General features: G+C 35.8%; 1 pseudogene; it reads left to right on the top strand.

Moving 5' to 3' along the window:
• The first annotated feature begins 17524 nt into the window (after positions 1 to 17524).
• LOC140746643 (uncharacterized) lies at positions 17525 to 54083 on the top strand (annotated as a pseudogene).
• The last annotated feature ends 6865 nt before the right edge of the window (positions 54084 to 60948 follow it).

Genomic DNA, 60948 nt, shown 5'->3' on the forward strand with positions numbered 1-60948 from the left:
GGATGATTTTTATTTTGTTGGAAAAATAGTACATTACGATACGCGTGGCCAAAGTAGCCTATTTTTGCACGGCGTGAAGTTAGCTAGTGCTAAACGCCGTGCACATAATAGGCTACTTATGTCACAAGTATCGTATACTATTTTATAGCTCGTGTGACATAAACCCGCTTGCTTATACTTGTGAAGTAATATGATAATTATTTTGAAACTTATAAATGATTGAAACTAAAAATTATGAATTAAAAAAACAATAAAAATGTAACACAACATTGAAACATTGAAAAACCATTGAAATTTGATATGAAGAAGTCTAGACCAATGACTTATAATGGGAACTCCACCTAAACGTATTCAAGAAACACATGATAAGCAATCACATAATGTACTAATACATGACTTATACTAGTGATACAGTAGAAAATCGATTATCCGGACCTCAGTTATAAATATTCGCGATTATTCGGATTGACAAACTTGAACAAGTAATTTTGTAATAACCCTTGCAAATCAGTCACATTTTGTGTGACATGTGCATTTAAATTCCGGAAAGTCGCCAAATCGCAACTAAAAAGTTACTATAAAAAACAAAAACCCGATTGCTAAAAATATAGCCTATGTTATCTCCAAAATTTAGATGAATCCAACGACACATCATATGTCAAAATTAGTGAACTCGTTTGAGTTTGTCAAAGAATGAAAACTACATACGTAACAAACATATAGTCGAAAAACATTACCTTCCTAAATCGGTTTAAATAGCTTTTCTTCATAAACTCAACTATCCAAATTTTCGATAATCCGAATGCCACAAATACGACAACAAATAGGTCGCTTAGTCGAGATTCTACTGGAGTAGTATTATGGCTAATTTTGATAATGATTCCTAATTTAAATATCTCCTACTATGGTGTGTAGCGAAAATACACAGTCAAAACAAACAATAAAACCCGATAAAACCCAACAGATAGTCTTATAGTGATGTTATTGCTTAGTATATCCACAATGAGAAAAACATTTATAAATACGTCCAAAATAAAATATGATAATTATAGCTTTAAACAAAATAATCATTACTCACTTTTAATTTTTAAATGGAATTTAAAAGTATGAAACGTTCGTAGCGATGTTTATTTTTTACAACTGTGAGGGTAGTGTATTAATATTCGTACGGTGTAAAAATCGGCTACTTTGGACACAGAAATGCGTGGCTAAAATGCGGGTTTAGGTCACAGAGTGCTATAAAAGATATTTCCAAATTAGTTCCATTATAAGTAAATAAGGGTCTGATGATGGCAGACCAGAGAAATCGAGGGAAACTTTCAAAAATCGTAAGGGCGACTAGTGCATTTGTAAGATTTTTAGTATGTCATCACTAAAAAAGGTGAAAAAAATAATAATTAAAAAATACAATCGACTTCCATTTCACTACAAAGCAAAAATCAACTGAAACAAATTTTGGCTCAGCACATATCTCCGAAGCCGGCGCTCATATTGAACACGCTGTTTACGCCGTTATCCAACGAAATATATTTAGCACCGACTTCAGAACCATGTACCAAACCAACATCTACTTCAGCTACCCTCCACTCTGCAGTGACACAGAAGTCGGCATTTATTTGTTATTTTTTTTACAAAAACTACACTGTGTCGTATCTTTGTTCAATAACGAAATATTTGGTCAAATTGCACTTTTCACTGGATGTGGCAATATGAATTGAATACATAATTCTGTTATTGATTGATTGAACTATGATCGAAAGTTATTGATGTCTGACCGAATTACGTTGTCAATACAATCGAATGATTGTTTGATGACAACTTGTGTTTATAAACTTCTGTGATTGGCTAAAACTCCACGTGATTTAAGCTCGGTCCCGCCTTCAACGAACACGTTACAATTTCAATATCAGCATTAAATATCAGCATCTTTTGTTGCGGATGCGGATGCTGATGCTGATATTTAAAAGAAAGCTGATAATCAGCGGATGCTGATGCTGATGCTGATATTCGCAACAACCCTATTCCGAATGAAGTTGTAAGTGTCATGGCGGGCGAGTCGTCGTTCTTTCACAGCGACTCGCAAGTGATGGTCATTTGCAAACCCATTTGCTCTTAATCGTAATTTTCGTAATGTTTTAATATTTTTTGGTTATTGTTAATTGTAGCAGTACAGTGATAAGTGTAATCAGTGTAGTGGTACAGTTATCAGTGTAATCAGTGTAGTAGTACAGTGATCAGATACTGTGAGACTTTTATTTTGGTAAATACTTGCAAGTAAACGCCCACGCGACATAAAGATGTCCGAACTACCTTCAGATACACCTAACCAGCTTGGAAGTCCTCCGATATATATAATTTATATATATATATATATATATATATATATATATATGTATATATATTTCGGAACAGGTGGTTCTTTATCGCTCATCGTAATCTTCTGTGGGCTTCAGTGGTCAATATTACAACACAGGAATTACTTCGATTATAATTAACTTAGATAGGCAGGTATAAGTAGCTCGAGGAACGCGTGATAATTAACCGACTTCAAAAAGGAGGTGGTTATCAATTCGGCCGGTATCTTTTTTTTTCTATGTATGTACACGAATTACTCCGCCGTTAGTGGACCGATTTTAATAATTCTTTTTTTTATTGTATAGAGAAGAGCTGGAAATTGGTCCCATTTAAATATGGTTAGGATCCATCGATGGGTTCTGGAGAAAATGAGAGGAACTCCACCACCACCACCCATGTAAATATAATAGTCATAACTTCGCCGTTTATGAACCTATTTTAATGCCTTTAATTTCGTGTGTGTACAATTGCTACAAGTTGGTCCCATTTAAATTCGACGAGGATCAGAGTGGGTTCTGGAGACAAAATATGTAACTCCCCAACCGATGGGTATAATTGAGTTTTGTTTGAAGATATTTGGTGTAGGTTCTAATGAAATTGCAAAACCAGTTTATCATTGACTATTTAAGGGTCTGATAATGTGGCTGGTAGTCAAAATATGTAACTCCTCAACCGATGGGAATAATTGAGTTGTGTTTGAAGATATTTGGTGTAGGTTCTAATGATATTACAAAGCCAGTTCATCATTGACTATTTAAGGGTCTGATAATGTGGCTCGGAGACAAAATATGTAACTCCTCAACCGATGGGAATAATTGAGTTGTGTTTGAAGATATTTGGTGTAGGTTCTAATGAAATTGCAAAGCCAGTTCATCATTGACTATTTAAGGGTCTGATAATGTGGCTCGGAGTCAAAATATGTAACTCCTCAACTGATGGGAATAATTGAGTTGTGTTTGAAGATATTTGGTATACGTTCTAATAAAATTACAAGGCCAGTTCACCATTGACTATTTAAGGGTCTGATAATGTGGCTCGGAGACAAAATATGTAACTCCTCAACCGATGGGAATAATTGAGTTGTGTTTGAAGATATTTGGTGTAGGTTCTAATGGAATTACAAAGCCAGTTCATCATTGACTATTTAAGGGTCTGCTAATGTGGCTCGGAGACAAAATATGTAACTTCTCAACTGATGGGAATAATTGAGTTGTGTTTGAAGATATTTGGTGTAGGTTCTAATGAAATTACAAAGCCAGTTCATCATTGACTATTTAACGATCTGATAATGTGGCTCGAAAACAAAATATGTAACTCCTCAACCGATGGGAATAATTGAGTTGTGTTTGAAGATATTTGGTGTAGGATCTAATAAAATTGCAAAGCCAGTTCATCATTGACTATTTAAGGGCCTGTTTATGTGGCTCGGAGACAAAATATGTAACTCCTCAACTGATGGGAATAATTGAGTTGTGTTTGAAGATATTTGGTGTTGGTTCTAATGAAATTGCAAAGCCAGTTCATCATTGACTATATAGTTAGGTTAGGTTGGAACATATAAGACAATATAAAACTAAGCGAGCAGGGCGCGGTAGCGCTCTGCGAGCGGGTGATTCCAATTTATACAATTTTATATTGTATTAATATAAATGTTAGTATGTCATCACTAAAAAGGGTGAAAAAAAAATTTAAACAAAAAAATACAACCGACTTCTATGTCACTACAAAGTAAAAAATAATTGAAATAAGTAAATGTTGGTTTAGTACATATTTCTGAAGTCGGCGCTCATATTAGACATGCTGTTTACATCGTTGTCCAACAAAATATATTGAGCGCCGACTCCGGTCTCCATAGACCACGACCTCCGCCAGAGTTAAACGCACACCGCGCACCCACGGACTACTTAAGTTGCTCTAAGAGATACCGATTTCTACCGGGCTACGACTACGAAATAACTACTGGTACGGTCGAACACAATACGGCCGATAGAGTTATTTACCCGAATCTCTTTTAACCAATTAACTTTGAACATCGGCACCTTCAACAAGATCATCCATTACTTTAATTTCGACTGGTACATGGCCCTCCGGCATTTTTCTTAACCTATCGTGAGCAAATTTCTAGGTACGTTTGCAATTCAAAGCTTTCAGTGTGTAACACTGACCTCCAAAACCTCAACTACCTTAAATTGACCTGTGAATTTTGGATCTAATTTTGTCAGATTTCTTCATTCACTAATGTTAATTTCTCTATTTTAGTTTTACTTTTATCAAACCTAGATTTTTCATAGCTAGCATATATATCAAATTCAAATCTAATTTGTTCAATTACATACTTAGAACACTTATTGAAAGTCAACAAACTACCACCGCTTCGGAAGGGGCTTCGCTATGGAGAAGAAGCGGCGAAAGAAACTCCATGCTTGTGCAAATTTGCATCTTTTTAAAAAGAAAATAATTTGTTGGAAAAAATAAAAAAAAGGTACGGCGGTCCAAATTGTGGCGTTGTAGCACACAAGAACTACGTGCCTGACTGACTTCGTCCACTCACTTTTAGTAGGTATCTGTCAACACACTTCATTAAAATGTTAGAAAACAGTCAATAATTGTTGAGTATTCGCTATGAATCCTATTTGTAGAAACGCAAAAGTTCACTGTTGGTGTCCACTGAACTCGTCCATTCGTCAGTTATACAGTTTCAGAGCAGAATAAGAAAAAAGCTAAAACCCGACAACTTTTTTTTTCTTATTTTCGAAATGTGTTATTACTGGTAACCCCAGCGGCCTTTCTGGCTTCACTGCGTGGAGAATTCTACTGCTATTCAAATTTAATTTCTGTTTATTCAAATGACCGTTTGTGCCATAACTAATACGATTTCTAACTTTGAATTAAGTTTATTTTATACTGTGATCTATAATTTTATGAAAAAATAATGATACTATCATCCTTTCTACTACATATTAGACATTTACTATTTTTATAAATATGCCCTTCATTTTTTAATAACCGGCACATACCTTTTATTATTCAATTCGATTACTAAGAAGCTGCATAGGTACAGCTTAAGTTCCATAGAACTAAAGTTCCACAGAACTTTTGGTGAACAGTATAGAATTTTAAATTCTTTGTTTTTGACCTTTACCAAATCTTTAGCTCCTCCAATTTTAAACGTAGTCTGTCATTTAACACATATAAATCCTTTGTATTTTCAAAGTGATCAGTTTTCAAATCTAAAAGAAAAACAAATGTCAGGGTTAGAATTGGAACAAAAATCAAATAAATTTCATTTTGAAGACGTAAAAGCGAAACTGTCCTTATTTTTATTTTCAGTGTCCAATGTATTTCCTGTTATATAGCTACTACTGTCTCCATTTTGTTGCAATTAGGTACTTGATATAATGACAGTTAACATCAGTAATAGCGACGGGTTCAGATCGCAAAAATTATAATTTTTACAGCAACTGTTTCCAGGATAAAAATTCATATTAGCTTGTGTATCTGCATAATGTAATACTCTAGTAGTAGATTACACATTTTCCATTTTAAATTTATATTTTTACAAGCGTGTAATATTTGAAGTTCAGTTATTTGAGATTTCAGATCTCAGTTTGCAGTTCTCAGCTTTGAACATTTCGAATTCGTATTCTTTGAATCTAAAAGAAGAGATATTGAATTATATGCATTCCGTCGATACATTTCATCCATTGATCCATTTCATCAAGTTTAGCACCAAGTTAGTGATCATATTAATCAATCATTCAAATAAGTTGTATCAGCGTTTTTTGTCTGGTCGCAATTCCAAATTGAGTTTTCTTACGCAGTCAAAATAATTGTGTAGCCAAAATTCTCCATTCGTAATTTTATTAAAGTCATCCATTATTGTTTTCGCCGTAGATGGTATTGGTTTCGACGTAGAAAAATTAGACACTTATATATTATTGTTTGCCATTGCCGTTCGCCATCAAAATTTTTCATGTGTTTTTTTCTTCCACAATTTTTATGTTTGAAATATTACATTAAATTTTTTACTTCATTGTAGATGACTATGTTTTTCAATATATTTTACGATAGCGTAGCCTGGGCCCATAACCTGTTGGGAAATGGCCGCAGGAGAACGAGAAAATAAACTATGAAATATAATAAAATGAAATTCACTCCAAAAAGATACTTTTTATTATATCGAATCATTGACAGAATGACAAATCAGAAGAAGTAAAATATATGTTTTTCAGCTGCCAGCTTTATCATATATAACCTACTTGAATATTATACATTATAAGAGGCTTGAGTTTTTGCTATATTCCAACATGTTTAGATAAGTTTTATAGGTAAAGTTGACTTGATCACCGCCTCAGCCCATAAAACTTAACAGCTAGGCGTCGATCAATACCTGGATCTAGGTTGTAGTCAGCTCGGCGACACCTAGACTGGTGGGTGGCGTATTGTACTGGGAATTGCTCTATTTACTAGCTTTATGAGCTCATCGGCCGACTAGCTTTTGTAGCTCACCCACATGGAATTATTGTTTCCTTTGCAAAATAATTTGATTGTGTCGTACTTGTACTACGTCGACTAGTTAGATTGTCACATTATGTTTATATCTATAAATGTGATATAGAATTATTTATGGTTCACTACGGTTACTAATTATTTATAGCAGTGGTAAGCGCTGCGCTGTTCTGCGTTAGAGGGTTTGGCAGGAGAGAGCTTCCAACTGACCAGTCAGTATTAATAACGGATCTGTGACCAATATTCAATAGTAAAATCAATATAAGCAAAACACAAAATTATTCCAAAGGTGATTATTAGGTAGAATTTCAATTTCATTAATGGAACATTTTTCTACGGTAAAAGAACATAATGTGATAAATATAAGGGGGTTTTGGGGGTGAAAACTGAAAATCTACCAAACTGTACTTAATTTTGACTATGTAATACCTACTGTCTATGAAGGCGTCATTATCAGTGGAAAATAAAGGTCCAACGAGTTTATTAGTCTACAAACACTGCAATAGGTCGCTCGATCAATACCTAGTTGTAGACTTGTAGTCTCCAGGGCGCCTGTCGGAATCTAGACTTGTAGGCGGCATCCACTATATATGACGCAATACGTACAGTATACTGTATTGCGTCACATTTTTACAGTTCATAACTCATTCATTTTTTTTTTCTTCTTTCAAGAACATTTAGTAATTTTTATAATTGGGTTTTATGAATTAAATTAATTAAATGTAAGGTTAGAAGCTGTTTTTTGCATATCCTTACACATTACTCGGATTACTGTACTTATTCTAATTAAATCTTTATAGAATTTAATACCTGCTAATTTTTTTTGGGTTTTGGTAACCAAATGGTGAAACGCTTTCCCTTATAATGTTGTAGAGTCCATCAGTCTGATCTTCTGACGATATAATAACAGTCATTTTGCGTAATGTATGGCCTAATATATGTATGTATATATATGGCCCAGTATATAAGTGCTTCTTTTCCTACCATGTTTGTTTGTACCACGCAATTCCAGTTTTAATCAGAAAGGACTTTGTACCCGAACAAGGTATTTTCCGTAATCATTTTACAAGTAACTTCAATATTTTATTATATTCCTGACGTTAAGAACTTCATTACAAAGACACGTAACTGTGAGGATGAAGACAATGAATACTAGGTAATGATTAATCCATTGTATGTACGACGGAAATAGAATTCTTGCTATGATACTATTGTGCTACAATGTTTATTATCTTTATATCTGTATATCTTAAATAATACTCACTAATGTACTTAAAAACAATAGTTTGTAGAGTCATATAACAAATGGTATGATAAAATAAAAATAATTTGGTTAGTTACGTAAATAATTGACTTTATAACTGCTTTGTAGTATCTACCTTAACTACAACATGTAATTGTGTCGATGCCAGGCTGTCGAGGTCATCATTAAATGAATCATCGTGAAAAAAAAGACGAAACAGGGCTTTCATACAAAGATTTTTCTTGTTTGTGACTACCTAGATACACAAGTGATTAGAAATTATTTATCTTATTGTTATTACAAACTCACTCTTCATTTCACACTGAATAAATTTCGTCAAATAAATGCATGGCCTGACACTCTAATATGGCGGTTCGAATTTTCTTAACCAACCTTATGATATGGGTGTCAAATAAAGGGTCTGCTGACAATAATACGATAAAGCATGTTTTTAAAAAATGCATACCTATTGTAGAGTTCGTGGCAGCAAGTAGACAATTCTTCATCTTAAATTAATATTCTTAATCTGGATATGAGTGTTACTAAAGTCTAAATTTATCCGTGTCTGAAACAATCTATTTTATGTGCGGATAACGTGACTGCCGTTATAGTTATTGCAATAAAATAATTGTGTTCTGAAATATTTCCTATGTGACCTACTTGCTGTAAATAATTAAAATTAAAGTGTTTATCTTTGATCTATTATATTTTGTAACTATGAACTGCATATTCTTTTAATGTCATGAAAGGTGTCCAGAAGTAGAGAAGCCTTTGTGGTTTGACTCCGGTGGTATCACCGCCACCCTTATTCCTGTATTACAATAGTGTTAAGCGATGTTGTGTTCTGCTTTAAAGGATGTGGTAAGGAAGACATACTTTTCTGAAGCGTTGGTCCTTGGTTCTCAAGGGTTCTCAAGCATAGTATCTGTCGTCGACCTCAGGTAGGATACTAGTCTTGTCCGGGGTTGACTACAGACGTCCATGGGCGGCAGTAGCCGCTTACCATAAGGTGGACTACAAGCTATTTTGCTACAGTTTCTTACTTTTGTATTTAAAAAAGCTCTTAGGCAATTAGAAGTTATTTCTGAACAAAGAATCGACTTCATTATAATATGTTTACAATATATGGCGTAATGTTAGGTATTATATTCTCTATACATTTAATTATATAGTGTTAATCACGTGCGCACTATTAATGAGCACTAATTATTTCATTTATTTAACTTTCATAACCTTACAATGGATATCAAATATGTTTACAGTATTGATTGTAAATTATAATAAATACGCACGTAGCTTCTGATTTCAACTTCGTTTGGTTAGACTATAAAATATTGAATGGTGGTAGAACCGGTGTTTTTGGACCGGGGAGGTATCGTACCACTGCCACACCTATTTGTAGCGTGAAGAAGTTCTTGCGTATTATTATAAAAACAAAAAACCCGACTACTGAAAAATATAGTCTGTCACTATCATTATTTAGACGAATACAACGACACCTCATTTTATGGTAAAAACTATCAAGTTTCTCCTACAGGGCGTGCTAAAGAATGAGAAATACATACCCTCGTAAATCATTACCCACCGCAATCGAGTAAAAATATATTTTTACGATTTGTACTGCAACACAACTTGACCAATAAAGTACCTGACACACGCTTTTTCCATTCATTTCAGAAAACCTTCGATTAGATCATCCATTAAGATTATCTTTCGCCTAACATTACGTTTGCGGAATTTGCACCTCACACTCTTATCTCACGAGATATTTTCGTACTCCATAAATATCTCGGGCAAAGATTACTCGCGCAGATTAAACTTATCGTTTCTCGTATGTGATCTTGATAGAATGAGACGTGAATGCAGTGGAGAGTTATTAAATGGATTGTTATTGGTTAAACGTTGTATGCTCTTGATATTATGCATGGACACAGTAGTTGCGTTGGTAAATCCTGGGTAAAACTGCTAATCCAGAGGAAATAAATTGCGTCGCCATAGCAAATTGTGTGACTACACTTGCTCGCAACAACTTCAGAGCGGACTACAAGTTTTGCGCGGACTATACATGAAAATGGATCACAAATCTCCCAGAAAAAATGTTAACATTAATTAAACAAACAAATACTTAAAAAAATAAATATATGGTTAGGAATAGGTCTAGATGCACATGTTTCCGTCGTTTTTATGTACAACTAGCTGACCCGGCAAACGTATAAATTATGTCTTTAAAGAAAACGCGGGTGTTATGGATATTCTTTCTCCGCTTGTCCTTGGGAAGTGGTGGCAGGTTTGAAGAGGTATTGACGTCCATAAAGTTCTATCAGTTATGCGTTTTGGATCAAATGTTAAGATATTTATTAAAAACAGTCTGGTTGTTGTCGATACAAAAATATCAAGATTTTCGATTCCACACGTGCAATAACAAATGCAGAGATATACATATTTCTAAACATGAAAATGGCTTTTAAAATACACCCGTTTTACCCGGTAATGACCTTTGTGTAAGTACCAAAATATGGCATTAACCAGCAATACAAATACAAATCAATCAATATTCGAGTGGGTAGACACTGAAGCACTTAAGAGCTATTTAGGGCGCAAATCAGTACATTGACCTAAAGACGGTGACACACCACACACTACACGAGTATATTAAATATAAAATGTAACCATATATTGTAGTACTAAATATAATAAGAAAAAAGAAACATACATTAATATAATATTATTATTGCATTGCTATGTTGTAGAACGGTTCCTAATACCTAACCACTAAAATAGTAGAGCCGCCTAAACTTTAATTTTCTTTAAGGAATTTGACCATCTACGTGGATTCAGTATTAAGTACCTACCTACTAATTTTCTAACTACTATTTAAAAGATAATATACTAATCCAAGAGGAAATTAATGTATCTATTCGGCTGATAAATTTAAGTGTCTGTCCTGTGTTTATAAATTTTATGGGTAGGTACATAAAGATATATCCATACTTTAATTGTTACCCGCGACAGAGAATCCTAATGCGAAAGCATTTCTAAGGAGAATTCAGAATGAAGAGTAGCAAACTGAGTTTCACCTGACGTTACGTGGTCACTGCCGCCCATGGACAGCTGTGACTGATCATAGATACGTTGCCCGTCTTAAGGAGTAATAATATAGTCGGATTATTTTTAAATCCGCCGGTATTTTTACGCATAAATGTCTTTCTTCTCTTCCTCGCTACAGAATCTCCAACAGTAACAATCAAGAAACATCCAATACAAACGGTTAACGCAAACAATTGTCGTGATTGCAAGTCTGCGTCGCTAATGTGGAAGCGCGCAAATAACCTCTTCCCGTTTGCGCTTACAAAGAGCAACGCTCGTTGACCGACTGCCGAACTGCGCTATTTCTGACCGAGTGACGAATTGATCTATAGGACAGATGCAATAGGGTACGAATACTGGAATTTCCGGTTACAGATTTGGCTTGTGAAAATCAAAATGTAAATGATTTTTCAAAGTAGATCCTTTACTTTAAGGAAATACTGTGAAAGCGAAAAGAACAGAACTCCTTATTGCAATTTTTTATAGTTATGAACATGATGTAAACTTATGCTTTGTGTAAAGCTAGAGCTACTTTACCACACAAATTTATCGGTCAAATAGTAACTTATAGACTACGCTTTTATGCACGCACTAAGTACTCCTACTTTTAAAATAGGTGTACCTCAGGGCTCCATCCAAGGTCCGTTTCTATTTTTAGTTTATATCAATGATTTACCATATGAACGACAGCCAGTAAAACGACATACACCGGATAACTTTTATTAATGTTTAAACTTTCTTCTGAGAGAGTTGTATCATAAAATAAGCAATTTTAAATACAGGACATAACCATTAGGAAAAAATGTCGAGGCTATTCTCTCTCTCCATGCGATGCATGAGATTCTTTGACCAATTGACCCGTTTCAAGATAAGCGTAGGTAAAAACAATTTGACTATTTTTTACCCTACAACCTAGAGTTACGCCAGTAATAGTACAACAAGTTAGGTGTTATGAACCATAAATCTAAGTATAAGAGAAAGTTTAAGTTGGTTTATTCCAGTCTATCTTCATGTTTTAAATAAGAAGACAATAGAAAAAATAATGCATTCCTTTGTGACGCAAATGCAATATCACGTCTTTGATACTTTTATTTTTCATATGAATGTCTTTTAACAATCACAACGCAAAGTTTGTTAACGTTATTTAAATAAACAACCGGATGAATCCTTTAGACGAGGATAAGAAACAAGATGACGCAAGTCATTGTTAAGGAAACTACCTCCTAGAGAATGACAATCTACGCAATTAAAATGATCATTCATCCTTATGGTATGCTGTACTTATAATTCTATCCCACAATGCGTCAAATGTACGTGTTTTGTGAAGCAGTAATAAAACTTGATTATAAATCTCCCGACTCCAAGAAGAAGCTGATGATCTTCAAAGTAGAATACATTTATCCATAACATAGTTAAAACAATTTTAACTAAGAAAACTTTCAGGCAAAAAATAAAAAAAAAACAGTTCATTTTTTTAGAAACTAAGATATCACAGACGGACGAAAAGATAAACATTCCTTTTGTGGGTCAAAAAGAGTTCTAAAAGTTCTAAAGTAATAAAATCATGATATAATTTATAATGGATAATTCTCTTATAATAAGACCAAACAGCAAAAGTAGTACCTACCCGTGCAGCCTAGAATGCCTATGCATCATTGAAAATGTTTTTTTGTTCCACATGGGATGATAATATCCTAACATAGGTTACATTTACTTGCGCAAAGCCGGTTTTTGCGTCGAGATGATTGTAAATGGAGGTCAGTCACAGGCGAAGGAACTGAATAGACTCCTCATGGGTAGTCATATTTCATCGGATAAGTTTGCAAACTCTGTAGTATCTTTAAATGCTCTTTACTTGTTCTCCAAACAAAATATATCAATATACCTATAAAGAGGCTTCTTTTAGGCTACATATGAAGCAGTAAGAAAGTAGGTAAAATAATTTAAAAAAAAAAACAATAATCGCCTTTTCATATGGAATCATCAAACAAGCAGCTCATATTACATTTTACGACATGACTGACTAATGTCAGTAAAAATAATTTTTACATTAAGAGTCTGTTTTGTTACTTTATCAATGAGATCAGTAGTGTAAGACATACTTGTAGTTAACTAGTCTCCGGTTACGTTTAACCAACCTGCACAGATGGTGTACCTTACGACGCTAAACGATCTAGAACTACATTCTTGGATTGAATGATAACTCGGCTACTAGTATCCACTGAGATTGATAGGTGATTACGTCACCAATTTACGTCACATTTACGTTTTTTTCGGATGAGATCAGAATTCTATTCTTTGAGAATGTTTTATAATCCCGAAAGCGGAGTCCGCGGTGGAATATCGTATTCTCCACAAGTTAACAGCGCGAGTGGCGCCGCGCTTTCGAGTGTGTTATTTAGGTGAACTCTTTGTACAAGACCATGTAAACTAAACCATTGTAAACTAAAACTGGTTTCAAATCCAGCCAGTATTCTGTGTAGGACACAGAATACTTAATATTACTGTCAGTCTCAATTTGTAGGATTATAAGACTGATAACTTTAGTACCCATATGTGATATAACCTTAATTATATACAATTGGAAACCGAATACCCACTGCATATTTCATTTTTTATGTCTAGACGATAAATCTGTGCATGTTATTTGATCATATCGTTTCTATGAAACTGCCATACATTATGAATAGCTATTGAACTTGAATTGTAAAGTCTCGAAGCGAATGTATAAATCATATTTCAGAGTATTCCACCATTTTAGAATTACTGCCAAGTTCTAGTGCGTCGTTCCGCATGCTCCATAAATCGTTAGAAACATTTTGAAAATAGACCAAAACATTACTTTGCTCGTGCACGCATGTTTGGTTTACTTATAGCTATTTTAAAGAAGGTAGAAACCTACGTGGTACATCGTAGGTATCACCGCCACACATTTGACGATCCGCGTGACAAAGCGGTCACACTGTTCTGACGGTTCCGGGTTCGATCCCCGGCCAGACAGAGTTAATGAAGTTACATTTTTGGCCTGGGTCTGGGTGTTTGTGTAAAGTCTGTATGTGTGTCCATGGCACCCACAATATTGAACAATAGTGTAGTAAGCAAAAGTGCATTCTAAGTGTTTAATAAATCAAATATAGGTATACGAGGCGTTACAAGTTAGTCCTCATAAGAAGCATTAATGTATTTGGAGTCAAGTTACAGATATCTAGGGGTTTAGTATCCAATAAATAGCGCATTGCATGCCCTTTTGATGATTTCATCTCAAATAAAAATCATAATAAGTAAAGGTAGTACGCCTGCGTCATGAGTATTACAATAGTGTGACATAGTTACATTAGATCATACATACATACTTAACTAAATGTTAAAAATAACGATAGGTAACAAAGTTAGAAAAGTTCTTCACCGCTAAACTTAGTATTATGACTCAATAAATAACACTTTCGGAATTTACAAGGTTCTATTGAGGTCATAATCTAGGTGCCGCACGTAATAATAGAGCTACTGAAATAATTTAGTGATTTACGAGTATGTAGACTTTAAGTAGGTACCTACTGAAACCCTCACACAAAGAAGAAAATTTCTTGATATAAATTTGTCGTCAATCTATTACAGCCTGCTTGGCATGGACCTTTCAAAAAGAGGGATTAGGTCGTAGTCCTATTACGAACCTAGACCTAGACAAGTACGAATTGGTAAAATTCACTCACCTTTGAAAATCTTTTTTTAAGATTTGTCAGGCATGTAGTTTTCTTCACAAAGTTTTCAAATCAAATAAACTAATCATCGTAAGCAAGTGATATTTAAATACAAGTACGCGAATTTTTCGAAAATTCACACGAATTTCAGGATCTTAGACATAGTGACCGAATTTCAAACCTATAAGCCATCACTGCTCTTATTCCATATAAACTATTTTATACCAATAATCTTTTAAACCACATTTTCTTAATGTTACAATAGATAATCAATTCATATAGATAAATTATTCCTTTAATATCCACTTGAACAAAGCACGTTCACATTTAGCCTCACTCGCATGGAACTTTACTATCGTTATTTATATAGACTAACAACCATTTTAACAACATGAAAAAAATCATGTCAGATATCGCACACGACAAATTAAAGGGTATTAAGTCTAAAAAGGCGATTTTTTTTTATTTGCGTTTCGAATTCCATATTTTTTTCTCTATAAATTGGCCTGACAATGATATTTTTAGGCCTATTAATTTATAAGATATGGCCACATATTTCTTTATGGACTGTTCAATCACGCTATTTCCGATTCGGTCAAAAGGGTCACAACTTAGTTGATTCAGTTGATGCTCAGCGCCACATGCATTTATACGAGTTGCTGCCAGTGTTTTGTCAACTTCGGAGCAAACGCATACATTGTGAGTATTCTATACAGTATTATTTTAAGTTAATACCCTTTTGCCTGTTAAATAATGATGTCTTTTTGTGTCATTATAATATAATACCCTATTCGCTGTTTAATTTTGAATAATTAGTATTTTTTTAATAAAATATTTCAAAATGATACTTTATAGCCCTCGATTTGCTTGTAATAATACTCTTTTGTTTGTAATTGTTGTTAAGTTAGTGTAAGTGTCAAATCAGATACTACCTTTTGTCGAGCATTCATTGAAAAAAAATTTAAAGATTTAGATTTTTACAAAACTATGAAGCAAAATAATAGAGCCGAAAGGATAACGAGGGCAGTCTACGACCGCCAAAGTACACCCGAAAGCAATTCTATAGGTGAAAATGAAGACCGGTTTGCTGATAGTGATGACATTAGCGACCCAACGTTTGTCCTCGAAAATAATTCGGAGCGGCGTTGTCAATCATGTGCATCAGAGTCATCAGGTTGCTACCAAACCTGTGACTATGTCTCGTGTTCTTTGAAGGTGTTTTCAGCTTGCAGTAAGTGCAATAGTTTTCTATGTTGGGATCATTTTGACAACGTTCAGACGTATACCGATTGTGAATTTCACAACAAAACTGCTCATATGACCAATAATGCTCACGATAGAACATTGATAGGGGAAACAGTCAAACTGATTTACAAGACAATACTCTTACTGAAACGAACCACGATAACGTATTATCTGATTTAACCAATCTCGCCAGTGAGCAGCACTGTGACTATAAAATTGTTTTGAATAAAAATTTAGGACATGCTTTCAATGTCAAGGATTTCTCTATCTCCATCATTAACAAATTTCATACGGATAATAACTGTACGCTGCAACTCATTTTCTACGGGTCTTGAGAATGCTAATACTATGACTATTACTAAATCTATGAAGCAGATCATCAAGAAGAAACGCAATTTAGGATGGGAGTAAATAAATTCGAAAAAGAAGCGAGTGGACCCCTGATCACCTAAAAATACCTGTGATGAAGCTACCTGTAGGTTGAAGTGTACATCAAACATAGATGAAACTAAACTAAACCATATTTTTGATAATTACTGGTTATTGGGCGGATTGGGGCAAATAGATTTTAATTATAATACACTATGTATTATTTATTAATGAAATCTCTTATGCAGGAAATAAAATCAAAAAATCTTTCTAATCAGTCTTAATTGTGAAAATGAAAATTTGTAGGATATTTTTTTATCTTTTACAGATTTTTAAGTAGTTACAAAAATGATAATTTATTTCTTGTATTTTTGTAACTGTATTGTTTCCAGTATAATTCTTACTGTTTTTTTGTTTTAAATACTTTATTTCCAATATATTTTTTGTAACACTTAGTGTTTTATTTTATTACCTTGTTAGTTAAAACTAAACATTCGGCAAATGTTATGTGGTAATATCATTAATTATTACTTGATATTATCAAATTGTAGTGAAATTTGGTTAGGCAAGACAGTCGTAATTGAATAATATGAGCGATTTGAACTGCTTATACAGTATCATCTTTAACGGGTTGTGTAAAACTTCCAATATAACGAAAATATCAGCTGATACATCTAAATATAAACTAGCATAATGCAGTTTAAAGATCAATATAAAAGTAGGACATTACAGCCATTCATTTTGCTGCAATGAATTTTCAAACTTTCAAATTGTATTGTTTGTGTTGTGCGATATGTCGACCAAACTTGTCACTGCTTCCGGTGACCAAAGAGCTGGCGGCTATTTTGCACAAAGATTGAGTCTTGCCGTGCAGCAAGGAAACGCCGCCAGCGTTTTCGGAACCATGCCTCACACGGCAATTTTAGATGGCTTATTTTATTTATAGTTTTCTTGTATATTTTGTAAATAAGTCCTTTTTTAGTTTATAGTTTAATTTATTACATACAATTTCATATATATAGTAACTATAATTGTAAATAAATTAACCATTTTATAGATATCATGGAATGTTATAAGCTATAAATAATTCTGATCTCTGTTCCACGCCTGCCGATAGACAAGAACCTAGGTGAGTTCGCAATTTTAATATGTAGATAAACTGTATTATCTTAGTAACTTTATATTGTGTTGTATGACGAATGTTTTGTCACAATGTAATAAACAATTAAAAAAATACGTGTGAACATAATATGTATTTTTGTTCGTGATTCAGCCTTACTATCGCGTATGAAGGCTAACTATTGTAAAGTATTTGAACCGTGTCATGTGGAAATTATTTCATCCTAACTGAAAGAAGACTATCTGATGCGCAACACAGTGGCACAAAGTTGTTCACTTTTGTATTGAGTACCTATAATTTTCCACCCAATTAATACCTTTTTAGTATTCAACGAATTTTAGCAGCACTATAAATTTGTCATATAAATGACAGTATCGATAAAAATATTGGCAAGATAGGGCCCGTTTACATAAGGTCGACCCGACAATTTTACCGTACGCTGACTGACAAATGTCACTATTCACACTGAGCTACAAGACGGTTTTATTCACATTCTGTTAGACTGACAACAGATTGATAGTCACTATAATGTGAACACCAAAATTTGTCAGTCGACAAACGGTAAAACTGACCGGCCGACCTAACGTCATCAGGCCCATATAGTTATTTTCATGTATCATCTGGCAAATATACACATAGTAAGTATAGATAGAATATCTGATTATCTTAAAATAATAAATCTCTAGCGCTGTCATTATATGAACTTGTTTATGTTTACATTACTTTGTAACGAGTAGGTACCAATGTGCTCGAATGCACATAAGCAATATCTTGTTGTTATGTACATAGGACTTAAAGATAGGTCGACATGACCTACACTGTGTAGTATTTACTTTTCACATTAATCTTACGTCAATTTAAAGTATATCAAATGTGTTAATAACACATCGTTTTACAAACAGGTAAAAAATAAATTATTGTTTTCCTGTACGTGGCAATTGGAAGTTAAACTGAAACGATTTTATGACCAAGAATTCTCGTTCTTAAACATATTTAATTGCGTATACATACTTAACTTCGCTTTCTAATCTCTCTAAATGTCTATGATATTTAAAATTAATTATTTTTAATTTGTTTTTTTAACCTGAAACTGCTATCTGTCGCATCCTATACGCTATATCAGAAGAGAAATAAAATACAAACAGTCAAACCTACGTCCACTTGTAAAATTAAAGCAATCTATTTATAAACCATTCCTTTCTACCATAGCACTAAACAAATTGTCCATATAACGTTATGGTGTTCTAACGGCGCACCCACACCGACCAATGGGTGCCATACTGTCGCCACATAAATTGCCTATTATTTAACGCCATGTCACGACGTATATAAAACATACAGCAAATTGTTTCATTACTCAAATGGATTTATATTAAAGATTTCTGTATATATCTGCACCAAACTACGTGATTATACATATTTTCAATTTCAAAAATGAGTTTGCAGTTACGCGTAAATTTCATGAAATTGTAAAATACCTGTATTTCTTATGCTCTATTTCATTTAATTTAAAAAAATCTAAAAAGCTTCTAAATTTACTTAAATTTCACTTTTAACAGATTATGATCGGACATTATTTCTTTGGAGTTGATTCTTTAGGCATCTACTTAGTACTTACTATATCGGCATTTTATGACCAACATGGTCAAATATTGCCATTATACAAAAATAAAACAATAATATGAATTCTGTAATACATAATGTATACGAATGATTTCTGAAAGAAATGTGAAATATACAAAGGTGTCTGAGGTGAAGGACACCTTGACCGGGCGAAGGTGAATCGATACTGCCACTTAGTACCTGCTGAATATGCGCACTTTATATAGGTTGCCTGGAATAAAAGTTTAAATATAATTGGCATAAAGGGTAAAAGTGGAAGAACTCATTTTTCGGCTGGGATGACACATCTTCGCTGTTTTTACCTTTAGCTGTGTAAAACGCTGTGATCTACTCGTATTTGAAAGGTTTGGTAAGATAGAGTAAGGCGTCCGAACTTAGTCCTCAGAAGAAGCAACATCTGTGGTCAACTTAAGATCTAATCTTATTTAGAGTTGAATACAGATATATACAGACAGCGGTGAACATTTACCATACAACGAACAATATGTGGTATCGAGCCTTTAATTCAGTCTTTCAAATCATTATTAGATATTAGGTATAAAAATATGGTTTGTATATGAACTACCGACGATCAACAATACTCTTGGAAAATTACAACAAGAGTCACCAATTAAATATAAGCTTCGAAGCTATTTTTTATTAATTTTAATAGCCAATAATTGTCACCATCTAGATTTCTTTTAGCGTCTAATATCTTAACCCATTAGGGTTAATCACCATGAACTAGATAGTTCATATAGATGTTTAATTGATTAAATAGGTACCTAACAGTTATTTACTTCACAACTGGGTTTATGGAGGTCATTTGGAAGCAAACCGTTAAATATTCATCCGATACACATTTCAATTTCAAATATGAATATTACGGATGCTATTAATGACGTTATTAAGTCTGTTTATTTCGAACGTGAAATGGACATTAAAGTCGTAGGAGCGTCTCTAAAATGCAGTTTATTTTATTTACACATCTATATGTGTTGTTATATACCTAGTTGAATATTGTTGTAGTTGTAAAACGCAAAACTGTATTTGTTTATTTTAAGTTCTTATTAATACTGTGATTCATTATGTGTCAATAATAGCTATATTATGATTTGTAATCCTATGAAGCAAATTGAACGTGCTCTTTTCATATTGATCATCGAAAAGGTATTTTAGTCGTCAAGGTAGTTTCTACCTAGTGTAATTAATAGCAAATAACAGATATTCTCATAATTATAAAACGATTTAATATAAAATTACAACAGCCATATAAATCTGGAGCTCATATCAAGTTGAATTTGCAGGCGCTTTCCGAAGCATCGGCGAGAAGACCACCTCCCTCTTCGACCGCAAGAAGAAGGATGCGGAGCAGCTCGCGCAGGAGAAGGCAGCCGAGGCCGCCCAGGTGGTCGAGGGCCAGGTGAAGAAGGCCGGCGAGATGATCAGCGGCGCCGAGAAGTCCGCTTCTGATGCTGCTAACTCTGGTAACGATAACAAATCATCTCTAGTCTACGTAATTTAGTAGTTAGTGAGTTAATGAAGCTGATTTAGAGAATTTATCTAGTCAAAAAGTCTGGTAACAATCGTAAAATTATGGTTACGGATAAGATTCTGAAAGTTGTAGAAGACTCACTCATTCACTGCTATTGCGAAGTAGAAATGGGTTTAGTGGTAGTACATCCACATTCAAACCTCGAAGGGCTCCACATAATTTATGTAATGTTTATATTTTTATATTTATATATTTTGTTTAGGTACATCTGTAACAAATAAGTTTATATTTTTTTCCTTTGAGAAGCCTGTAAAATGCTTTAAGATTCTTCAAGAAGCAATTTAGAGTCGTGTTTGATCGACAAAGCAGATCCACCGTCGTGCCCCTGGGTAATATGTAATTGCCATTACGTTTTACGTTTTTTGTGTTAAAATTTTCCCAAGCCCAATTTAGAATACCGGTTGCACAGCTTTTTGGAGTAAATGGGTTTGTTCAGAACTTGCTTGACCGCTCCGGATGTTTGGGAAGATGGCAATTGATAGCGACGCGATAGGAATTATTTATGGTCCAATTTTGCCCAACAATTATGCAATTTGTGTGAATATACCTTTGAATTTTTTTACATTGGACATTTTTTGTTCAAAGACTTTTTGTTCGCCTTTGACAGCTCTGCTGTGATACCTATAAATGTCGTAACCAGAACAGAGCAGTGCAATAGCTAATTCTAGTTTGAAGGGTGTGGGGAGGTAGAAAGATTATCCTTTTATTACTATTTAAAAATCAGGGTGCTTGTAATTTTGCTTGACACGGAAACGTGGGAGGCAACATCTTTACTATTTACGATTTACGATTTTACGATTTAGGTACTACAGAAAATATTAGTGACATCGATATGATTAAAATAATATATTTAAGGTGTATTTCCTCTTCAAGCTGTAATTCATCTGTAACATTTAAATCGACTCTTTTTGGAAACCATAACTAGGTATACTTACAAGCATCAACATGTTCTTTAACTTTAATTTGAAGAAATGAAATATATGGAAAGATCTTACAAGTATGTCCTTACATACATTACTTATTTTAAATTTGACAATATTTACATAGATAAAACCTGACGTACCTACACAATTAAAACCCATTAGGCGCCCATTAGGTACAGTCACGAGCATAAATATATGACTATGGGCAGATTAGCAAAAATATCTGACCCAAGAACGAGTTCAGTAATATCTGCCTGCAAGAACACAGCAAAAATATCTGACATTAATAGGCAGCAAAAATATGTGACCACCTGACGAAGCAAAAATATGTGACAATATTAATCTATTCACTTTTGTTATTCCGGCTCAAAATACAACTCGAACGTCAAGCCGCGTTCTTTTTCTTTTTTATGCTAAGTCATAGAATCGTATCAGCCAGTGACTTTATAAATAAGAACTTATTATTATAAAAATAACACACCATGAAAATAATACAAAATAATTATATAAAATAATACTATAATAAAAATAAATTGAATAGGTTTCTAATAATACACTATCAAACAATTCCTAAACGTTACATGGCAGCGTTGGATAAAAAGATCTACCCACTTTTTAACGATAAAAATATATCAAAGCGATATCAAAAAGATATTGCTAATAGTAGAACTTGGTATTGCTAATATAAATAATTAAAGTTACATGCATCAATTAACTTCTTTTTATATTTTTGTCTTAGCAGAATATTCGTGACTATTTCAGTTTAATAATGTATAATCTATATAATATTAATGGATCAGTGAAGATTACTCACTCCTAACAAGAAAATGTAACTAGTTTTGACAATTGAAATAGTTGCGTAAAAAAGTTTTGCCACGTCTCCGTGCTAAAATGTCCCTAAAATATTTATTCGTAAATTTTCTCTAAAAATGTTTTTATTTGTCAAGAATTCAAAAAAAGAACTTACTAATAAGCCGTTTGTGGCTTCATTCAATTTCAAGGCGGCGAAGTATCTTTACTAATCTACGATAATATTGTAAAAGTCGTTAGGACATATTATTTTTGTTGTATACAGTGTGAAATTTAAGCTTTTCCTTTGTCATTTAATCCTAGAATTTAATCCGTATAAGGGATACTATCCGATAGGGGATGATATAAGGTTTTTTTTTTCAAAATGAAAGTCGTTGGATCCCCGTATATAGGGATATTTTAAATAATTCGCCAAATACGAGTCAAACTCGCACATGGAGGCTTCCGTACCACCAGATGTTTACTATTTTATAAAAATAAGTATAATACTTATTTTCCGGTTGTCTTTTTACCCTTTGGGTACGGAATCCTATAAACTAATGATGCAGTATTAGTTTTTATCAAAATTGGCCTCGTAACTCCTTTTAGCATTTTTTGCTAATCCTTATAGATTCGGAAAATTCACCCTGTTAAAATTCATTATTTATCCTGTCTTTGTCTTTAACCCTGTTTTTTCTTACTTAAATAAAAAAAATATGAGAAAATATTCATAACGTGTTTTTTGCTCATATTCTTTCTCTGGAAAAATACATTGGCCCCTTTGACCGGTAGGTTGATATATTTACATCGAAGTCATTACAATACATTAGAATAGATTTATAAATTATATCAGATATTATTGCACTTTACTTGACGTCACATGTCATAACACATGTCACAATTATTTGATCAAAGTTATCATCACATATTTTTGCTGCCTATAAATGTCAGATATTTTTGCTGCGTTCGTGCAGGCATATATTATTGAACTCGTTATTGGGTCACATATTTTTGCTGATCTGCCCATAGTCATATATTTATGCTCGTGACTGTACATATGCCGTACCCATTAGACAGAGTATTCGAGGATAAAAAGTGTTCCCTGTAATTCATGTGTTCCTAATCATAATATTAGAAGAGACATCCACTCACCACTCTCCACTACTGTCTATCATCAGTAAACGATGCATTGCAAAACATAATCAATTTTACAATGTAACTTTTTGTTTTTATCTACTAAATCTAGTAAGTCTACATATATTAAGTAAATGATACGAGTAGTCCTCCTCCGCATTCCATAATGGAAGCACACGATATACTCGTATAAACGATATATAATATTGCACAATAGTGCCTTTGGAAATTAGCAGGAACTAATTAAGTGTTGTTACTGCCTAAACATTTAAGCAGCTCAATTCCCAAAGAAACCGCACTTCAAGCCTATGCGAATAATACACGTAATGGTATTTTGCTCCAGCTGCTGACGCCAAGAAGTCCGCCATCGACGCCCTGGACCAGGAGCTGTCGAAGGTGTCGCTCGCAGCCGGCGAAGCTAAGGACGCCGCCAAGGGCAGTGGCTGATGGCAAGAAGGTCGTTGACACCACCAAAGGTACTTGACCATATATCTTCCCAAACTTCGTCGTTGAGACCAGACGGTGAATGCGATGATTTTTTGGATTTTTCCGCGAGGGGTTGAAAAATAGCAAATAAAAGATAGGTACAAGTAGGGCAATATATTTCATGATTTTTGTCTTTTAGACCTTAACCATAAGTGCATAACAACATATTATGTCTAACAGAGGATACGCAAGGTATGATTTATATAGATTAGGTTAGTTTAGGTTAGAGCATCACATTCGAATTCTCTTATAGCTATTTCATATGCACTTAGCGTATATGTCAGTTTTTTTTTGTGTTTAATTTTCATCTTAATTTATCTCCCGCAATTTTGCCGCTGCTTTTTAACATTTTGTTTTCGTTTCTGTTTATTTTGCTTTTGCGAATACAGACACAATCGCGACCACCGCGGAAAACACGAAGAAAGCTGCTGAGGCTGCGTACAACACAGCTAAAGGTAAGCTGCATCGCTAGACATTGCACGTTACTCCTGTATATTTTGAAAATGGTCTAATATTGTAGATAGCTTATAATTATATCTTCACATACGTGGATACGGCGCACAGATATGGGTATTGAAAATGATAAACATAACATAACACATTTATATTGACAAAAGTGCATGTAATATGTAACATTTCACTTTACTATACTTTATTTCACTATTCATTACACTCAGTAGATAGGTTAAGTTAACTTATGGGCATATGTATGTTTTTTGTAGACACAGTATCGAATGTAGTGCAAAGTACTGTAGATACGACACAAAAAACTGCACAATCTGCGCTTGAGACCGGCAAGTCATATGCTACGAGTGCTAAAGGTATTAAAAACTAAATAAAAATTGTCTTCAATTACTTAATTACCTAAGGAACATATTTGTAATGGAATATATCTTTTATATAGATACAGTAGTGAGCTCCATAGACACAACTCAAAAAACAGCTCAATCCGCTTTTGAAACCGGAAAATCATACGCTACAGGCGCAAAAGGTATTGAATGGAACACAGTTACTATTCTATTCATTTATGTACTTAAATGGAATATTTTATGAAATTTATTTATTTTATTAGATTCAGTTGCCGGCACATTTCAAAGTGCAGTAGATACTACAAAAAGCACAGCTCAGACTGTTGCCGATACCGGTAAATCGTATGCCGCAAGCGCTAAAGGTAGCAATAGTATAATTAATACAAGTTATATGACAAATAAATAAATTTATTTATTAAAAATATATATACACAATAAAATAACTACGTACTACTATATCAAAAATACATACACTTTTTACCCTTCATTATAGATACGTTAGCAAGCACGGTAGACAGTACGCAAAAAGTAGCTCAGTCGGCATTTGATACAAGCAAATCTTATGCCACATCTGCTTAAGGTAACAAACTAGTAAAAAAGCATATTGATCATTACGTTTTTGTTATTATCTAATCTAAAAGCAAGCAATTTAATATTAAAATCAGTATCGTATAATATGAATACAATTATAAGCAATGTTTTTTATGATTTATGCGCATGCTTCATTTGTAGATACTGTAGCGAGCACAGTAGACAATACTCAAAAAGCAGCTCAGTCTGCATTCGATACTAGCAAATCTTATGCATTCTTTGCTAAAGGTAATATACATCATACAAATATTATTTTTTATAATTTTACATTATATATCACTTACAGTCAAACACCTATCATTAGAATAAGTTTTAGAAAATCACACTAGAGCAATAAGATGCATCTCGTATATTACATATTTAAACTTATCCTTTATTTGTAGATACTGTAGCAAGCACAGTAGATAGTACGCAAAAAGCAGCTCAGTCTGCATTCGATACTAGCAAATCTTATGCCTTCTCTGCTAAAGGTAATATAGCACTATGTAAATTATTATTTTTTATACTTTTATCATTTTACCTATAGGTATCATATACTTCCAATCACAAACACATTAAAATTTACTTAAATACATTAAATATACTTCCAATCATAAAACACATAAAACACTAAAATTAATGCAATAAGATGCATCTCGTATATTACATATTTAAACTTATCCTTTATTTGTAGATACTGTAGCGAGCACAGTAGATAGTACCCAAAAAGCAGCTCAGTCTGCATTCGATACTAGCAAATCTTATGCCTTCTCTGCTAAAGGTAATATAGCACTATGTAAATTATTATTTTTTATACTTTTATCATTTTACCTATAGGTATCACATACTTCCAATCACAAACACATTTTACTAAAATTAGTTTCATAAACTCATTAGTAGAGCGATAAAAAGCGACTTTTTAGTAAAAAAAAAACACTTATGTTTTATTGTAGATACTGTAGCGAGCACAGTAGACAGTACCCAAAAAGCAGCACAATCTGCATTCGATGCTAGCAAATCCTATGCCACTTCTGCTAAAGGTAATAAACGTAGAGCACTGCACATATGATTAAGTCTTTTTTTATTATTTTTCTTTCTATTTATTTATTTATGTCTTCCATGTCATGTAGATTCGGTCGCAAGCACACTCCATAATACTGTAGAAGGAACCAAAAATGCGGCTAATACTGCCGCTGAGACCACAAAAACATATGTTGATTCGGCGAAAGATATAAGAAAATTCAGTGATTAGCTTTTGTGTTTTGAAAGTAACTGTGTCTGTGATTGTAAATAAAAGCATTACCAATTACACTTTGTCAACAGACACATCTAGTTCATGTGTAGAACGATCAGTAAATCAGTTCGATTGCATTCTTAGACAAAGTAATTTGATGCGTTATCTCATTGAATGTCAATAGTTTCTTTGTTGTGCTTTTTGTTTTCGTTGTGTGATCTGTAATTAATTCTGTGCACGTTTTTGTTTTGCTAACTGTTTTAGATACAGCACAAAATACATTCCAATCGGCGTTGGATTGCTCAAAAAGTTATGCGACTTCCGCTTTTGATATTGGAAAGAGCTATTTAGATAGCGCTAAAGGTATTTGTGCTATTCGTTTTGTTTATTTCACATTTTTTAAGCTTCAATTAAAAGCTATTTATTTTTTTGGTTACGTTATTTTCCACTTTTGTAGATACTGTATCAACGACAGTAGATAACACAAAGAAAGCCGCTCAAATCACTATTGACACTGGAAAATGTTACGTGGATTCTGCTAAAGGTAAATTAAATAGTAATCGCACAATAACACTAAATTGAATCTCTCATATCGTATAAATATGGATATTTTAGTGCAAATATGATTGCCAAAACATATTTTTATTTACATGCTATGTAATGGTTTATTTTTTTTATTTTTGCATATTAATCGATTTCATTTCAAAAGCTTTTTATCAATTATTTTTTAATTGATTTTCCATTTGTTTTGCTTTAGATACCGTAGTATCGACTGTTAACACTACCGTTGATGTAACTATGAACTAAAAATGTGGCAGCATCCGCTGTCGATAAAGGCACAACTTTGATTGGAACGGCCAAGGTATATTTACCAAAAATAGATATAAATATAACCAGAAAAATGATTGAAAATCTCAAAATGTTATCAAAACTATTTCTCCGTTTTTTAGATTCAGTAGCAAGCACAGTAGACACTACCAAAAAGGTCGCTGCGTCCGCAGTTGATACTGGCATGTCGTATGTTGGAACAGCTAAAGGTAGTTTACTAAAAAGGTAGTTTATTTAAAGCTGTGATCATCTGCAATTATCATATATTGAAAATCAAATAATGGTTAAATCCTATGCATTGTAGAAGTGTAAAGGGAGAAAACAATTTAAAGGAGCACACGGACACGAAAGAGAAATTATAAATCTGATATTATTTGTATTTAAATGTATCAAGCTATAGGTCATGTTATGTATAATATAGCCAATATTCTTATCAATAACCAACGGTTGACTAGTTTACGATAGGATTTCTCGGTCTATCGCTCTTATGGCAACATTGTTAATATGTATATTTATGGATATCGAGTTCTTATGGATAATTTACTCCGTGTGTACAAAACGTAATTCTCGAGGCGTCGGACTTTTTGTATGATAAATTATTTGTACAATTAGGTACTTATACTGTGCAAAGTACCGTTTAGATTGTCTACATCCACCGTACCATGTACCATCCACATAGTATAGAAAGATGAATAGATTTAAATAAATTCATGATTCGGAGAAATCACATAATTCATATCAGCTTCTATTCGAATGGCTAATGTATTTCATATAAAGAAATTGCGTTATTTTAATAGCAATACAGGAACTAATACTAACGTCATGTTATTTTTTTATTGTGGTCAATTTACAATTTAAATGCAGGCATATACAAAGGCATTTATAGTCGATTATCATTCCTTCGATATTTCATAAATCTTTATTTTCTTGCATATTTCATTTATTTATTTATTATACATTCTTGTAGATACTGTAGCAAGCACATTTGATGCTACAAAAAATGTAGCGGCATCAGCTGTTGATAAGGGTATATCATTTGTTGGCAGTGCTAAAGGTAGCTTTTTAATTTTATTTTGATTTCAATTAATTTTGCTAATGCACAATTATTTATCGCATACCGTTATTGTAGATACCGTAGCGAACACAGTTTCCTCAACTGTAGATACCACTAAAAATGTAGCGGCTTCTGCTGTTGACAAGGGCTCGTCCTTTATAGGAAGTGCAAAGGGTAAGTCAAGCAATGAAATATACACATACTGAAACTTAAATCGAAGCGCAGTATTTTTTGTGAAAGTTTTACGTTTTATTAATTTATTGTAGATGCTGTAGCAAACACTGTACACACTACTGTAGATACAACTAAAATGTAGCAGCTTCCGCTGTAGAAAAGGGATCTTCACTTGTAGGCAGCGCTAAAGGTATCAATCCCATTTTATTTTTTATCCATTTTTTTCACCAACTACTCCTATAGCCTTATATTCGTATTATTTTGCACTTATTGTAGATGCTGTAGTTAGTACTGTAGATACAACGAAAAATGTAGCAGCTTCTGCTGTTGAAAAAGGCACTGCTTTTGTAGGAACCGCTAAAGGTAAAAAACTGGCTTTTACTGTTTATACCTTTATCAAAGCTAAGTCATCCGAGCTCGATAAAGGAAAACCAAGTCTTGCATACGCTTGGACGCCTTCTGATTTTTATCAAAGTATTGTCGTAGAAGGTTTTATAAAAGTTGCATAAATATATTATCTATAAAATCAGATTTAGCGGTTCTTTTTGCCATCCAGCCAATATTGTGTTTGATGTTTTGTTTTCCTGTCTGTTTGTAGATACATTAGCAAATACAATGCATAGCACAGTAGAAACCACAAAAAATGTAGCTTCCACAGCTATGGATAAGAGCGCAAGTCTGGTAGGAACCGCAAAAGGTAAAGATGCTAAAGACTTAGATGCGTAAAAGACACATGCTTTTATATTTATCTATATATTTATGTGATTTTTGGCCCTATATACAGGATGAATTTTTAAAACGGGCCTTCAGGGCCAAATCCGAAACTATAAGGATTAGCGAAAAATGTTGAAAGGAGTTACGAGGCCGATTTTGATAAAAACTAAAACTGCATCATTAGTTTTTTAAAATATTTTTTTCCTTAGCCGGGAATCGAACGAGTTCATTTTGAAAAAAATGACACCTGTATATTATTCCACTATCTGATAGTGTCGCTTATAAGGATCAAAATCTGGGAAGTAATGTTATGTGACAAATTAAAGGAAAAGGATTTTTTTAAGAAAATACGTATTTTTCCATACATTGGCATACTAATCCTTAAGGATTATACATAACAAATGATTTATGTATAATTCTTTAGAAACAGACATAAGTCATACCATTGAAGAATTTGTTGGTTAATCAACTTATTATTCGATATTATGACTATGACATACGGCTTAGTATGAGAAAGTAATAGTTTGGCAAATAAGTTATCGCCGTTTTCGTTCCAACGTTAAGTATGATTTTCTATATCTCTTTTTTTAGTAATCACTCGGATTTGACTCTAAAAAGTAATTCTCGCAAATTATCAACTTTACATCATTATTAAACGAAACTCCGCCCATAGCAAGTAAATCTATTTTAATGGTCCTAAAAATAACCTTAGTTAAGTCGGACATAAAAATATAAATTATTGGGAAACAAAACGTCCATTTCGAATGATTAGAAACATTGAGCCAAAAAAAAATGTTAATACACGAAATGTTTAAATTAATGAATGGCGGGAACTTAACTGCCAAATTAATATGAAAAAATATGTATTTTCTTAAAATTGAGGCTTTTCCTTTAGTTTTTCATTTATCATTACTTTCCAGATTTTGATCCTTATAAGCAACACTATCAGATAGTGGAATAATATAGAGGTGCATATTTTTTCAAAATGAACTCGTTCGATTCCCGGCTAGGGAAAAAGTTATTTTAAAAAAGTAATGATGCAGTTTCAGTTTTTATCAAAATCGGCCTCGTAACTCCTTTCAGCATTTTTCGCTAATCCTTATAGTTTCGGATTTGGCCCTGAAGGCCCGTTTTAAAAATTCACCCTGTATATATTATTTCCCGTAGATACTGTAGCGAGCACGTTAGACACAACTAAGAACGTCGCAGCCTCAGCAGTAGATAAGGGAATGACTTTCGTTGGTAGTGCCAAAGGTACAGTTAAATTGATTATGATGCAGAATCAACGATAATGTTAAACTAACAAACGCTTACGCTGTTGCGTGTCCTTGCAATACATAAAGGCAACGACTAACTTAAAACAAACCTTGTGATTAATACCGACATTATGTCTGCCTTAAAAGTTTCACATTTAGTTCTGTAGGTAGTTCTATAAAAATATTTCATACAAAGCTTCTTTCACTGGCTTGTTGTTATTCGTTTCACATATATATTGTGATTGTAGATACAGTAGCGAGTTCCGTACAAAGTACAGTAGACACAACAAAGTCGTTAGCTGGTACTGTTGTTAATAAAGGTACTTCCTTCGTCGCCGGCGCTAAAGGTATTGTGTTCCTTGTTTTCAAAGTTGTATTTCTCTTGAACCTTTGTTTTTGAATGACTCTTACAATAGACAATTGTCTATCGCCTATACCCAAAGACGGATCGATTTGTTTTACTGTTAATAATTTATTTCAGTCTTATGTTAATAATGTAAGTTGCATGCTGCAAGTTTGCCTGTTAGTATAGAATGAGATGGTCGCATGTGGCGCTGATTATTTTTCTTTCTGCTTAATATTTCTTTTCAAATCTTTTGTAGTCGAAATAACAACCTCGGTGTCGGGCACGGAAGCTGCTACTGAGGATACTGTAGAAGATGCTAAAGGTATTTCTTAATAACATTTCTCCTATGGTGTACTGTCTATTCTTGATCTTTACTCTCTATCTTTCGATCACAGAATCTTGTAACAACGGAATTAAAACTAAGGGAACAAGCGATTTTTTTATTCAGACAGGTGGTGGTATTTACGATGATTTTACAGGTAATGTTTCTTTGATTTGAAATGAGAGTGTAGCAAGTTTCTTCTTAGTAAAAGATAATATGTTTATAGGTATGATTCAAAGCCACTTCGATGGGGCCAAAGACTCATCTCTGTTTACATTTGACGATACTGAGAAAACAGACGATGAAGATGATGATGATTATGATGATGAAGATCTGAGCGGTATAGATTATTGTTGATTTAAGAGTGATGACTTTTGTTATTGAAAACAATAATTATATAACATTTAAATGGCTGTGGTAGATATCGAGATTAATAAAATATATTTTGAAACTGACTTGCGTGATCGTGTGCCCTTAACAATTGAAGTGAGCTTTTGAAGTTAGCTTTAGGAAATTTTCAAACCTTATTTGATAAGATTCTGTTTCATATAATATCCTTGAAGACGGATTGACAATTATCAAGAGCTTGCGAAACTAATTCGTGTGTCTGTCATGTTAATGATTTTTATATAGCCCAAAAATATTATATGTGTCTAGATATCGCGTAACAATTAAGAAAAATTAAATATTTTAATTTTAATTGGTGTCTTAATGAACATTAATGGAATATGATTACGAATTATATGAACTTGACTCAATTAACATGTAATCCAAACACCTTCGATACAGGGAACTCTAGGATCTCATTTACTACATATATCTCGGGCACTCAATGTGTCAGAAACTAAGTAATATAATAGTTTGACAGAGACTGTGTCTACGCGGCCTTGTTACGGTAGACAAGGGCAAACACACTCGAGTATCTAGACAATATAATATCATTGACGGAAGGTACCCTCCGATCTGATGATAATTTCTTCCACAGACTCGATCAACGCGACGGTGGACACTACCAAGAAGGCGGCGGAGGACGCTAAGGAGAAGGCCAGGATCGCGGCCGAGGCGGCCAAGGAGGAGGCCAGGAAGGCCGCTGAGGCTGCTAAGGAAGAAGCTAAGCGAGCTGCCAGTAAGTTTCATTCCACAGGATATTTCTACGACATACTAATTGCTGACAGGTGACTTAAAACGCTTTCTTGGTTACTACAGGGACACCACAGCTACATCTATTTCTACTTTTATCTATTACAACAATGGTAAACGCTACCTAACAGAAGAACATAGACATTTATTTATGACCGTAGACAAGGAAGCATATATTTTTATTAAATAAAGGATCATTTACAAAAATAACAAGTTTAGCGAAAGGTCAGAATAAAATATTCTCGAGATTATGCGCGTCAAACGGTGTTAACGTTTTACTTTTCTCTATATCACGATATAAGGCAAATAAATTCACTCCTAGATAGAATAGTAGAAGAAAATGTACGTTTTATAACATTAAAATGGAAAGTTTATTTAGCTACTTTATCAATCTGTATATATAATAAGGATGTTTGTGTATCTCGGCCGGTGTTGCGTTCGCGGTGTGGATTACGCGGCTAACCGCCCGCGCTATTTGCGCGTCATGTTTGTATTTAAAATAGATTTATAATCGGGTTTTGTACTTCTATATTAGATCACATGTAGTACACACATCGGTGTCGCCACTATAGTTGAGATTCTTTTTTTTTTTTTTGTCTACCCTCTATCACCGCACATCGCTCTGTCTTCATTCACGCTTCAGTGCTCCGCCACTTCGCACAGTGCTGCGCATTATTTAGTTATTTTTTGCTAAAATGGGTAAGCGAACGCATTCAAATGCGGACGATTACGAATATATTGCAAAGAAAGTTAAAATACTAAATAAACGGTTAATGCGCGCACGACATAGAAATCGACAACGGACTCCATCACCTAACGTATCAACGTATCTTTCATCATCAACCTCATCGAGTTCGGGAAGTTCTAGGAGTTCTTCGAGATCGTTTTCACCTCGAAGAAGGTCACGGCCGCCGCCTTCGCCGACGCCGCGGGATGCGTTATGCATCGAAGGTTAGTTTTGTGCTTGTCACATAATACTTTTTCGTTGAAGAATAATACTGCGGGTAACCTTAGGGGTTATCACTTTATTATTAAACGAATATTAACTAATTACCTAGTGTATGCAACTTTAGAGTTGCGGGGTTTTTTCATAAAACATTGTTCGTTGAAGAATAATACTGCGGGTAACCTTAGGGGTTATCACTTTATTATTAAACGAATATATACCAAATATCTAGTGTATGCAACTTTAGTGTTGCGGTTTTTTTATAAAATATTGTTCGTTGAAGAATAATATTGCGGGTAACCTTAGGGGTTATCACTTTATTATTTAACGAATATTACCTAGTGTATGCAACTTAAGAGTTGCAAGTGTTCATAAAAATATGTTCGTTGAAGAATAATATTGCGGGTAACTTTAGGGGTTACCACTTTATTATTTAACGAATATTACCTAGTGTATGCAACTTAAGAGTTGCAAGTTTTCATAAAAATACGTTCGTCGAAAAATAATATTGCGGGTAACTTTAGGGGTTACCACTTTATTATTAGACGAGCATGAGCATACTTATGGGTAAGTTTATTATCCCAGACGCACTAATTCGCGCAAGCGAGGGCAACGCGCCATTGCTATGCACCAGCGCACCTGTTGACCCCGTGCAGTCTACAAGCGCAGCTGCCGGGCCTACGCCCGCGCCGACCAGCAGCGCCGCCGCAGAGCCTCAGCCTTCAACATGCGTTAATGCTGACATGCCATCAATAGTAAACAGTGTCGTTTGCTTGCTTCCGACACAGTTAAATGAGGACCTTCTAAAAATATTAGGAGATGACCCATCTCCGACCCGACTACAACCCGACCTCGCAGTTCGCCTGCAACATTTAGTCACAACAGGGTTAACGAAGTCCGCAGATAACTTTTACACAAATACTTGCCGCCGGCAAATTGTCTTCTTGTAGATGCTCCAGCCCTTAACCCAGAAGTTAAGGCAGCGATATCGGAATCTATCTATAAAAGAGACAAGGCAATTGAACAGAAGCAGTAACAGCTTTTATGTGTAGTACCCTGCTTAGCGGAAACAGTAACTACGCTTATGGTCGAACCAAACACCACAGCGTTAATACAATCATTAATAAATGCTTGTAAGTTACTATGCTACATACAATATTCAGATTCCGTAACGCGTAGGAATTTTGCATCAAATAACATGAAGAAGGATATAAAGGATCAACTCCAAGCTACTAAAACTAAAAAAAAAAAAACTACTTTTTAGTGAAGGATTGTCGGACACGCTTAAAGCTGCGAGGGCTATTTATAGATCAAGTGCTGACATGAAGTTTAATACCACAAAAACCTTCAAAGGCAACAAAACACTGGAGAGCTCCTCCCCCAAATCAAAGCAGGCCGAAGAGGAACCAGAGGACAAAGGAACCGGCCTACAGGAATCGCCACGAGAACTCCTCCAGTCAATCGTCGCATCCAGCACCGACTCGCAGGCGCCGCCGCTAGATACGGTAAAATATGCGGGTAGATTATCTCACTTCCATAAGCAATGGTCACTTATAACTCACGATAAAAATATTTTATCATGGATTAAAGGATACCAAATCACTTTTTTCCCGACATGTAAGTCAGTCTATGAGCCCCATAGACAAATGTTATTCAGCACCGAAATATGTCAGTTCGAGACTTCTTAGTGATCGAAGGTTCGAGAGTTCAATTAATGAACTTTTAAATATAGGGGCTATATCGAAATGTCTGCCTTGTGAGGGTCAATTTCTATCGCCTATATTTTAAGTTAAAAAACCGAATGGTAAATCAACATTCATATTGAATTTGAAAAAAACTCAACATGTTTATAGACACAAAACACTTTAAACTCGAGGACGACTACGTACAGCTTTAAAGCTTATTTCAAGAGATTGCTACATGAGTACAATTGATCTAAAAGATGCATATTACTTAATTCCTATACATAATGACTTCAAAAAATACCTCCGCTTTAAATTTTCCGGAAATTTGTATGAATTTAATGTTTTACCTTTCGGCTTATCTACTGCACCCCCTGTTTTCACAAAAATAATGAAACCAGTCTTCAGCTTACTACGGGCTTGTGGAAACTTGTCAACAATTTACTTAGATGATACCTTATTACCTAGATAACATAGCCGAGACTATTAATGTGTCAGGCTCTAGGCTTTATTATTAATACTGATAAAAGTAAATTGATCCCCAGCACAAGATGTCAGTTTCTAGGATTTATTATTGATACTCAACATTTTCACGTAACCTTACCTGAAGAAAAAATCATGACAAGACATGACAAGTTTCGCTATATTAAACGTTGTAAAGTTAGAGAGTTTACTCGCTTAGCAGGCTTACTAACTTCGGTCTGTCCAGCCGTGGAATATGATTAGCTTTACACAAAAGAACTGGAACGGTGCAAATACTTAAATTTACTTAATTACGACAACTATGACAAGTATATGACTGTATCGTCATCCATACTACCCGATCTCGACTGGTGGGCGCACGCTATGTGTAATCCTGTATGTACAATCAAACAAAACAAGTTTAGGTTGGTGATATACAGTGATGCCTCAACTACGGGATGGGGCGCTGCCTGTGGGCAAGAGCGGGCAAGCGGTATGTGGACAAGTAGCGAGCGGTCACACCATATTAATTATTTAGAAATTCTCGCTGCCTTTTTTGGATTAAAAATATTTGCTAAATCTTCTCATGACTGTCAGATTCTTTTGAGAATATACAATACAATTGAATTGGTGGCATTCAATTTCCCCATCTTACTAAAATCACCCGGGAATTATGGCAATGGTGTGAAGTACGAAATATAGTGATAACTGCGTTATATATAAGTTTAAGCGATAATGTCATTGCAGACGCAGAATCGCGACGTATTCATCCAGACATTGAATGGGAACTGTCCTAATCAGGCATACCAAAAAGTTGTGAGCCAATTTGGGGTTCCTGATATACGAGTAGATTTATTCGCGAGTAGGATAAATAAAAAATGTCCAATGTACATATCTTGGCACAGAGATCCCGATGCATACGTCATAGACGCATTCACAATCTCGTGGTCTGCCTTATTTTTATAGCTCCCCCCATTTGCAATAATTCTAAAAGCCTTACAAAAGATTATTCATGACAATGCAAAAGGCATTATGGTGGTGCCCCTATGGCCCACGCAGCCATGGTACCCATTATTTAAGAGTCTACTAATATCACTTGTATTAAAAAATGGTTTCTGTTTTGCAACAATAATAATATAAATTTATATCAAAACTTAGCTTCTACCGCCATAAAATTCTTAACAGAATTGTTTAAATCAGGCGCATAATATGGCACTATAAACAGCTGCAGATCAGCAATCTCATTAATTCTTGGTAAAAAATATAAGTGACCACGATTGTATAAAACGTTTCTTCAAAGGTATATTTGGACTTCGTCCTCCTCAACCTAAGTACAATTTGTACTTGGGACGTCTCCATAGTTTTGAACTCCTTAGCTACTTGGTACCCTAATGAGTCACTATATCTAGAAAATATATCAAAAAAGCTAGCCACCTTACTAGCCCTAACCACTGCCCATAGAGTGCAGACACTTTACAAGATAAATATTAGCAACATTGATCTATTTACAAGTGACATTAGAATTAAAATTCCAGAATTGTTAAAAACTTCTCGTCCTGGTTTTACACAGCCTGAACTCATTTAGCCTTATTTTTTAGAAAGACCAGAAATATGTCCCGAGAAAACTTTGATTTACGATCTAAATTTAACAAAAGATTTACGTAAAAGCGACATACTATTTATAAACTTTAAAAAACCATATAAATCTGTAAGTTCGCAGACTATAAGTCATTGGATTAAGTCCACCTTATGTACTTGTGGAATTGATGTAAATATTTTTTCGGCACATAGTACAAGACATGCTTCTACTTCAAAGGCCCATAAAATAGGTGTAAATACCTTACCTTATAAGAAAACAGCAGGCTGGAATAATTATAAAACCTTTGGCAACTTTTATAATAGAAACATATCAGAGATAGTTAATCAAGATGATGCTTTTGCCAGAAGTATTCTGTCAAATGAGTATGTAGGTAATTCATCAAATTAATAACAAGTATATGATTTATAGTAAGTGGAACCACTGACATTAGATTAATAATCCTGTACCTATGTACAAAATTATAATTTTGTTATTTTATACTATTGATTCTTTAATAAATAAGAATGTAAAATATGAGTTACCGATGTTGATATTTTTTCAACATGCTCTCAACATCTACATGTGATCTAATATAGAAGTACAAAACCCGATTATAATTATTGATTAAACGAACTTACCTTAAGTGAAGTTCTATCATAATTATACGAGGGTTTTGTACGAATATATTAGAACCCACCCTCCCCAAAATCGCCCAATATAAATAAAAAATATCAACATGATAGGTCAGATGCTCTAAACTAAATGAAGACAGAGCGATGTGCGGTGATAGAGGGTAGACAAAAAAAAAAAAAAAAAGAATCTCAACTATAGTGGCGACACCGATGTGTGTACTACATGTGATCTTATATATTCGTACAAAACCCTCGTATAATTATGATAGAACTTCACTTAAGGTAAGTTCGTTTAATCAATAAATTTGTGCGATTGGGCAAATACTATGGAGGTTTGGTGTTTGGATATCAGACTTTTCAAATAGGATGTTTGTTAGTAGGTAGTGCAAGGAGAGACTAATGTGATTTTTGCTTGAAATTCTGCGTTAATTACATTGCGTTTAATTTGCATAAACCCACACATTAATCATGGTATTAATAATTGCATACAGATGTAATAGTAAATAAATCAAATAAATGTATTTATAATCCTTCTATTAGTCGACTAGCCGTAAGGTTTGTATAGAAAGGCAAATTTGTCGTAATTTGTACCTACCATGTACGTACATAGAATTTGTACATAGTATAATTACACAAGAAAACTCTGTTGATGGTATCTTATACTTGATCTCTTTATCACCTGCAACAAATAACTGTAACTTTTCTAAAGTAACATAGTTTATATTTACAAACTAAAAATATGTATCTCCTATGTAGGATCGATTACAGAGAAAATAGGATGTAATCTGTCATACTATCGTTCGCTACGGTCAAACTATTTGGTACTTATCTAAAAATATCTAGCGGAAGTGTGTACAGTTAGCTATTCAAATATTTGAATGTTGAGGTGAACCGTTTTTATTGCCTCTGCATTTTATTATGATAGTAAAATTGGTAAAATTATATCCACTTAATACAGATGAAATAAAGCTACAAGAACTTATATTATTATATATCAATGGTAAACATGCAGATTACAGATAATAAATATGTAATGATACGGCTAGAATAGGAATACGAATGGTCAAATTACTCTTATTATATGAATAGTTTTTTGTACCTTTGAACAACATATTATTATTGTGTGTCCTGGCCCCGAATACTTACAGATTTACTTTACTTATTACTCATTATTACTATTTATTTAGATTAGCCCTTTGCCAGCAAGTCATTATTGGAAAGGTGACTTTGTCTCATTCTAGGCGGCGCCACCTAACAGATCCAAAAATATCCTACCTTTGAAAGTAAAATCAACTATAGACTTACAAAAATTACATTTCAGTGCATTCAGAGAATTATCACTTCTGGGCACGGGTCCCCTCTCAGAATGAGAAGGATTAGGCCATAATCCACCACGCTGGCCAAGTGCGAATTGTTACACTTCACATACCTTTGAAAACTTTTTTTTAAGAATTCCCAGGTATGCTCACTATGTTTTCCTTCACCGTTTAAGCAAGTGATAATTAACTTATACGCACATAACTTTGAAAAAATCAGAGGCCTGGGATTTGAACCTCGGACCCATCGATCAAGAGGCCGCGTTTCTTAACTACTAGGCGATCACTGCTTAGAATTCAGAGAATATGATATACTAGCTGACCCGGCAAACTTTGTACCGCCTCAAAATCTATTTATCAAATATATTTCATATCCCTGTCTTTGTACATACAGACCACGTGGCGACGAGCGAACTCAAAATTAATAATTATGTCTCCAGGAGTAATGTACGGAGTTTTGTGTACTTTTGACCATGTGTCCAATGATTGGAGCAGTTTTCAGTCCCGTTTAGAACAATGGTTCATCGCAAACGACGTTAATGACGTTACCGATAAAGCAAAAGTTAAGCGGCGAGCAATACTATTAAGCGTGCTCAGTGAGTCAACGTATAAACTGGCAAATAGCTTAGCACTGCCTAATAAGATTGAACAGGTAGATTACGACCAAATTATAAAATTGTTAAACGACCATTGCACCCCTAAGCGGTTCGGCTTCGCGGATAAATCAACATTTTACTCTGCCGTGCAGCAGCCCAGTGAGACACCAACGGAGTGGGCAGCCAGAATAAGAGGATTAGCAGCACATTGTAATTTCAAGTATCTCGAAGAAGCAGTCTTGGACCGTTTCATGATGGGGATGTCACCAGGTCATGAACGTGACAAATTATTTGCTCAAGATCAGCGGGAGTTATCCTTGGCAAAGGCGGTAGACTTGGCGGAGAGCGTGCGGTGCGCGCGCCGGGCCACCGGGGCGGGGCGGTGGTGGCCGGCGCCGCCGCCGCGGCCGCGCAGCTGGCGGGCTCCTCTGAAGACGTCGTGTTCAATGTAACCAAAGTGAAGTGCAGTGTATGTGTTTATACCAACCATAAAGCTAGTCAGTGTCGTTTTAAAAATTACAAGTGCAAAAAGTGTAATCGGAAAGGGCATTTGCGGAAAATGTGTCGTAACGATAACAGTGTAAATTACGTAGAGGATGTGGATGCAGGAGATGATGGTAAGTGCGTGTATAATATTCGGTGTGATAACGCGGAGCCTATGGTTGAACGTGTTTGTGTCGGTGGTGTATTTTTGGAATTCCAAATTGATAGCGGTTCAGCAGTTAGCCTTATTTGCAACGACACTTATGAGCATTATTTCGGTAAAATACCATTATCCCCCACTAATAAAAAATTAATTAGTTATACCGGTGATAAAATTAGTGTATGTGGCGTACTAAAAACATCTATTACATACAGAGATAAAACGCGGCCGATGGAATTATTTGTGGTTAGTAACAACGGCATTTCGCTTTTAGGTCGTGATTTTATTTACGCTTTTAATTTGCAATTATCACCTTCCATTAACGCGGTTTTCACAAGGGATAGTTTTTGTGTAGAAGAATTTATTTCCAAATTTCCAAGTGTGTTTTCCAATAATCTAGGCCTGTTTAATAAATATTCAGTCAATCTCAGTGTTAAACCTAATTCTAAGCCCATTTTCTGCAAAGCTAGATCTGTACCATTCGCTTTACGGGACAAAATTGATAAAGAATTAGACAGGTTAGTCGAATTAGGTATATTAAAGCCTGTCGAGCACTCTGAATATGCTTCTCCCATTGTACCCGTATTGAAGAAAGATGGGGGTTTACGACTGTGCGCTGATTATTATTCGATTACTATAAATAAACAGCTAATTGTAGATAAATACCCATTGCCTACGGTAGACGAACTGTTTTCAAAGTTAAATGGGGGGACTCAATTCAGTAAGATAGTCCTATCTATGGCATATAATCAGTTCCAATTAAGCGAAGCGTCACAGACACTCACCACTATCAATACTCACCGTGGGTTATTTAAATTCACTAGACTGGTTTTTGGATTATCTTCCGCTCCAGCAGTTTTCCAACGTGCCATGGAGTGCGTTTTGGCAGGTCTCGACGGGGTAGTCTTCTTCTTAGACGACGTGTTAGTGACAGGCAGAGAACGAGACCAGCACGCGCAACGGCTAAGAGCAGTTTTGCATCGTTTAAAAGACGCCGGTCTAACCGTACAAATCAATAAATGCGAATTTTTTAGAGATGAGATAAGCTATTTAAGTCACGTTATTAATAAATATGGTATTAGAAAGTCATCAGATAAGGTAAAAGCTGTATTAAACGCCCCCAACCCGACAAATGTAACACAATTGCAATAATTTCTAGGCTTAACGAATTATTATCGTAATTTTTTACCCAACGCATCATCAGTCTTAAGTCCTTTATATAATTTATTGCATAAAAATGTGAAATGGGAATGGGAAACGGAACATGATATTGCATTTAATAAAATTAAGAAAATGATGGCATCGGATAATGTGTTAGCCCATTTCGATTCGAATGCGAAGTTAATGGGTAAGGCCACGAAAAAATGTTCATTTCAAAAATAAAACGTGGACCGTACTAAAATTGGGGAAAAAAAATACGTTATCATTATTGCTAATACCATTTACAGTTTTATAAATATTTAGAGCATTCTTGCCCAGCATGGCGTAATTTAAATTCAAAAATATCTTATCTATTTATGTAAATTTTCGATTAACATTTTAGGTTGTTTACTTCCATACAAAATTAAAATGTCCCACGTCCATATAGCACCAAACTTTTGTGTTTTGTTTTTTTTTAATTATGTTAATATAATTACTAAGATATATTGTACCTATTTTATACTGCTATGGCCTTCTAATAAAATTAATAAATAATCGTTATTTGCTTATTACTAAAAAAAAACACGGTTTGAAAATATGGGCCGAATTTGATTCCCGTGTGTGACATAACACGAAATACACAGTAGTTTTTAATTTTAAAACCACAGCAACACTAAAAGTATTTTTTTATGCTGGCAAACATCTCTAAGATCATAGAGAAATGTCAAACATCTGTCAGCCATTATAGTGTGGAATTCGTGAGGATGTTGTGTGCGGAAATTTTGGTCACCTACTTTTAACCAGTTATTTAACGTGATTTGACATGATAAGTGTTGAAATTTAATCCGTTAATGTCAAAATTATTATAAAGAATGTTAATTTCTAGGGAATCGGCTAGTTCTCTGTGCATTTAGACTGTAATTAAAAGTTTTATTCTTAGAAAAAAGTTATATTTCCACGTGTGTTTGTTCCCGCATGTTACGTGTGTTATGTTTTGTGTTACGTAACACACGAGAAGATACGTTAAGCCTATTTCACATTGAAAGATAGTTGAAACATACACATTGATGACCTCTGCGGCCTAGAGGTACGGTAACATGTCAGCCTTCGACACTAGAGAGTTCTTAGAGGACAGCTATGAGTGTAAAAGCGTTTGTTTGTTTTTTATTGTGAGTGTGAAAGAACGACACTCCGAGGTACTGAACACTGAATCAATTTATAACCGACTTCAAAAAAATGAGGAGGTTCTCAATTCGGCAATTTTTTTTATGTGTGTTACCTTATATGTCCGAGTTGGGTGGACCGATTTCGATAATTCTTTCGACAGTCTTGTGTGTGTGTCGTGTGGTCTCATTAAAATCTGACGGTTAGTTTTTGAGTTATTTGCAATAAAGTGAATTTCATTTATGGTTTTTACCTCATAACTTTTGACTGAGTGCTTCGATTGTGATGATTCTTTTTTTAATCGAAAGCTACTGCTGTTCAGGTGGTTCCATTAAAATTTCAGCGTCCTCTGGCGAGTGGTTTTTGAGTTATCTCTAATTATCGTTTTTGAAGGCGGTTATTTTTTGTAAAAAATCAGATTATGTAACACGTAATGTAATGTTTATTTCAATATTTTTCAATGATAAACATTATGGCTAATTTGCGGTTTAGAGCTACCATCATTCCGTGTAACACCATAAACATAACTAGCGCATATTGTGTATATATTTTAAATATGCAACTGAATGGCGAAACGAGTGAACCGTTTGCATGATGGTGAATGTCACGCTTGTACATAACTAAATTTTACTTGCTAAGCTTAAGCCGGTGAAAGGTACAATTTACTTTTTTTTTCAGATGCCAATGACGCAAGCTGAAAGGCAGAAGTTGTACAGAGAAAGACTCAAAGAAAGGGATCCGGAAAAATTTTTAGCGCAGAAGAAATTGAACGCGGAAAGAACTAAAAAGAACAGAAAAAGAATAGCAGATTTTGACAGTTCTGAGCAGCAAATTATTAGGCAGCAATGGAGAGAAAAAAAGAGAAACAAAGAAAAACATGCATTGCAAGAGACAACTAAAGAGATAACACCATCTGTATTATTCAAACATCCATTACAGAAATTGAACAGAAAAGTTATATATAAATAAAAAAAAGAAAATTTAGAACTCAAAGAAGAGCGAACAACATTGATGACATCTTTGAAAAATATGAAAAAGAAAATTAAAAGATATATGCAGAAGAATGAAAAAATGCTGAAATTGCTTGAAGAAAAAAATCAAACGATTAGTAAATTACAAAAAGAACTTGATACAAGGAAGACTGAAAACAGTACAAGTTTGACTCCTCAGACTAAAACTAATAACTTTATTGAAGACCAGTTGCCTAACATAACTAAAGAAGAAAAGGACACTGTGAAGAAAAAACTATTGCAACACGAAGTACTTTTAGATACATTAAAAGAGTCTTACCAAAGTTCAAACAGTACAAAAGTAAAAACAATTTTGAAAAGTGTTTTATTAGGTGAAAAAGCACAAAAATATAAGTTGAAAAGGAAAATGGCTTCATTTTTAGGACTGAAAGGAAACATTCGTCATTACACAAAGAAGAAACGGAACAATATTTTGGTAAACAATCTTAAAGTTTTTTTTGAAAGAGATGACGTAAGCAGAATGACAGCAGGAAAAAAAGAAATCAAAACAAAGAAAAACGAGAAGAGACAAAAAAGATACTTGTTAGGAACCCTAAAAAAGCTTTATTCAAAATACAGACGTGACGGTGGAAAATTGGCTTTATCTACTTTTAAGAAATATAGACCATTCCATGTAATTCCACCCACAGTTGGAAGTCGAGACACTTGTGCTTGCAAAAAACATGATAATTTACTAATGAAGGCAAAAGCTCTAAAATCTAAAGGAATCATTGCAACACAAGATTTAGATGAATTATTGGCTATGGTAATGTGTGATACAAAAAGAAGGGAATGTGCCTATGGAGAATGTGAGCTATGCGAAGAAAGTGCTATTGATTCTTTAGTTAATGAAATAAATGTAGAAGACAATATTTCATGGTATGAATGGATACTCCAGTCCCATGAATACAAGGACAAGGATGTAACTAAAATTACCAAAAAAATGGTAAAGCAGAAAAAAACTGATACTTTTAAATCATTATGGGCCTCTTTTAAAGAAGAACTACATAACATGAAAAGGCACAGCTTCAACATCACCCACCAGTATAAAGAATATCGCCGTTGCATAGAAAGCTTAGATGAGCGCTCAGTTTTGTTGCACATCGATTTTTCTGAGAATTACATATGCAAACTTAGTAAGGAAATTCAATCGATGCACTTTGGTTCTTCTAGGCAGCAAGTTACTCTTCATACGGGTCTTTTGTATGCTTCAAATGACAAAATACCATTTGCATCTATTTCACCTAATAATGACCATGGACCGGATGCTATCTGGGCTCATCTTCAGCCAGTTTTGGAATGGATCAGAGAGAAATTCCCAACAGCAGATTCCATACATTTTTACTCCGATGGTCCTACAACGCAATACCGACAGAAGAAAAACTTTTATTATTTTTGTAAAGTCACAAAAGAGCTCGGTTTTCCTTACTCTACATGGAATTTTTTTGAAGCATCGCATGGGAAAGGAGCTGCTGACGGAGTTGGCGGTGCTCTGAAACGCAATCTGGATTCGATGGTTGCTTACGACAATGATATTCCTGGTGCAAAAACTGCGTTTGATCTATTGCTTAACGAAACAGACACGTCAATAAAGCTTTTCTATATTCCCAATGACGGAATTCAGAAAACAACAGTTAAGCTGATACCAGTTCCGAATACTATGAAACTGCATCAGATAAGAAATACTGACTTGCCTCACACAATAATGTACCGCAGCCTAAGTTGCTTTTGTCCAGGGGATAGACCAGGATTTTGTCATTGTTTAGATTTAAAGCAGTGCAATTTGATAAAAAATAGATTTAAGCGCAAATAAAGAAAACGAAACAGGCCAGAGGAAAGTAGAATTGTTAAAAACACCCGTAAAAATATTATCCGATATTAAATTATCTGCGGAAAACCAAAAATATTTTGACTTAACTAAATACGGCCCATTTACAGTCACAAATATTGACAAAACATTTGATGTAAGTTGTGCAACAAGACACTATGACAACGCCGAACAACCATTTACTTCAGGCACAATGACTTCACTAAAATCAAAGAAAAGAAAATTAGTAACACCGAAAAAACAATTGAAAAAGTGTAAAATTCAGCAAGACAGTAGCACAACTGATGATGAAGCATATTCTTTGAGAGAATCTGATGACGATGAGTATAATATTTTGGATGAAAACAGTAGCAATGACTCATTTTTAATAGATGAAAATTTGCAGATGGGATTAAATTTGTGTCCAACAAGAAACAAAGAGCTAAATGAGAATGAGGTAAAAGTGTTGAAATCCAAAAGAATTAGTGATATAGATATAATCGACTGCATTAAGAATTCCTCTAACATAGAGAAAGAAAGTGACTATAGGGATTGGGACAGTGAAGAAACAGTAAAATAGAAAGACGAAAATGAAGTAAGAAAAACTGATAGGGTTCTGGTTAGATATTACTAAAGAGGTACTTGGAAATATTATATAGGATTCGTCGAAGATATAACAGAAAGGAATGGAGAAATGGACTACAAAATAAGTTTTCTAAAAAAAATAACACATCCAAAGTTAACATTTATCGCAACAAAAAAGAAGGATTGGGATATTGTGAAATCAAACTCGATCATCAAGAAGATTGAATTAAAGCGTGATATACTACAACAGTCACAATATTACCTAATGAACAGTTGTGATGAGGTTTATTTTAATTGACTTTTTCTGCCGCCTAAATGATCTCATATCATTATGATTAAGAGAAATTATGTAATACCAACGAAGACTGATTTGATTAAGAATTTTCTGAAATTAAGAATTAAGTTCTGTTTTGTTTTGTTTGACGAGTTTTGTTTTGTTAAAAACTTTGTGCCTCTAAATTTCTATACGCACCACTTTCAAGCGTGAGAAAAATAAATAATACTCTTTCGTACACTGTAATTAAATTATTATAAGTGTTACCAAAAAATTTTGTCCCTATATTTGGAGTTTGTTACCGGTAGAGTCCTTAAATGAATCAAGTTTTTATAACTACTTCTTATAACTACTTCTTTATAACGTCATTCTCTATAACGAAAAACTCTCTATAACGTAGAAATAAGTTCAATTGGTTGGTTTACATTAAAACCCATACATTGATTCACTCTTTATAACGCAACAGTCACTCTCTATTACGAAGAAATACGTTCATATTTAGACGAGAACAATATTTTTACTCTGGAATTGTTTTATAAGCAGGTAAAAAACTAACCTTTTGAGGTGCCGAAAGTTTTAAGAAAGATTACGGGGTTCATAAACGGCCGTTTCGCTTTTGTTCTTGTTATTTGCCTTAACACGTGTGCCATTATTCTTAGATTACATTGTCTGCAGGAATTTGTCTGTCTAAGTTACTATACATACCATGGTCACCTATCGCGTATTATCAGTTGTAAATCAACTTTGAAATTGTCAAGATGGCCAGTAAGCATTAAAGAAACGAAAAAGTGTGACAGAAATGATTGCAATTGGTTTTGGGTTGATTTTTTCTCCTCCCTCCCTATAACGAAAACTCTCTATAACGAATAAATATGCTCGGTCCCTTGAAATTCGTTATAAAGAGTTTACACTGTATGTATTAAGTTTCTAATAAAGATTTTTAGTATTTGTTTGTGTTTTATTAACTTGTAAATTTTATTTTAAAATCTTACGGGCAAAGCCGCGAAAATAAAATAATTTTATTATATTATCACCTATGCACTAGCCTTTACTATTTTCCAGTGTGTTATATTATTTCAAGTGTGTTATAGTGTGTTACGGTTTCCAGTGTGTTATTGAACAATTTTTCGTGGCTTTACCCTAATATTGACAGTAGATGCATCTCCGACGGGGTGAGGTGCAATTTTGTCACAGATAGGTAATGATGGACTCGAGAGGCCAGTGTCTTACGCTTCGCGCACCCTTACGGCTGCGGAGAAGAAGTACGCTCAGATACAGCGAGAAGCGACGGCTATCATTTTCGGCGTTAGGCGATTCCATCAGTACCTGTATGGACGATCTTCGCCGTTCGTACTGCGCACCGATCATAAACCGTTATTGACCATTTTCGGTCCCCATCGAGGCATACCCGAGGTGTCCGCTAATAGGCTGCAGCGCTACGCAATATTTTTGTCGGCCTATAATTACTCGATAGAATATATTCGTAGTAAAGATAATTGTGCAGATTTTTTATCGCGGGCATCGTTATGAACAAACGAAACCGGTTTTCTCAATGCGGCGCGGGCGCCGACGGCAGAGGTGCGGTGCGAGGGGGGCAGTGAAGAGAGTGCGGCCTACGTGAACTTTGTCCTGCAAGGCGACATGCCCGTGTCCCTTAAGGCGAAATGATAGCCCAACGTCCTTGAGAATCGAACACGACACGGTAGGCAGTAAGCGGCCAGCGATTACTGCCTCGCGCGCACGCGCACTCCCCCGAAAGTCAAAGAGTATTTGAAACAGATGCGTTCGAAGCATTTTTGTCACCTATGGACTTCTATCATCATAAAACGATTGAATGTAAGCAGACTTCAAATATTTGCAGTGCTTATTACCTGAATAGAATATTGTTTTGTAAGTACAGTTATTGTTGTAAAAGTGAAATTGGAGATTTTTTTAAATTCTTCAAATTATACCGCTTGTCTGTGACGTGACCGGGAGCCGGTTGCGGTCAGTGAGTGAAAGGAACCGGTTCCACAGATGCGCCATATGTGTTTTTTAAAAGGTACACTTTTTTATTGTGCCTTTTCTAATAAAAAACTGAAATGTGGAAATAACATCTTTATTGAACGTTTCGTTAAGACCGTTTAAAACAGTCTTGAAAGTACCATTCTATAGCTATCGTTTATTTTAACATTTTTAACGTTGTTCATTTTCTCAATTTTATAGGGATGATGACAAGGGTTCTAGTTATTCGACGAAACATCACGAAGCTAAAATAAAAATCTTAAATTCACTAAACGAACAGAAAGTCACTAAACGCTCTTGTCTTCATTATGAGTATCAAAAACAACGTGAAAATGACCCGATTTCACGGCTGTGCATAAAAATCACTATGAATACGATAGTTCTCTTTTTGCGGAAACACTGCAGTTTCGTTAAATCAATCAAAACTCGCTAAATTTTAAATCCCTAACCAACGTAGATTCTAAATACAGAGATTCATCTGTATTGCTTTGGTTAGAGTTTGACTTCCATATATCTTTTTTGTATCCTTTTTCTTCAACATTATGATAATAGTTTAATTTACAGGTACTTTTTTTTCCTTCTGTGTTTTTTTTACTGGAGCTTGACTTAATTATATCTTCTTCATTTTCTTTTCCTACACTTTTTTGTTTTTTTTTTTTTTTGTGGCTTGCCAGATTTATCGTTATTTTCTGTACTCGTATGTTTTCGCTTTTCTTTATATTTTTTTTCTTCGATCGCGCTTTGATTGTACTGGGGATCTCTTATTTTCATATTTCGTGGGAACCTGGGATCGAGCAATTCTGGAAGTACACATTCTGTATAAAATGTGCACAATTTTTCCTCCATTTCGTTCACCCAGAAATTATCGTCTTTGAGAATCAATTCTGTCTGTAAAGGCCGATCCTCTCCCGTCCAAATGCCAAGCAAACCTTTTGGTCTTTTGGTTATATGCAATTGTCCCTGTATTGGAAAATACCAAGCGTGCGTTTTGTTTATAAACATCTCTCCTTTACTAATTTTATAGAACGGTATTTTCTTTTTCTCTACAGCTTCTTTGACATTTTTATTGTATGCTGTTATAGGGCATTTAATTTCAACAATAGTATCAGCCCAATCAAGCCATCGGGTGTGGCTCCAAGAAATTGAATTACTTCGTCTACAAAAAGCCCACAGGGTGCAATTTGGACATTCAGTTGTCTTGCTAGCTGATCTAGAGTGGCATCTTATATTCAAAAATATTCAGAGTCCACTCGCAATTACAACAATATTTAATTATAATTAACTATTTACGAAGAGTTTGTACACTAATAAAAATATGTATATTCAGGTGTCTACTTACTAAAACAATAAAATCTAAATATTTACAAAGTTATTTGCACACTAATAAAAATATTTATATTAAAAACGTCCAAGCGTTGTACCAAATGCACTGTCTGAACTGTTTACTCTTTGACGCAAAGTGTAGAGAGCGGAGCGCGCTGACATGTGACACAACCTCCCCGTGCGAACGCTTGGGTAAGACTGGCCCACGCGTCTGAGACAGTCGCGGCGCCATCCGCGAAAGAATAATATGGTGTTATTGATTTAATAGCACTTAAGTAGTCATTTTGCAAAAAAAATAACTTAAATTTAATAAAGCAATAAATTGTCTATAATAATGTAAAAAAAAAACATTTAAATCGCTTCAGTCCTTTGGAAGCAGTAAGCAAATTCCTGCAAATATATAGACGATATAATAGATTTTTTTTCTTAAAAACCACTAAAAATAATGATAAAGTAAACTTAAAATTTAAAGTTTATTATATTATGCATATTAGGTATATTTTATTTTTTAATTTAATCAATCCGTCTAGTAGTAGTAGGCCTTTAAAGAGAGGTCTATGTCGTAGTTTGGCCTATCCTTTCGCCTTAATCAGTTGCGATGCGAAACCGAGCGAGACCCTATCCTTACAGTAGTCAAACATCACATAATTAACGGTTGGCCGAGGAAGGTGTCAGATTGCGGCCCGGCCGGCTGCGGCCGAGCATTATTTTGGTTTCCCGGCATAGACGCCGAACTGGAGCGGCTCGCAGCGGCGTGTGCGGTGTGCGCGGCGCTGCGGCCCGCTTCGCCGCGTGCTACGCTCGCTCCGTGGCCGTACCCGCCCGAACCTTTCTATCGTATTCATCTAGACTTTTTAGGCCCGTTAAATAACCAAATGTTTTTAATTATTGTAGATAGTAAATGGGTCGAATGTTACATAATGTCGACAACATATGGTTCTAAATCGGTTATCACCAAGTTATGTGATTTTATGTCCCGGTTTGGTATACCAAATACGTTAGTGAGTGATAATGGTACTTCTTTTACTTCACTAGAATTTCAGAATTTCTGTAAATTAAACGGAATTAATCATGTTTTTTCACCTGCATACCACCCGTCTAGTAACGGCCAGGCGGAAAGTATGGTTAAAGTGGTAAAAAGAGGGATAAAATCGGTAATTTTAGATAATTTTAACAAGAAAATACTACATGATCAAATATCAAAATTTTTATTTGACTATAGGAATTCCAAAAATAGTACCACGCAACAATCACCTGCTGAAATAGTTTTCGGCAGATCTTTGCGCTCCAGGTTAGACATGCTAAAACCCCCAACGTCTCCTCCATCCACAGACCTCTCTCGTACAGTAGAACATAATCAGTATTTACAGAGTAATCATTATAAAGGAAAGCAAAGATCCGATTTAAATGTTAATGACACTGTATGGATAATAAAAAATTGTATTAACAAAAAGCTTAACTGGATCGCGGCTATAGTCAGAAAGAGACTGGGCAGGGTTTTATACTCTGTTTATATTCCAAGCTTGGATATAGAAGTTACAAGACACATTAATCAAATAAGGCCGAGAGTCGGAGCAGCATGTCAGAAGGGTAATAATTGGAACGTAGACGTCATTCCTGACATTCCTCGTCCAGGGGAAGACTTAAGCGATGACGGACATGACTTTGAGGATTCCACGGGTGGACTTGTGACTCTGAGCTCCTCTCCCAAAGACGGGGAGGGAGGAATGGAAGATGGAGGTTGTTTTATGACCCCTCCCGCAAGTTCTGTAAATCCACGACGGCGCGAGTTGGCGCCTATTTATTCTTAAACATTGTTCTATTTATATAATGTTGGGTTTATTTTTAAAAATTGGGGTATTACATACTTTACTATATACTTTAGCTATAAGGGGGAGGGACTGTTCCATATGTATTTCAATAGTGTAACGTTAGGTGCGAGCTGCGCCTCGCCATCTTACTTGCAATAAACCAGTTTGCATCCGACTGCGCTGTGTATTAGTTGTTGCCCCCGCGCTCCCTGTCTTTGTACATACAGACCAAAAATATAACCTATGTTACTCGTGGATAATGTAGCTTTCGAATGGTGAAACAATTTTTAAAATCGGTCCAGTAGTTTTTGAGCCTATTAATTACAATCAAACAAACAAACTAAGTTTTCCTCTTTATAATATTATATTATTATATAAGAACACAGTAAAACCTATACACACATACTGTATATGTCAGTCTATTGACATCGTTGATACGCATAAGCTCACATTAACCATACGATCTGCCACAGCCGCAGCGATGGAGGAGTCGAAGCGCGCCGCGGAGAAGGCGGCGGCGGACGCGAGCAGCGCCGTGGCGGGCGCGGTGGACGGCGCGCTGCACCGCGCGGAGAGCGCCGCCGACCAGGGGCTCAAGAACGCCGGGCAGGTCGTCGACGCCAAGATCAAGGACGCTGACAAGTTCTTGAGCGAGAAGCGTGATGCGGTTAGTATGTTGTGTAGCGAAGATGTTACATAAGTTTTGGGAAGATGTTACAAATAGTTGCAGAAAAAATGTTATACGTCTTTAGCCAAAATATTACACAAATTATGTCATGTTCAACATACCTAAATGTTACATAAATTTACCATAGTGATTATACATGTCTAGCAAAGATTATATGTTTAGTAAAGATGTTACACTTGTCCAACAAAAACAAAAACAAAGTTATACTTGTATCACAGTACAAATATATAGATCCTTATACTGTGCTTGTATAGCAAAGAGGGTTTAGCAAATATGTTACATTTGATTTGCAAAGATGTTATTCATGTGTAGCAACGATATATACTTCTTAATGTTATTTAATGGAACAAACGAAACACAAAAATATACAATGTATACAAATTTTACTGCAGTTATAATAAATAATCTTTGAATATTTCTAAATATTATAAAAAATAAAAATGTTTTATGAAATGTTTCCAGCTGGTATCTGGTTTCTCGACGGCGGCGCACGACGGCGCCGAGGGCGCGGCCGGGCTGCTCAGCAAGGGGCTCGCTGCCTTTCCAAAGTAGACCGCACCCCACACCACCCCGCTCCCTCCACCCACACGCATACGCGAATCATCCGGGAAATTCACAGGATGCACTCTATTTTACAATATGCATTTACATAATGTATAATAAAAATATGTATAATAAAATTTTGTATAGTTTGGCTAAAGTTTACAGATTTATAACAATTCACAACTAAATTGTAAGTTTTAGTTATGAATAGTTGTATCAAATCGCCATAATGACATGATCATACCATAATATGTCTTTGAGCATATCTGCATTTCATTTACAGACCTTAGCCAAACTATAATAAAAATATATTGAAGAATATAATATGATGACAAATATATGAAACGCATAAAATATTTTTAATAAATATAGATATATGTATTGTAATATAATATGGTTCCTGAATTTAACATAAATAATCAGAAACTGTTGATTTCCCAAAACATCCCTAATTTAATTCATTTAGTTTTACCATTTATATTATATTTACTGGTACAACTATGTATAGGTTAATTATTATACTTTAAGTCAGCTGATTCATTTTGTTGTTGTATCCGACATGTTAGATAAGCATTTTACATGTACAATTTGAGGAGAATTCAATTTATTAACATTTTCATTTATTGTAAGTCACAAAATTGTAATCTCATTTCTACCCTCCTATTGTTTAGTTGTAAATAATGTAAGTTATTTTAAGTCTATCGATGTTATGTTGCATTTGGTATGCATTTCCGCATTAGAATTGATTGGCTTAAACCGTCCATGGATGCCTTTGATTGTAAAAAATAGACTCCAGCTACTGCTCAATAGTTCTTTACGCGACAACTTGCAATGCACGTGATACAGACTACATAAAAGATGATATATAAAATATGTTCATAAAAATAGTAAAACTGCTTAGCAGTATATATTTTATAGTATGTATATTAAATAAACTGCAAATTTTATAAGAATATGTTTGATTGTTATAATATATTAATTATTATAATATATTAACTATATATTGGTTGCAAACTGAAGATGTTTATAATATAAAAAACATAGATGTATGAAAAGCACAAATTTATTTAAATATTTCTGTTTTATTGCATTGACGACGATTGCACAAATTGTTAATATATTCTCATTTATTATGATTTTATATTTATAATGTTTGTAACATTTGTAAGCTTGCCTTACCTTACCTTGAGTAATTTTGACCCTAAATGTTAATTATATTCGTGAAATTTCAACAATTAATAAATAGATGTTTTATGTGACGTTGTTTAAAATTCTGTGGCATGTATGTTGTTTTAATAAACGCATTACCATCCGAATTGAGCTATTTATTTATTATTCCTAACTTAAATAAACCCAATCTTAGCATGCATACATTAAGTTATAGGGTATACCCATAAAATATACATAATAAAAATACATATGAAGACGCGTAGCAAGCATTTACAGTAAATTTTCAGTACTAAATAAAGCGATATATTTTAAGAAACTATTAAGATTACAATATAAATAAATAACAACAACAGTAGTCTTACATTAATAAAGCGATTAATTATATCGTGTTCCGATCCGATAAATAAATTTATTAATAAACAAAAATTGATATTATTGTGGTTATTTTATAATCATAAAGTAAATTGTATGATTCACTATACAATTATTATTAAAGAAAATAAACTGAATGTAGACCATTCCAAGTTAAGTGAATTTAATATTATTCCGGTCTTCTGAAGAAAAATCATTTGATAGACCCTTACAACGAAACTAATAAATATAGACTATGATGAGACAAATATTTCGCTCGGTATTTTAAACATGATTTTTTTTATTATATAAGAGTAGCAGACGAGCATGCAGTCCATCTGATGTTAAGTGGCTAATACCGCTCATTGACATCTGTAATCAACCCCAGATAGGATTAGATATTCCTACCAGAGGTCGGCCACAGATGCGCCGCTACCCCTGAGGACTAAGCTGGAACGCCTCGGAAAAGTCTGTCTCCCTTACCACACCCTTCAAACCGGAACACAGCAGCGCCTAACACTGCTGTTATTAGGTAGAAATAGGTGTGGCGGTGGTGCCGCCGGAGACGAACCACAAAGGGTTCTACCACCTTAAAAAATTTCATTTATTATTTATTAGTTTGTTCAATTCAAAGTTGATAACACTGTTAGTTAAGAGTTACAGTTTAGTTTGAAGCAAATAGTATAAGAACCTATGGTTTGAAGTACCCTTAATTATTACACACTTAATATTTTTGTGTTGCCATACTTTAATAAAACAATAGGGAATATGCATGTGATTTAGATTTGCTTGTTATTTTTTTCCTCGGTACATTACGGTCCTGAAATTACATCTAAACCATTATTTTTTCTTTATTTCGTGTTAAATTGTTTAAAACTTTAATCAAAAATCGTAAATTATGCGCGCGAAATTCAAATTTGCAAAACGCATTTCCATTGGTCGAATCGAAAAATGACGTCACATAGCGTGTTACGATGTTTATCGGCGTCGATATTCAAACTGTTTGAGAGAAAAATTGTTTTTGTCAATATTCCTACAGTGTTATTTATTACCTAGTGCGATTTTTCTACATAGTATTGTTAGGAATAATCAAGAACAATGATTGAAAGTAGTTTTGTCAAAGCACAATCGGACTATTTACCTAAAATATGCAAAATGAATAAACTGGTTTTTATGCATAGGTCAATTCGGAAATATTTAACTGATCATAACTTATTATGTTAATATTCTTTTTTTTTATAATATAGGAGTAGCAGACGAGCATACAGTCCGCCCATGGACATATGTAATCAACCCCAGATAGGATTAGATATTCCCACCTAAGGTCGGCCACAGATGCGCCGCTATACCCTGAGAACTAAGCTGGAACGCCTCGGAAAAGTCTGTCTCCTACCACACCCTTCAAACCGGAACACAGCATCACCTAACACTGCTGTTATTAGGTAGAAATAGGTGTGGCGGTAGTGCGTCCGGAGTCGAACCACAAAGGGTTCTACCACCTTCAACCAATCACCTATCTTCACCTATCTTTATAATATTATAATAGATTATAATGCATTTTGTGTATTTCAAATGATAGTATTTGTTGTAGAAGTCGATAAGTACCTAACGAAGTAGATGATCAATGCAATATTTTAAAATCATTTACCTAAAATTATTGTTTGTTACAGTAAATACAAATGTTAATGCGATTTTGGAGATACTATATCTGTTTCCTATAATCTTGCACCACATTTTTCGTATTTTCGCATCTTTTGCAAAAGAAAAAACACTATATAATGTATTTATAGTAGTGGTTTTGCACAACTCTTGGAAATATTTAAAAAGTGGTTATTTAGCCTTTCCCATGATGTAAATAGCGATGAAACCTGAAAACGTTTAATAATACCTTTATGTGCATACAGTTATCATCAATATTAATACAAATCACGCTACGTGACGTCATTCAAAGAGCGCGTAAAATGGCGGCGTTCAAATGTGTCAAATTTTATTGATACTTTAAATAATTTTTAAAAACATATTTCAATCACTAATAAAATTGTTTATATTTTTTACTATGTTAAAACGATGTGATAAGTGGTTTAAAATAATAAAATAAAAACGTGCATATTCCCTATTCTGTAAAAACTAAACGCTAAATGGATTTCGTTATTTATAGTCTGTGAAATACTGTGAATATTTGAACAAGCAAATGACAATTGACGACTTGACATTTGGCTGTCAATGTTATCGCGTCTCTCGAACGCCCGCGCAAGTTCTAAAATCGAAAAAGATTAGTACCGAGTGTTACTAGGAGTGCCAATAATCAGGATTGCAGTGTTTGGATGCCCTTCTATTGGATTGCAGTGCAAACATAAGGATTGCAGTGCCCAATTAGAAGTGGAACCAGCCTGCTAAGCCGGACGAAAAGCCTCCGAGTACCCCCCGGGACAACTTTTTGTAAGTACCCTCCTAAAGTCTCACTTCGGGGTGCGAGCGAGAGAGCACCATAGTGTGTCTCCGTACACCCGTCCCTTTCGTGTGTGAAAGGGTGCGAGTGCCGGAGTGACCGCGCCTATATACAACCGCCGTCGTCGCTGGCGCCTTACTGGGCTGGGCTGGGCGCACAAGCGCGTTTCCCCCGGTAGGGATGGCCGCACGACGGGAGAAGAGCAAGGAGGGAGCGCGCCGGTCCTCCGGCGCGAACCCGCGAAGCCTCGAAAGGGATGAGGGTAGACGCCTCTTGGTGCGCGACATATTTGCGCCCCGGAGTGAACTACCTCGACCAGCAGAGGAATCCCTGCACTCCATGATTGTGGTTAGCAGGGACCGAAGGGGGGCTCGGAGAGGCTCTGCCGCCGCCACCACCAGCCGAGTAAGCTCCGCAGGAGCCCGGCAGGAGGAGGAAGACGACGTGCCCTTGCCCCTAGGACCCAGACAGGACATGCTGGTCCTAGATCTCGACGAGCCGACACCCGTGGCACCACCATCGTCGCCTCGGAGGGCGAGTAAGATCCCCAGACGGGTCTCGCCCTCGGACTCGCCCCAAGAGCCACCCGCGAAGTTGTCGGCCGTAGAAGAGAAGATGCCCGCTTCTTCATCAGAAGAGTTTGAGGACAGCGTGGAGGAAGTGGAGGCCTCGGCGGATACTGCTACTGCTGTCAAGCAGATACCTAGGTCCCCCCCGCGCTCCCCCTCCCTATCTCCTCCGCCCCCGAGGGTGCCTTCCGTCGAGGCCGGCCTCGACAGCACGTCATACGCGGCGATAGCGTCGCGATCGCTGTCGTCGCCGGGCCACGATGAGGCCCCCGCGAATCCAGCCATTCCCGCACCGACCTCACACCCTCCTTCCCCTGTAGGGCACAATTTGCCAACAGACAGGGACAGGGTTAGTGGCAGCCCAGTCTCACCAGGAGCAGTGAGACGGGAACACTCATATGCCGCGGCAGCGTCGATGCAGGCGTCACAGAGCGCCGCTCCTACCTCACCCCGAACGGCAACTGCTGGAGCAGCGCCACCCTCATCCGTCGTCGGTGAGTCCCGCGGGAATCGAGTCGACGACAGACATAAAGGGTATCCGCCCATAGTAGTGGAGCGGCTACCCAATTGGGTATTTTGGCTACCCAATTGGCAGCATTTTGAAGTGCTGCACACCCGATTGGGCCGGGCGCCTAGCGCTCGGCCCTATGGAAGGGGGATACGCTTTTTCCCCTCAACCCCGGAAGAATACAGGATAATCCAGGCCTACCTGACCGCCCTCTCGGAGACTGAGCCGGACCTCTCCTGGTTCTGTTACACCCCGAGGGAATCCCGCCCCACTAAGGTGGCCGTGCGTGGATTACCCGGGGATACGAACCCGGAGAGAGTGTGTGAGGCGCTCAGGGGGCTTGGGTTCCCTGTACGCTTTGGAACCACCATGTGTTCCACGTACAACTGGACCACATGGGGCAGGAGGAGCTCGCTAGGCTCTATAGGGTCAACGAGCTACTCTACATGCCGGGGGTGGTTGTTGAGGCGTGGACGGGCCGAAGCGGCTTGGCGCAATGCCACAGGTGCCAAGGCTTCGGTCACTCCTCATACAACTGCTTCCGGCGCCTTAAGTGTGTTCGGTGCGCGGAGGCACACACAACCCGGGAGTGCCCTCTCCCGCGAGACGCTCCAGGCAAGTGTGCCAACTGTCAGGGGCCGCACAACGCCAACGATAGGCGATGCCCGGTCCTGAGGAAGGTGGCGCGCGCCAGGAGCGTACACCTACGACCCCCAATCCCCGGCATACGCCAAGCGCGGAACGCCGCTCCCCCTCCCCAGGTACCCCCTGCCAGAGGACGAGCGTCCACCGCTGCTATGGGACACCAAGCGCGCGTCGTGGAGGAGCATGCTGGCACGGCTGGGGCCTCTCTGATGGCACCCGCAAACGCGCCGGCGCCTGGGCGGCATGCCGCTGTTAACAGGCGCCGTTGCGAAAAGCGTAAGAGACTGAGGGCGGCGGCCCGGCAGGTTCCACTTGCCGAGTCGACCCCCCAAAACATGGAAGCCGACTCAATACCTGAGATGCATCCAGCCGTGGCAGTGGCCCCCACGCCGGCGGCACTGCCGGCGCCATCGCGGACGCAGCAGTCCGCGGCGGCGCCAGTGCGGCCGCCGCGTCAGCCCGCACCACGCCCCGTCCGTGCCCATCCCCCAGCCCAGGCTGTCGTCGTGGAGGGCACTAGCCGACAGGGACCGCAGAGGCGGCCAAGGGTCGAGGTAACAGAACCGCCCACCCCCCGCCCCCGCCACTCCCAGACTCCTACCCCCGCTGCGCGGCCCTTTCGGGCCCTCGGGCTGGACACGCCCGCAGATGTGTTCATCACAGCCGCACAGGCAATAATAATAATAATTATAATAATAATATACTTTATTGTACCCATAAACAGAATCAAAACACATGGAAAATTAATAATTTTAAAAATACAATAGGCGGCCTTATCGCTCAGCAGCGATCTCTTCCAGGCAACCTTTAGGTGCGGAGTTAAAGTGAAAAAATATAGAATGATAGGTAGGGTGCAAATAACAGATGGTAGAATTTGGCATAAAATACAAATTTTGGAACAAATTATAGAAACAAATTATACGTATTTAAAAAGAAAGGAGCAAGATTTAAAAGAGTTGTGACAGATTTAAGATTTAAATAAACAAAGATATTAAATTACAGATAGCAAAAGCATATGGAAAGGAAAAGAAACAAAGATAGAGTTAGAGCTGAAGATAATGACATTTCACCAGATTTTTGAAGGAGTAAAGGGATTGAGCATTGCGAATATTTACAGGAAGAGAGTTCCACAGACGGATAGCGGATATAGTAAAGGATTTCCTGTAGAAGGATGTTGAGTGGAGTGGAGTAAGGAGAGCATGGTTTTCAGTGGAGCGAAGGGATCGATCATGGGACAGATGGAGAAACTGAAATCGTTGCTTGAGGTATGGAGGAGAAGTCGGATTAAATAGTACACAATATAGAAGAGATAGAATGTGAGCATTTCGGCGAAGGCGAATTGGGAGCCACTTGAGCTTTGCACGATATTCTGAAACATGATCATATTTACGTAGCCCAAATATGAATCGTATACATAAGTTTTGGAGACGCTCAAGCTTATTTAGTTGCTCCTCAGTAATGTCAGGATACATCAGCATAGTCAAGTATTGGTAGAAGTAGAGACTGAGCAAGCGTAATTTTAGTGGGAATAAGTAAAACCTTTTTTCAGTCTACTAAGAGAGCCCACTGCAGCAAAGAGCTTCTTGCTGACTTCGGTGATCTGTGGTGTCCACGAAAGATGCTGGCCCATGAGGATACCTAAATTTTTGACCTTGTTGCAATAAGGGATGATGTTGTTATCCAGTGTTATAGGGGGTACCTGGTGCCAGTCAATTCTGGAAATCAGACGCGGACTCCCTATGATAATTGCCTGAGATTTAGTGGCATTTAGTTTTAATCCATAGGTTTTACTCCAAATAGATATGCAAGCCAGATCCGAGTTAGTGCTTTTGATGGCGTTCTGCAAGTTACTCAAACTAGCGTGGTTGTAAATCTGCAAATCGTCTGCATATAGATGGTAGAGCGAAGTTAGGTGGAGACTAATAGAATTAATGAAAATAGTAAAAAGGAGAGGAGACAACACGCCACCTTGCGGTACTCCGGCAGTTGTATTCGACCAATTAGAAAAATTGTCATCAATTTGAATACGCTGCCGGCGCCCAAATAGGTAACTACGAAACCAATCAATTGCCGTCGGAGATATGTAGAGAGAACGCAATACCCCCAGGAGGATGTCAAAATCAACAGTGTTAAACGCATTGCTAAAGTCCAGCAGCGTTAATACCGTTAACTGTTGATTATCCATCCCCAGCCGTACAGCAGTAGCCGTACTATGACCTGGACGGAAACCGGATTGTAAAGGATTTAAAAGAGCATGAGTGGCAAGGAAGGAGCTGAGCTGTTGATGGATGAGGCGTTCTAGGACTTTAGACAAGAAAGGAAGTATGGATATGGGTCTGAAATCGGTAAAGTCGGATGGGTTGGATTTTTTGGGTAGAGGAATAACATTGGCGTCTTTCCAAGAAGAGGGAAAAGTGTTATTGTGGGTGGAACTATTTATTAAGAAGGTAATAGTGGGAAGGAGTAAGTCGAGGAGGGGGATGATCATT

The sequence above is a fragment of the Epargyreus clarus genome, unplaced genomic scaffold, assembly GCF_041222505.1.
Source record: "Epargyreus clarus isolate Ecla_fem2 unplaced genomic scaffold, WU_Ecla_fem_2.2 ptg000013l, whole genome shotgun sequence".
Classification (NCBI taxonomy): Eukaryota; Metazoa; Arthropoda; class Insecta; order Lepidoptera; family Hesperiidae; genus Epargyreus; species Epargyreus clarus.